Source organism: Oculina patagonica, chromosome 2 (genome assembly GCF_052425735.1).
Source record: "Oculina patagonica isolate OP01 chromosome 2, crgOcupat, whole genome shotgun sequence".
Taxonomy (NCBI): domain Eukaryota; kingdom Metazoa; phylum Cnidaria; class Anthozoa; order Scleractinia; family Oculinidae; genus Oculina; species Oculina patagonica.
The window spans coordinates 41,422,045-41,493,438 of record NC_135759.1 but is presented as its reverse complement, the minus strand read 5'-3'; the positions used below and the strand labels follow the sequence as shown (position 1 = coordinate 41,493,438).

The 71,394-nt window shown below is 38.7% G+C and overlaps 4 protein-coding genes and 2 long non-coding RNA genes across 10 annotated transcripts; all 6 read left to right on the top strand.

Moving 5' to 3' along the window:
* Positions 1-598: 598 nt before the first annotated feature.
* On the top strand, positions 599-11,747 carry LOC144641623 (uncharacterized). Its single transcript, XM_078500670.1, has 2 exons — positions 599-758; positions 10,936-11,747. Exons 1-2 carry the CDS (start codon positions 707-709, stop codon positions 11,295-11,297), a joined length of 414 nt encoding a protein of 137 aa, XP_078356796.1. The 5' UTR covers positions 599-706; the 3' UTR covers positions 11,298-11,747.
* Positions 11,748-15,946: 4,199 nt separating this feature from the next.
* On the top strand, positions 15,947-19,477 carry LOC144641603 (uncharacterized). Its single transcript, XM_078500649.1, has 2 exons — positions 15,947-16,148; positions 18,576-19,477. The coding sequence occupies exons 1-2, from the start codon at positions 15,986-15,988 to the stop codon at positions 18,965-18,967; spliced, it is 555 nt and encodes a 184-aa protein (XP_078356775.1). The 5' UTR covers positions 15,947-15,985; the 3' UTR covers positions 18,968-19,477.
* Positions 19,478-32,585: 13,108 nt separating this feature from the next.
* Positions 32,586-37,606, top strand: LOC144641622 (uncharacterized). Its single transcript, XM_078500669.1, has 2 exons — positions 32,586-32,735; positions 36,193-37,606. The coding sequence occupies exons 1-2, from the start codon at positions 32,687-32,689 to the stop codon at positions 36,561-36,563; spliced, it is 420 nt and encodes a 139-aa protein (XP_078356795.1). The 5' UTR covers positions 32,586-32,686; the 3' UTR covers positions 36,564-37,606.
* A 4,704-nt stretch (positions 37,607-42,310) lies between these two features.
* Positions 42,311-49,213, top strand: LOC144641658 (uncharacterized). 2 transcript variants are annotated; one of them, XR_013568594.1, is made up of 5 exons: positions 42,311-42,463; positions 45,346-45,432; positions 45,511-45,610; positions 47,887-48,013; positions 49,130-49,213. It is a non-coding gene; the product is annotated as an uncharacterized LOC144641658 (long non-coding RNA). The 2 variants fall into 2 exon arrangements; XR_013568595.1 differs by having other exon boundaries at positions 45,346-45,436.
* A 2,599-nt stretch (positions 49,214-51,812) lies between these two features.
* Positions 51,813-53,096, top strand: LOC144641656 (uncharacterized). 2 transcript variants are annotated; one of them, XR_013568592.1, is made up of 3 exons: positions 51,813-51,866; positions 52,329-52,408; positions 53,004-53,096. It is a non-coding gene; the product is annotated as an uncharacterized LOC144641656 (long non-coding RNA). The 2 variants fall into 2 exon arrangements; XR_013568591.1 differs by lacking the exon at positions 51,813-51,866 and having other exon boundaries at positions 52,044-52,408.
* A 2,302-nt stretch (positions 53,097-55,398) lies between these two features.
* Positions 55,399-68,943, top strand: LOC144640907 (uncharacterized). 3 transcript variants are annotated; one of them, XM_078499983.1, is made up of 11 exons: positions 55,399-55,596; positions 56,167-56,260; positions 57,827-58,276; positions 60,148-60,599; positions 61,991-62,498; positions 62,685-62,720; positions 62,940-63,051; positions 63,962-64,211; positions 64,487-65,278; positions 66,094-67,327; positions 68,040-68,943. In XM_078499983.1, exons 1-11 carry the CDS (start codon positions 55,531-55,533, stop codon positions 68,042-68,044), a joined length of 3,999 nt encoding a protein of 1,332 aa, XP_078356109.1. In that variant the 5' UTR covers positions 55,399-55,530; the 3' UTR covers positions 68,045-68,943. The 3 variants fall into 3 exon arrangements, with proteins under 3 accessions (XP_078356109.1, XP_078356102.1, XP_078356094.1); XM_078499976.1 differs by having other exon boundaries at positions 57,932-58,276; positions 61,991-62,720; XM_078499968.1 differs by having other exon boundaries at positions 61,991-62,720.
* Positions 68,944-71,394: the final 2,451 nt, after the last annotated feature.

Below are 71,394 nucleotides of genomic sequence, written 5' to 3'. Positions count from 1 at the left end.
TTTAAGTCGACATCGTGTTCACTTTTTGTCAACGCGCGCTGCTTTCCGTCAGCTAAATGTTCCAGAATACATCAAACAGCCGATTAAAGTTTTGTTTGTTATGTACTTATCTTCTGCGTAAATTTTATTTCCCGATTTTTGTGAAATGTACGCACGCGCGTACGATTCATGAAATTGTCCTTCTCAGTTTAAGACAGACTTAATATAGTAGACACGCGAATTTTCGCGTCGACGTGAAAATAAGTGTTGAAAAGGTAATCATTATTTAGCTTTCGCATAATTTTTCTTTTGTTATTGAAAATTGCTAGGCGTTTTTGAATTGGCAACAGCGGAATACATTGGAAGAACATACACATTTTTAAATGCGTACCGCTGCACCTGCAATATTAAAATTGATTTATAGGATACAAAAGTAAGATTTCGCGACTCATAATTTTAGCAGCTCTTTTGGCTTTTGTTGTTATCAGAAAAAAATTTGAGAATGAAGCAATTAGCTTTTCAAAGCTCTACACCGGTTGTAAATAAACAAAATACTGTCAACGGCAAATAAAACACACGTTTAATTTATTTATACAACAATACTTGGACGCTGTACATAATGAAATTTATGTAGATATTTGGATCACTCTGCTAGCACCTTCAATTTCAGTTGGTGTCGCACGCCCAGTAGACGATCATTGGCAAAAAAGATTCTGAAGCTTATACCATGGGAAAATTTCACTTCGCCTTGTTTGTTTTCTGCGCGACCATTTGTTTAGGTGAGTTTTTTAATTTTTCCTTTTTTAGTTTTATCTTTTAACCTTAATGTTGTTATTCTTTGTTGTCGAACACAAAGGGCGTTCCACAATGACTAAATCTCAAACCTTTCTAATCACACCCATGCATGTGTTACCCGTTGCTTTATATAGAAACATTTTTCTTCGAATAAAAACTGAGTGTGAAATATATATGTTTCCTAAAGGTTATCTTTCTCTTTTCACTTCGCTCCCTGATAATGTAAATATTTGCCTCTCCAGCGAAAAGGGAAGGTTTTGAAAAATGTTCGTTTTGCAATGGAGCGGCATTTAAAAGATCGATTCCTCTTGTCGGTCACACACGGGCATACATATTCTACACACTGCTTATAGTGTTACCCCAGTGCCATCTCTGACTTTCCATTGGAGTCGTTTGCCCAAGCTGTTAATAGTAAACTTCGTTTCCCTGGGCTGTTTCTTGCGTGGAATCGACTTTTCCATGTCCAAAACTTGCATTTTCTCAGTGCATACATGTAGGTCCCAATCTTTTGGACCCAACGGTTGGTCTTTTCTTTCTTTCTGTGGTACCGTCGGCGCTTTTCAATACGGGCGCCTCTACTGTCATTAATATCGCATGTCATCATGGATTCTGATTCACGTCAGCCTGCCGCCATTGAGAAAGGTTGTTGTACATGCAGAGAATATCAGTAAGTGCGGCACAAATCGACTTAGACTTGCCTAGTCAGTCGTGCTCCGGAAACGAGAAGCGAGCGACTTTGAGAAAGTCAAAAATCGGCGCAGAAAGTATGACCCCCTGAATAAAGGTTGTTGTTGTTGTTGTTTAATTACTTGAAAGCAGCGATAAAATTTTACGTTTGTAAGTAAACCCCGAGAGCAACGATTATCTCGAAGGAAACGACCCATCCACGGATAAAAGCGATATCATAAAATGTAACTTTGACGTTTTATATGTTGTTTTGAAAAAAGGCCCCCAGGTGGCTCAAATTACCATCTTCTACGTAATAACCACAATATAGAGTAAGGGTACAAATGGCAAAGAAGCAGTTCCTTTGATTTTTTTTTTTTTTTTTCAAAAAAAAGGAGACCTAGTAATTAAGATAAAATATGATTTTCTTTTCATATTTTCCACCACTTTTTTTAGAAATGGGTTCGGCTCATATACGGTGTACGTTTTAAACTACGCAATGATAGCGATCTACCGAAATTAACTAAGCTGCTAACTTAACTAAGCTGCTGAATCCGATCGTGGGTCGGTCATTTCGAAGCCTTACGGCCGGTTTATGAACAGTGGTCACAAAGCAATTAATTGATCAATAATTTCAGAAGAGCAAATGTTCCAAAATACATTCTCCTGTTACTTCTAAAATCCTTTGCTTGGCTAATGATGATTCTGAATAAATAATGCGACAAGAGGTAGTCTTATTTTCTAGTTTGGTTTCTATTTTAAAAACAAGAAAAATGGCGTCCATGTAAGATAGCCTGATTTAAATATAAGTGGAAGTTTGGGAGAATTTAAAAGATTATGTAAAAGTTTATGTACACCTTATCCACAGGCGAGAGTCTCAAAAATACTGTAGTTACGTGCAAATTCTCCTAAGCAATCTCGAGTGTTTACATCAAGCTGTTTAAACAAGAAGCGGCCGCTTTCTATTTTTTTAAAAAAAATAAAGTCAACAAAATGCAGTGGTGATACACCCTAAATTAAAACGTGTTATGTTTATTCACTTTAATAACTCTACTGCTATGTATTAAAATAACCCAACGGAGTCTGGTTTTTCTTTTATATAACTGAAGAGTCATAGCTCTTTAAGATGTGTTACCATTTTTTTCTTAGAAATGAAGTGTATTGTTCTTCGATTTGCAACCTAGAAAAACGATATACTTTTCTTTCAGTAATTATCTTTTTTTTTGTAAATTATCGGTAAAATAGAAACAGCTGTAAAGACGATTATTAAATTGCAGATTTCTCAGTTTACGATGAAAAGGAGCATTTTGATTGGATCTCGTTGCGATCGACGAATTTTGCAATACTTTTCGCTAATTAAGAGCTATTCTTTGATCGAGTCAAGCAAAGTGGGAAATGAAAATTTTGGACCCCCACTCAAACTTTGCATTCAGTTGGATATTCAGGGGGGATGTACAAAAATGGCCTTCTTCAAGGTTGCAACGTTTTTGTTGTCATGGCAACAGCCATCGTTTGTTGGTGTCTCCAAACCTAATTTTTCACTCAGCACATGCTCTGAAATGTGATAAATGTAAACAGCTGTTTCTCAAGTCCATTAAAAAACTGATACTCAAGACTTGGACCAAATATAAAGTCATCATTCTAGTTTATATTGATGTATAGGACGTTGTTTTACATTAAGTTCACAACGACTAATCAGTCAATTAACTAAGTGCGTTTTCGGCCATTTTGGTTGATGGGTAAAACATACCAGACGTTTCTTTGAATTTCTCCAAAAGTACACCAGTTCCAGACCAGGAACTATTCAGTCGGTTTACACAGATATCCTAGTTGCTAAAACTGTAAAGATCTCTGCGGGGAGGGCTCTTTTATATTTTAGGGAATTTTATGAACGAACCCCAAAAATCAAGTTTTGCATATTTTGGCGAAATGATTATTTTGTCTGCTCACCAACAAAAACACTTGCCACAGTGAAACTGCCTTCAGTCGCAAAGAATCTTATCTGTTGAGTCATTTTCTAATCAAAACAATCATATTAACCCTTTGTTTTGTTAGAAATATCGATCAAAATAGAGCTTATTACACAAGAATTTCTCCACTGAGTTCACCATTGCCATAATGGCGTCGGTTCGTTCATCGAGCATTCATATTCAACACAAATTCAAGTGCCTGTAACTTTTTTCTGAGGATCATGTTGCTGTATATACACCTTCTGGGACTGTTGTCTGGCTAATTTCAGCACATCTGCACAAGTATTTATAGCAAGCTTTGCATCTTCAATTTTAAGGACTTGAGTTAGCAAGCCACGACAAGGGACGTTTAGTTTTCATCTTGGATTAACACAATTTACGTTGTATTACTCCAGACGATAGCACCACTCGCTCTTTAGAAGATAAACTGTCTTGATGTTCTCGTTTAGCGAAGAATCGCAATTTCTCGAGGTATTTTTCCCCATTTTAGTCATTTTGACTTCGATCGTGCAAAACCAGAGAGTATTATTGGTCAGCGGTTTTGCCTAAAATGATGCAATCCTTTATAACGTGCAAATTATTGTGTCCTTAGTCGTTTTCCTTTCCTTGCTTTACTGCCTGTACTGAATTCTTTTGATGTTCTGTATATTTATAGCAAGGTCGGCAACGCAAACTATCTAAGTCTAAGTCTTAGTCTTTTGACTGCGTGCTGCATTTATACAGAGACCCCACATGTGGCGGAGGTGGAGTGAAGCGGGGAGGGGGGGGGGGGGGTGGTTGGCGATTTCACTTTCGTTTCAAGAATGATTCACTTTTATCAACTGAACTAGAAAATAAACCGTATCGCCTTATAAGCTAAGCCCATTTTGTTCAGATCAAAACAGACCAATTAAAACAGGCATTTTCTGGAGGCTGTCTGCAGTAGCCTAACATAACTTGGTTGCAATTCAAAAAAATTTAAGTCAATAATTGTTGTTCGAATCTACTTGTTCTTTATATAGAACGAGTGTTTTGGTAATCCATGTTGCTTAACTACTGTTACTATTATCCTACACAAACTCATTCAAGTACGGCGTCCAAAACGAAATGTTTTCAGTGATTTATCGTTTCTTCCCTGCCTTTCCCTTGTCCGGCAATAGACAATTTCTTTTTTTCTTTCACGTGCAGGACGCGTCGTCAAATCAATTAGGTGATCGTTAGGTTATTTCTGTAAAATAATCAGGTTTCATTTTACTCCTTGCAAATCACAAGGGGAACTTGGCAAGTTCTTTGTCTTCCTGTTCTCTCAACATATCGTTTTGATGCAACCTACAATACCCTTTTTCTTTTAAGTTTCTCCGATGTTTCCCGCGTTGAAACAAAACACTAGAGAGTGAGTGAGTGAGTGCCGTCGGGATTAACTGGAAATGTGCTTGTCAAGTTCCTTCAGCTCCTTGCGAACCATAAAAGCAGCACAAAGAAAAACGATCCATCTGTGTGAAAAAGGCACTCCATCGTTATCAAATAACAAATATCAAACAAATATTTTTTTGTGGGCAGTTAAGATAATAAGGAAGGAAGGAAGGAAGGTATGTAAAAAATGAATTACAGATACAAAACACTCAGAGACTCTGAGTCATTGAGCGCATAGTACAATAAGGGCCTCGTTCCTGAGTTGAGGGGGAGGGGGGTGGGGTTGGTGGGTAGTCCATTTTCTCAATTTCCATTTAAAATTCCCCTTGTTCTCTAACAGTATTTTGTCCATTTGTGTGATCTCTGTTCCCTAAAATATCAGAGCTAAAGATTTTATAACAGAGCTCCTAGCTTTATTTTGATTTTGTTCACTGGTTCCCAATCAGTATGGCTCCCCACGGTCCAATTATCGTTAAACCATTGTTGCAGGGAATGAATAAAAAAAAATGAAACTTTGACGGTCAAAAGTATTTTTAAAAGTTTTGATTTTAACGATCATTTAGTTTGAAATCCAAAGAGTAAAATTACCCAGTAATTATATATTTTACGCTCTGCATGCTGCTCGAGAATTTATTCATTTTTTTTATTGAACATCACCAAATGGATTATGTGATTCGTGCTTTACGTGAAACGATCTTGTCGAATTCAGCAAAAGTTCATGAAAGATTAAGACTACTCTGAGAAAGTTTGTGTCGACAATCTGGCTAGATATAAATTAAAGCTAAATATAATGAAAACAAAATCCAGTACGGCCAGTAGAGCAAGTATTTAAAAGGAAAACGTCTACTGAGGACACAATGTTTTGCAGATTATAAAAGATTGTATCATTTTAGGCAAAACCGCTGACCAATAATACTCTTTGGTTTTGCACGATCGAAGTCAAAATGACTAAACTGGGGAAAAATACTTTGTGAAATTGCGATTCTTCGCTAAACGAGAACATCAAGACAGTTTATCTTCTAAAGAGCGAGTGGTGCTATCGTCTGGAGTAATACAACGTAAATTGTGTTAATCCAAGATGAAAACTAAACGTCCCTTGTCGTGGCTTGCTGACTCAAGTCCTCTGAGTGAATTTGAAGATGCAAAGCTTGCTATAAATACTTGTGCAGATGTGCTGAAATTAGCCAGACAACAGTCCCAGAAGGTGTATATACAGCAACATGATCCTCAGAAAAAAGTTACAGGCACTTGAATTTATGTTGAATACGAATGCTCGATGAACGAACCGACGCCATTATGGCAATGGTCAACTGGAGAAATTCTTGTGTAATAAGCTTTATTTTGATCGATATTTCTAACAAAACAAAAGGTTAATATGATTGTTTTGATTAGAAAATGACTCAACAGATAAGATTCTTTGCGACTGAAGGCAGTTTCACTGTGGCAAGTGTTTTTGTTGGTGAGCAGACAAAATAATAATTTCGCCAAAATATGCAAAACTTGATTTTTGGGGTTCGTTCATTAAATTCCCTAAAATATAAAAGAGCCCTCCCCGCAGAGATCTTTACAGTTTTAGTAACTAGGATATCTGTATAAACCGACTGCATAGTTTCTGGTCTGGAACTGGTGTACGTTTGGAGAAATTCAAAGAAACGTCTGGTATGTTTAACCCATCAACCAAAATGGCCGAAAACGCACTTAGTTAATTGACTGTCGTTGTGAACTTAATGTAAAACAACGTCCTATACAATATAAACTAGAATGATAACTTTATATTTGGTCCAAGTCTTGAGTATCGTTTTTTAATGGACTTGAGAAACAGCTGTTTACATTTATCACATTTCAGAGCATGTGCTGAGTGAAAAATTAGGTTTGGAGACACCAACAAACGATGGCTGTTACCATGACAACAAAAACGTTGCAACCTTGAAGAAGGCCATTTTTGTTCATCCCCCCTGAATATCTAACTGAATGCAAAGTTTGAGTGGGGGTCCAAAATTTTCATTTCCCACTTTGCTTGACTCAATCAAAGAATAGCTCTTAAAAAGGAACACTCACGAACAAGTTTGGGCAAATTGCTTTTACAAAACATTTTACTAAAGAAAAGAAAACATTTTCTCCTTCATGTCTGGTAGTAAAATTTCACGAAAACGACCTTAAAAATACATTCTTAACTTTGGCGCGCGAGCTTTTATCATCATCATCATCATTTATTAAGAATTTTGCAACGGTAAAGAGTTTAGAAAATACATCGATTCTCAAAAAACCGGAAGTTGCATGGAAGCGAGGCTAAGTGGCCCTCGCCAGTTAAAAAATATAAAGTTTACATGAGCGCGTGGGGCATTTCAAATCGGAAAAAGCATTTAATTCCTTCACAAATTCGCCACAAATGTTGATCCTTATAAGTTCAAAAGTAAAAGAGAAGTAATTTATGGTCTAGCAGGTGACAGGTGAAATTTTAACATCTTGGCGGATGGATTTTGCTGCCGACTTCTCAGGGGCGGATCCAGGATTTTTCAAAGGGGGGTGGCTGTTTTACCAATATTTTTGTTTACTATATTTTTCAAGCCCCAGTTGTTTTTATGAGGGGGGAGGGGGGGTTCAGGCTTTAAAGGTAGTTTTTTGAAAGTGGAAGTGCAAATTATTTTGGGTCTGAGGCCCATATTTCATGGAGTCATAGGCTCCATCCCCCTAGGGGGGTCTGGGGGCATGCCCCCTCAGAAAATTTGAAAAGTTGAAGTCTCTTTATAGACGTGATTTCCGCGATTCTGAGCAGCTCAGTTATACAGCTGTCAATTACGTTATAGAAACCACTGTTCTTCCTTGATAATTTGGCTAAATATTCTTTCCCCAACTTACCTTGAGTTATATTTCAGAGAAAAAGTCTAGTTCTCAATTATGAAATGAACAGTGATTGAAATTTAAAGTTGACAGGCCACGATTTTACAGGAAAGAACAGATATACGTTTTTTTTTTGTTCACCCACGTTCGTGGAAATTTTTAACCCTTGGCAAACTGAGTGGCCTGGGGACAACTTTGGCGACATTACTTGCTTGTGAAATCGCTTCGATCCGAAAAAACGGCAGAAAAAACTCACTAAAAAAGATGTAAATGGTGAAGAAGATCATTCCAGCAAGGCTAAAACAACCCTTGAAAGCTAAAAAGAATCTAATTTTTTTCGTTCGTCAAAACAGGCTGTCGAAAATCTCCTCAGTGTATTTTGGAAAATGGCCGTCCTTAACTTTGAACGGCCGCCTGACTATGAAAAGTAGATACGCATTGTCCTTATTTTCTATTTTAACATGTTTAATTTCATTTTTCTGGTGGATCACGGGGGCTGGCTAGCCACCCAATCCACCCCCCCCCCCCCCCCCTGGATCCGCCCCTGCTTCTGAGCGCTAGCTCGAATGAATATTCCACCGCCAACGAAGGATGAATTTCAGCCGCTCGCTTGAGGTGGATAACAGTCAATTTAAGATTTTGTTGATCGATAAAATGACAACCTTATAATTCACAAGAACTTTTAAAAAACAGATTTTGCTCTGGGAGGTCCTTTAGTTCTCGATATGAACAAAAACTTTCCAGTATTGACAGAGAAACTTGTGTAAACATGTCAGTGGCAAACATGTCAAGTTTCCATAATTCTGTGACTGATAAAATACAGCATATATTTTTACGATAGGCATGAACTTTTTCAAGTTAAAATCAAATTTAATTTAACATGAATTTGTGTTGCATAAGAAAATTACTTCGGGTTAATATCGATAAAATAAATACTACTTATTAACCGAGAGTGAGGTCATTACAGGGGAATCTCAGACCGAGGCCTTGATGTATTGACCGAGCGACAGCGAGGTCAATACATCAAGGTCGAGGTCTGAGATTGCCCTGTAATGACCGAACGGACGAGGTTAATAAGTTATTTATTATATGGCCTTTAAGCACTATCCAAAAAAAGAGTATAATCAAGGGAAAAAACACTGGAGGAAAAACTCGCTCTCGCTCTCTGTGGCTCTCTGCGTCGCTCATACTAAAGAAGTATCGGTATGCTTATATTTTTCTTTCAGTTATTGAAAAGATAGTTATATTTTGTCGGAATTTTTTGTTGTTTTCACCCCCTCGCTAGTAGCTTTTACTCACAACTCAAAAAACCGTCGAGCCGAGAAAAAATTTCATAATGCCCGGTCATTATAAGAAAATAATGCCCGCTCAGCAGCCAATCAGAGCGCGCGTACTATTGTAGCCATATAATAAAGCCACCTTCGTATCCAAAAAAATATTTATAAGGAACCGAAGCAGAGTTGTTTTGTTTTATATAGAACTGTTATAGACAGAGAAGCTCGATCGCATTAACATGTCTCACAATCTTACAGTTTCTACATTCTGTTACTGTTAAAATATAATTGGAGGTATCTAGCTGCCGCTCCAATTTGTGTGACCGAAATTCGGTAAGACATTACAATTAATATACGGTAAATGTGTTCATAGTTAGACGCAAATGTTGATTTGTTGCCTGCGCGCCTGCCTTTCATCGCTCCCGCTACTACGCACAGACCATACCTTCGCTTGCTGTTAAAATTCGATCCAGTTCACAAATGAAGCAATTCACGTCTGTGCAAAATGTTATTATTAAAAAAACCGGCTGAATGTTTCGATTGTTGAGGGATTTTCCTGACTGAAACATGTCAACAAACCGCATGACATGCGAGTTTCTCTGTCAAAAACAAACCGCTCTATTTGTAAATATTTCTTTTGATATGAAAGGCAGCTTTATTTAATTGATATTAAACTGACTTTCCTTGCTACTCAAAAACATATACAACTCAATTTACACCTGAAACAGTTCATGTCCATCAGAAATTCTACTAAAAAAGCTGCCGGGCATATTTAAAAGTGACAGAATTAGAATCTTCAAAATATTTGCGAGACATCGCCTACACAAGTGCTAGTTGCTCTTAGATTATATCTGTTTATACCGGAATTTCTGTCGGACTGAAAACCGAAGAGCCTCCCAAAACAAAATCTGTTTTTTAAAGTTCTTGTGAATCACAAGGTGTTTTATTGATCAACAAAATCCAAAATTGAGCAAAGAAGGACTAAAACTGAGGTTTTGAGTATTAAATTATTCGATTACAGAGAAGTCAACAACAACGTCTTTCCGCTAAACTGTATGTAAAAGTAAAATTTCACCTCTCGCCTGTTAGACCTTAACTGAATTTCTTCTTTTATACTTTTGAGCATATAAGGATCAAGATTTGTGGCGAATTTGTGAATGAAATGCTTTTTCCGACTTGAAATGCCCCACGCGCTCATGTAAACTTTATATTTTTTAGCTGGCGAGGGCCACTTAGCCTCGCTTCCATGAAACTTCCGGTTTTTTTCGCGAATCGGTGTATTCAAAATACACGTTAAAAATAGGTGAATGGTAGTGTTGCATGTCCTAACCAGTCAATCAGTACTGTTCTTGTAACAATTTTTTAATTAAATCGCACAAATTCAAACTGCAATTTCCAAACCCACTTGAGCTGTCACAAGCATGAACATTTACGTACCCACAGCAACTGAACACCAACATAGGTTGGTCAAACATTGCCCGTTAGCAGGCGAATTACGGTATACAAGAAGTTCTCTTTCATTCGAGTGACTTGACAGGTGACGTCACTCAATCGCACGCATGGTGCTGTTGTTGTTAATGTCGCTGTTAATGTTTTTATTGATATTTTATTTTAGTGCTATGAAACTAGTCACCCATGGTATTTTTTTTTAATTAGTGACTTTTTTAAATTTGCAAACAAAGGAGAAAGTTACTTGGGATTTACGTAAATTTAAAGATCGTTAAATCTGAATAAAGGTTGGTTGTCCAACTTAACACCATCAATGGCTAAACCGACCTTTACGCTATTGTGTGTAAATGTGATTTTAAGTTGGTGTAAAGGAGTCTCTTTATCTGCCCTAAAATTGAGTGTATTAAAGTTTGCATAAAGTTCAGCTTTAAAAAAAATAAAGGTGGCGTAAAGCTGATTAAATTTCAAATTCACGCTAGCTTTACATGCACTTTTCACCACAATAAAATTACGATTTCATGCTGTGAATGACGTGTTTTTGTTTTGTTTGTTTCTTTTTTTAATCACAGCCTATTCCTTTAAGTGCTATCAGTGTGGTCCAAAGACACCCGGTGGCGAATACAAACCGGATCAGTGCGAAAAAGATCAGAAAGAAGTCGAATGCCCCAGTAATTCCACTTGCGTCAAGATGCACGGCAAAACAGAAGATGACAAAGAGGTTGAGACGAGAGGATGCTACCTGAAGGCCATGTGCGACGAATTGAAGAAAGTGTGTGCAGATGCCGACAAGAGGAAGGCGCAGAAAGTAAAAGAATGCGAGGTGGCTTGCTGCGTCAGTGATGGTGACAAGCCCTGTAACAGCGGCTTCACCGTCTCCACCAACATGATCATGATGATGTTCGCAGTCTTGTGCGGTTTGAAGCTGTTCTAAGCAAACCTTGTTTGCTGGTAGGTTTGCGGTAATGCGGACGAGAAGGCCAATAAAAGAAGCTTTCATTGTTAATTTTTTGTGCAATGTTTAAGTTAGCTGTACCACTTCTCTGCTAGTTTTAATTGTAGTCATCTGATTATGTAACTTGATTGTGATCTTTCTTAAGTTGTGAATCCATTTTAAATCGCTTCAAGTAACTGAGCCGTTATATGTATCACAAAAAAGACTCGGGATCTTCATAAGACTTTTAATTTCAATATGTTAATCTTCGTTGTAGTCCTTCTTTTATAACGATCAGGAAATCAATTCATTGTTTTCATTTACGTTTATCTTGAGGTGTGTCAATTTATTTCTTTACTTTTTTTATAACTTGGGTGGTTGCTTATTATAAAGGGGATCAATATTCTTTGTAAAGCATGACATTTTAGTCTCAAATAAAAGCAAAATAATATGGCAGCTAACAGTGTTTGTCAGCTTTATTTCATTTCTTTAGGAGGCCAGGCTTGATGTAGTTTTTTTAGCCGAAAGGTGGTTGTTTTGAAAATTAAAATTATCTAAGAAGCCAATGTTCGATTTTTGCCAAAATACACCATAATGATCAGATATGACCAAATTTTAATTTTCTACCCGTCACTTTGTCACAAAGGTTACCATAGCAACCACTGACGTTTTCTTTTGTTCTCAAACAAGCTTGATTTTCTCGAAATCTAGATTGACCCTGGTATTCATTTTTTGATATGTTTAAGTATGGTAGATTGACTACCTGTACACAAAATTTTAGGAAAATCTGTAAGAGCGTTTTAGAGAATGAAGTTTTTGGTATTTTCTTATAATTTCCTACAATCGGCAGTCGATATATTTTAACAAATTAAAGCAAAAAGGCTTTCGCTTTTAGTTAATGGTCTTTGAGGGTGTAAGTATTTATATTTCAGTGAGAGTAACTGTGCTCAAATAATACAACAATTTTAAAGCGCCTATTTTATATTAAAACGGCGTTTTTCTGAAAATTTCAATCCTGATTTACTTGAAAACGCTCTTACAGATTTTTCTAAAATTTCGTCAACAGTTAGTCAATCTACTAAACTTTAACATATCAAAAAATGAATACCAAGAGTCAATCTAGATTTCAAGAAAATCAAGCTTGTTTGAGAACAAAACAAAAAGTCAATCGTTGCTATGGTAACCTTTGTGACTAAGTGACGGGTAAAAAATTAAAAATAAATTTGGTCATATTTGATCATTATGGTGTATTTTGGCAAAAATCGAACATTGGCTTCTTAGATAATTTTAATTTTCAAAACAACCAGCCTTCGGCTAAAAAAACTACATCGAGCCTCCTTAACACGTGTGAAACGAAAAGGGGAACATGGAGAGTTGAAAGCATAGAAAGGAAGTTAATGCTGAACTGTAATCATGTATTTCAATACAAAATTCAAACCAAAATGGTTTGATGAGAACGTTAAAAGAGCCTTTGTTGCCGAACACAAATGACCTTCCGCAGGCAACGAAGTGGCAAACGTTCTAGTCACAGAGTTGAAATACACGTTGTTTTATACAACAGAACTGACAGGCTTTTCTTAGATTTCACACCTTTTTTAGGTTATGTTTTAAATTTGGCCACTTGAATTAAAAAAATTCAGGTTGAAAAGGTAATCATCAAATTTTTCTTACTTCGCACGTTTGCCAAGGTAAATTTTTGCTACATTGAAACGGGAAAGCATTCAGAAAATGTTTGTTTTTGTGGTGCCGGAGAAACGTGATTTTTCTAACTTTTCTATACCCTTATTGTAGCTACCTACTTTCATAGAACAGTTCAACTTTAATAGAAAAGGAAAAACAAGGGTATTAGTTACCCGAAATAATAAACCATTAAGTTAAAAATGCCAGGTTGCCAGTTTACAAATTTAGGTTTTGTTTACAGGTTTTGGTCGGACACACACGCACGGAACAAATTCTCGGGGACCCAGGCCATTTATTGTAGCCCGGAGCCCTGGAGCCCCGCCTTTGTGAGGACGGAGCCCTGGAGCTCAAACCCCTTTGAGACCCTAATCGCTTTAATTTCTCTCCACTGTCTCCATGGCTTTCATAGACGTCTCCAGAGCGCTGAAGGGGAAACTATCGAAACACGTTAGCTCTGTGTCTTCGCATGTTTTTTTAAAGAATTGCTGATGTCATAAAGATGTCGGCTGTTAAAGATACAGGTTTTGTACGATTAGTGAAACAAACACTTTCTGTGTGCGTTCACGTATTTTGTTTTTACTGCAGAATACGTCTTCGTGATTGAAACCCTTAAAAAAAACCACGAAAACACGAAACCTAAAAACAATATCTAAAGTAAAAAAAAAAGCGCAAATACCAGAAAAGTGGAAGTAGAATTGCACTTGTAAGAGGGTTTATTATTCTCTGGCGGTTGCGCTCTAGGAAGAACACAATAGCGGTTTGCGGACTCTACGACCCCTTACAATAGACCCTCTTGCGAGGCAACCGCGTAACATAGCAACAAGAAACTGTAATGGGCCCTTAAACTGTAATAAAAAATACCAAACCATTAGTTGTAAAAGTGGTCGCGGTCACCTTAAGTGAGGTGGTCGCTAACGAAAAAGTGATTATTTGACTGAAAATGTTTTTCATATTTTGGAAAATAACATTAAAGGAGGTGATCAGTCAAGGGAGAGGTGGTCGCACAGGGAGGTTCGACTGTTCCGTCGAGATCACTATATTTTCTAGTTTCGAAAACGGCGTTATTACCCCGATCCCGATCTCACGTTATCTAATAAGAAGATCGTCTTGCAAACTAAAGTATTTGGCGATTTGAGTATCAAAACGAGGAAGGATGAAATCATGTAAACAACGAATAAAAGACCCCGTATTGACGCCATGAAGTAGAGAAAGATAGTCAAAGCTAGTACTTGCCTGAAAAACAAAGACGAAAATCGACAGTTCAAGGATTTCAGGGACGGACCATTATTTTTTTCGAGTGGGGGTATGAAAAATATTGAAAAAATGTTTGCAGGGGCTAGAAAGACAAAATAAATTGTTTGCAAACACGATATGTATAACAAAAAATAGTTTGCATGTGGAAAAAATGTTTGCAGAGGTGCATAAACTAAAAAATAGTTTGCAGAGGAAAATTTTTCATACCCCCCTCCAAGCGGAAAATAATGGTCCGTACGTTAGAATACTGGATATAAACTCAGTGATCTGAAAGCGACGGAATGGTAGAAGAGTAGCTTGGGTAATCAACCCTATATACCAGCTAAAGACAGCTAAACGTCGCTTTAACCTTATTGGCTGGGATTACAGTGCCTGATACAACTTACCCAAAACTTATCAAGCGAGCACCATGCCTTGACAAAAATTACATTATCTCTGGCCACAATTTATGTTTTTATTTATTTTAGTTAGCGTGTCTGTTTTATGCGGAATTTAATAATGTTTTTTCGTAGCGTCTTTGTAGCTATAGAAGTAGTACCTGCATAATCTTGCACAGAGTAATGTGTTGAACACGTTGAAAAAGCTTTTTCAAGTACTGTGGTGGTTGTTATTTAGAAATACGAAAAACAATGGAACTCATTAAAAAATCCATATGATACATTTTTAGGCCAGTCATTTCACAGGTACCCCAAGCTCTATGTGAGATGTAGACCGTGTGACCTTTGTTCAGCGTTGTGCATGTGTGAGTGTTGTAATTTGAGCGTCACGGCAGCTGTTGCGTAACAGCGAAATTATAAGGATTTGTATGGGAAATAACGCTTCCCGCTTTAATATAAAAACGCGAACTAGTTTTTAATAATTAAACCTTACCTAAAGTCCTCTGTCTGTTGTTCTTTCTCCTATGTGGTTTTTGGAGCGATTTAGCGCGATTCCAGTGAGTTATAGTTCCATTGCCTTCCCAAGGCAGTGGAACTAAAACTCACTGGAATCGCGCTAAATCGGCTAAAAAGCCTCACAGCACACAAAGGAAACAACAAAGGAGTTAAAGTGAGTGATTTTTAATGTAATTCAACGGATATTTTTCCGTTCTTTTCGGCTATATTTATTTCCCCATACAAATCCTTATAAATATGCAAATTGATCGAACTACGAAACAATGCAAAGGTCATCTTTATTGTACTCATATATCGAGCTTGGGCTACCTGTGGTCATTTTCTAAGAAATGTCTCGAAACGAAGTAATCCAAAATTCCCGGAAAATGTCTGGTATGTCCACAAGTCCCAACTGACAGAACACATTCTTTGCGTTATTTGTTCACTAGCGGCATAAGTATGTATCTATTCTTTAACGTATTCGGCGAGTTTGTTTTTTTTTCCGTGATCATACAGAATGTATGGGATGAGCAGCCATTTTGATTACATCAGTTTTCCAATAGGGCCGCTGGCCGTAATCGACACACACGCTAAAATAATTGAAAACATGTCGGAAAGGTTATCTCGTTCAAAATAAGACAAACCTTGTGAAGGAATAAAAGGAATTTACCCAAGAATGATTTGCTAATTTTCCTTGTATAACTACAAGGTTTCGACCATATTACGAAAGTGGAAATTTTGCGGTAACAGCCACAAAGCGAGAATATTGGAATGTTATATTTACAAGTTGGTCTGTTGTGGCAAATGTTCTTGACGCATCTTTGCCCATTATTAGCCGAAGAAACCAGAAGCGTGCACGCCATCTGATTCTTAACAATTATAATGAAGAGCAATATAAATTTGACACGTGTGTTTGACACATTGACAGAAACTAGTGCGCAGACTCAGTCTTGCGTACCTTCGTTGGCAAGGAAAGGTTTTAAAGTTTTCACCATGCAGAAAATTTACCTCGCCATCATTGTTTTCTGCGCAACAATCTCCGTAGGTAAGAGTTTTTTTAATTTCCTAGATTTTCTCATACTTATACTTTGTTTTGCCAAAGCGCTGAATAGACTGAGGCAACGAACACAACTGAAGGTGCAGCAACGAAGCCTAACTGCCAAATGTAAGAAATGTCTCGAAACGTAATCCAAAATTCCCGGAAAATTGGCCGTGCACAGACATAACTTGTATTGCACGGTTATAATTAATTGATGGTGGTTGTTTAGAAATCCGAAAAAATAGCGGAAATCTTTAGAAATCCGTAAAATACTTTTTAAGCCGGTCATTTTTAAGACTGAATTTCTCGAAACGTCAATCAAAATTCCCGGAAATTAAATTGTATACGGATTCGTGTCAAATGTCAGGTATGTCCACAAGTCCCTACTGGCGGAACACATTCTTCGCGTAAATTGTTCACTAGCGCATAAGTATATATCTATCCTTTAACGTATTCGGTAATTTTTTTTCCGTTAACATAGTTACAAAATGTATGGGATGAGCAGCCATTTTGATTACGTCAGTCTTCCAACAGAGCCGCTGCCGTAATCGACAGACACGCTAAAAGAATAAAACATGTCGGAAAGGTTATCTCGTTCAAAATAAGACAAACCTTGTGAAGGAATAAAAGGAATTTACCCAACAATGATTTACTATTTTTTCTAGTATAACTACAAGGTTCCGACCATATTAGGAAAGTGGAAATTTTGCGGTAACAGGCACAAAACGAGAATACTGGAATGTTATATTTACAAGCTGGTCTATTGTGGCAAATTTTCTTGACGCTTCTGGTTTCTTGCCCTTATTGGATAAGCGCAAGAAACCAGACGCGTGCTCGCCATCTGATTCTTAACAATTATAATGGCGAGCAATATAAATTTGACAGGTGTGATTAACACATTGACAGAAACCAGTGCGCAGACTCAGTCTTGCGTACCTTCGTTGGCAAGGAAAGGTTTTTAAAGTTTTCACCATGCAGAAAATTTACCTCGCCATCATTGTTTTCTGCGCAACCATCTCCGTAGGTAAGACATCTTTTTTTATTTCCTAGACTTTCTCAATACTTATACTTTGTTTTGCCAAAGCGCTGAATAGACTGAGGCAACGAACACAACTAAAGGTGCAGCAACGAAGCCTAAGTGCCAAATGTTTGTAGCCACGTCATCAACGACGTAAAGCGAAATGCTTTGTTGGCAAACGGGCCAAGCCTAAACTGTTATTTCACATCTTGCAAAGATAGCCAAATGGATTAAAACTCAAAACTAAAATATGAATTGTTGCCTTTATTTAAACACGATAATGCCTCCGTGCTCGGAGGGTAATCATATATTTTAACTTTGCTCGCCCGGCCACCGGCCTGCCAAAGTAATTAAACGCCGTCGCTTAAATGAAATTGTGAAGTCTTTGGAGTTTGTTTCTGGAACAGAGGCCCCTAAACAGTCTTTTTCACACCCAGGAGGCACCAATCGATGGCTGCACAATCAAATCGTCAGCGACCGATGAATCGGTGTTTTAGTCTGCTTTATTCCTGATGTTGTTCCTGAGTTGTTTATTGCTGCTGTTTCTTCCTTCCCACTCGACTCCGTGTTCTTAGCACGATCGTCTTCTCTATGCCCATTAGATTGCACGAGGTTAAAGAAATATGTTTCGTCGCTGGTCTTCTCCGCCTGGCTCAAAAAATGTTTTTAGATCTTTCATTTTGGCTCTACAACACCATCAACACTTCTCTTTACAATAAACCCTACAACTGAATTCCTTTCATCGCTCTTCAAATATATAAAATTTCTGCTCTTATTGTTTAGATTCCAAGAAAATTGCTACATAAAACAAACTTATGTGGTGTTATCAATAATCTGAAAAGCGTTACAACAATCAGTGCTACATACTGTACACACATAACATACCCTAATAAGTAAAAGGAACGTATTGACGCGAGGATCGAATCTTTGATGTCAAATTTCAGTTTACAGAATTTCGTCTATAAGGTTTATTTTGATCAGCCGAGCAAATTTCGTAAAACATCGCTATTACTCTGCCGTGGCTATTACTGTTGTACATGCTATTGCTATTTCTATTTATACCATGCCATAGAAATACAGCCAATCAGAATACGGCCGTATACGGTCACCCACCTTCCCATCGCCTGCGGTCTCCGGGCCCTCTTTGGAATATCCCATTGTCACTGTATTTTCTTTGTATACACACTCGCCTAAGGCTCGTGTGTATACTGAGTCAAGTGACTCGTGGGATATTCCATAGTATACCACTCAAAGCGTTGCATAACTAGTATTTCTGTTGCACTGTTGTTGTAGCAGTTGCTGTTCTTGCTTCTGAGTACGATCACCAAAAAGGTTTCTTCAGATAAGAACGATGAAACAATATAAATTTAAAAAAAAAACATTTTGTCTAACAGCAATTTGTTGTGTTTTTACAGCATATACCTTCATGTGTTACCAATGCGTTCGGAAGGAAACTGGTAAAGGTGAATACACTAAGGAACAGTGCGAGAAAGATCAGAAAATTGTCGACTGCACCAATCGCGACCCAAATGCAACCGATCACGACGAGTATACCTGCGTCAGTATGTACAGCGAGAGTGAGGACGGTAAAGAGTATTTAATGAAAGCATGTTATCTAAAAAGCGTTTGTGAAGAGATGAAGAAGAAGTGTGAAGATACTAAAAAGATGAAGGAGTTGAAGTTGAAAGAATGTACTATGACTTGCTGCGTCAGTGATGGCGACAAGCCCTGTAACAGCGGCTACACTGTGTCCACCAACGTGATCATAATGACATTCTCAGTCTTGATCAGTGTGAAGCTGTTCTAACTTCACTTTACACTCAAAAGCAGGCGCCAAACTTAGTTTGTTATTTGATAATTCTAAACTAATTTTTATCTTTTCTCTCCCAATTGATAAAACAGTAGTTTGACGTTGTACTGAGTTATCACACGTTGTGACTGCTGTAAACTGCTTAGATTCTGGCAAATAAACCGTATCAAAAATAAATTGCATTGGGCGCCAGCGGGGTCCAGAGTCTTATATTAGATTAAATTACCTGTATTGGCGACACACAGGGGTCCCCTGTAACAGCGGCTTCACCGTTTCCACTAACATGCTGATGATGATGATCACAGTCCTGAGCAGTTTGAAAATGTTCTAAGCTCACTTTACGCTTAGGAGCAGTGGCCAATATTTTTTGTTTGTGTAATGCTAAATTTAGCTGTATCAACTTCTCGTTATATGTTGAGGATAATAATCATAACTGAGCTATCATACGCTGTGAAATGTAGGTTGCTTCGGGTAAATAATCCAATTAAAAAACATAGAGTTGGCAAAAAGACTTAAAATTTTAGACCATGATAAGAAGATTATAAGTTTTTTACCGTGACTGTAAGAAGGCCCCAAAAGGCCCCTGTTAGAAGGCCCCAATATTTTGCGGTGTATAAATGTTTGTCAACTTGATTACATGTGTTTACGTTATTTGATGACACAAGTGATCGAAGAAAGTATAACTATTTCGCGGAAATTCGAAGGCGATTTCTCGAAAAGTCATGATAACAAACGGATGGGCATAGATCGGATTATTATTATTATTATTATTATTATTATTATTATTATTATTATTATTATTATTATTATTATTATTATTATTATTTTCTTATCAAATTTTTTACTGATCCGCTGATTTTCGACGGGGTATATAAATAGAGATCAAGGAGCACGCATTGGTTGTCAACGCAACGCCAACATTTATAGTTGGTTTTGGTAAGTCTTTAGTTAAATGGGGCCAGACGTAACAGTAGTTAGTGGTTGTTGTCACACCAACTCCATTTTTGCGCGCTTTCTTTTCATTAAGGTGGATTTCCACTGACGCGTAAATATTTACGTACGTAAAACGTGCGTAAAAAAAGATACGTAGGCAAATTTTCAAAGTCGCGTAAAAAGTAATAAAAAGCGTTTCTTTTTTCCGTGCGTTAAAAGTACGTAACTGCCCGCCACCCTGAATTATCAAGTTGGTGAAAAGAGTGTGTTATAACAATAAATTGTTTCTCCTTTGAGGAAAAAATCATTAACATTTTTATGCAAATATCTTGTTGTTTGACTCTTCCAACATGACTGCCATGAAAACACTTTGTACCACCCGCTAGTAAAAGAAAAGCGTGAATATGACCAAGAAGCATTTTTAAATACTTCCGAAAGACATTATCAAGTAAAAAAATAAGATTTGAGGCGACCTTCCCGGATTCCCGGTTCAAAGCCTACGTGACTTGACGCTAGGCGTTTTCTTTCACTACTGCGTTCGTGTAATTTGGTTCTGTAGTCAGTTCCACAGAGTATTGCTGGAAATGTTCGGACTTTCTCGATGAGAAGTGCTTCTACATCAGAATGCTTTCCAATGTAAATCGACGGCGATTTAAAACAAAATGGTTTTCCACATGGTAAGTGGTGTCATGGTGACAAAATCCAAAAGTATGATTGGTTAAATCGCTGGGAAACCGCAGACAGCCGCGAAAAAAGTTGAACTCAGCTCACCTTTGCGTATACGTGCGTGTAACGTACGTAGATACCAAGAAAAAAAACGTGGCATTGGAAATTGGAGAACGTAAATTCCACGCACGTTATCGCGCGCGTAAAATTTCATTTTTACGTACGTTTACAATTTCTACGTACGTTAACGTGCGTCAACAAAAACGCGACAGTGGAAATCCACCTTTAGCCAAGAGCCCGCTACGTGATCTGCAAATGGCTACCAAGAATAAATGCCCCCCCCCCCCCCCCCATGCGCATTAGTGTCTGACATTGATTTCGCTGCAAGTAATATTCTGCTCATGCTTATGCACAGTTGTGTCCACGCAGAGCTTGTTTTCCAGAGTTGACGGATAATGATTTGAGATGTCTACTAGGCCAAACAGGGCCAAAAGCAAGCTGAGCGATATGAATGAATGATAAAACATTATTGTTTCAGCTTCCAAATGAAATGCAGTTTTATACTAGACGAGAAGGTATCGCGTGGCACGCGTCATCTCTAACAAAAAAACTCAAAAACTGCTTAGGACGACAAAAGTTTGAAACTTGGACTCGCACATGATCAGGACGTCAGCTCGAAGCATGTTACGCGAAGCATTTCGAAGTTGTGAACAAAAGTTAAGCTTTGTACGTGCTCGCGATCGGGAGTCAACAGTTGGAAAACGAGAATTATTTGCATTAAAGAAAGATATCTTTGAATACAAATTCGAAAGCTCAAAACATCGTGCAGTGTTAACACTTTAATAAATTTATGTCGTTTACAGCCAATAAAAAATTTTTAGCTGTGAATAAAAATGGTAACAGAGCGTTTGTTATGCGCACCGGCGAATTTATTGCTGGGGGTAACCCTGAAATGGGGTTTACGGGTAATAAGAGTTCGTGTCAATTTTAAGGTCTGTCAACAAATCCCTGCATTTCACCAGCGGAACACGTTCTTCGCCTAATTTGTTCGCTAACATAAGTAAGTATCTATTTTAACATATTTGGCGAACTTTTCTCCGTATTCATGCAAAAACAATTTATGGGATGAACAGCCATCGGTCTACGTAACGTGACCGCCGAAAATACTCTTGTCTATTGGCGTAATAATCCACACACATGCTAGAATTTATGAAAGCATACATGTCAAAAAATACACTGCTAGTATAGGAATGAAATTAATTTGTCTATACTGCGCGCAGTCGGTTTTTGTTCCTGAAATGCTACGCACGACGGGAAGAGTTGAAATTATGCAAATGAGTGGGAAAACGAAGAGGTCAGTGGGGCGAGGCACTTCGCTCTTACTAGCCATTCAATTCACAACATAGAACTCATTCTTCTAGAACTATAATAACCTCGAACAGAGGCGGCATTGGCAAAGCAAGTGAAGCTTTTTAATTTCCAAGGGCAAGATTCTTGAACCCTATATGGAATGAAAAGACGCGACGAAACTTGATCTATTTCGACTTTTATTTTTATTGTAGCCTTTGTACACGTTTCTTAATTCTGTCCTTGTCAACAAAACATATTTCATCTTTTTATAAGCATCATTTCAAATATACGTCTTTTTCCAGTTTTACTTAGCTTTCTGCAGCCCCTGAAGAAGGTTAGCTTTGTCTAACCGAAATATTGGGCGATAAAATTAGCTCTTTTAGCTCTCCAATTAGCCTTGCATTTGATTTTACGTTTTATTCAATATTGCTAATCCTGATCTACGCAAAGATCCGGCTTCACTTCTCTACTGTTTGTTCGAGTGGCCTTGCATTATTCAAGAGGTACCTTGTTCAAAACTTGTTCATTTCAACTACAACCTCCGGCCACGCGCACAGTCGAACCGCGACCAGGAATTCCTGGTTCCGGTTTTTGAATCGCCAGAGCCGTTGAGCGTTGGGTTACCGCTGACCGAAAACGCCCCGGCTCTGAAAATGTGATTGTCCGGTGTGGCGTTAGTGACACCGCGGCAAAACGCACTGCGCATGAGTGGAAAATTAACATCCGGTCAGGTTTGTATTTCCGGTTGACTAGGTAGTCCAGTCGCGTAAATACAAAATTCCTGTCGCGCGAAGTTTAAACACAAAACATAAGAAATAGCAAAGAAACATAAGGAAAAGAATGGTCTCTTTCAAAAGTCTATTTATTTTTGTAGCTTCATACTTTTGCACCGAGGGTTTCCTGCTTGCACCAACATTTCAAAAAATGATGAAAATGATGTTTGAAGTTTGCAGGTCGCTAGCGCTCGACAGTCGACAGCGGCAATTCATTTTGACTGTGTCTATTAGTTTACCCGCTTTAATTGCTCGCAAATTAAGGAGCGACAAATGAGAAAGAAAAACAACATAAAACCAAAATAAAAAAAAGACTGAACTTTCAGGTTTAGGCGAGTTCGATAATTCTTGCCTTCACTGAGAAAAACTGTCACAAAACAAGAAAAGAAAACAACATTTGCACATTGTTTGCTTGGTTCAACATGAATGAATTGAGTCTTCGATACTTCCGTACTACCAGGAGTTTTTGCTGGATTGAAAGCTGTTAGCCGAGGAGCTAAACAAGCTTATATTTTGTTTCAATTCCAAAGAATGGCAAGTTAATTTTCTTGGCCTTCTCACAAGGTCGAATATTCGTCTACTTGGCAGATGTTTTCCAAATTTCCAGTCCGTGTGGCTGCCTCACGCGCGAACATAAACTTGCAGATTCGCACATGGCGTTCAATTAAATTTACCAAACTTTCAAACCATCGTACCGGTTATCTCTTTTTAATCTAAAAGGAAAAACAGAATCAAAGACTTAAAAACTTTCTTAAAACCAAAAACCTAATAACTAAAAATCGGAACTCACTGCCGGGTGTTATTTAAAAAAAAATTTTGAAAGTCTTTAATTTATATCTCTGAACGAAAAACAAACGAAGCGACTGCGTGCTGTCATTTGTTTGGCCCGAAGTTTTAGGTTAAATAAATGTAGAACTGAAAATAATTAAAGCTAAAAAAATACACAAACAAGCAACCAATTACTGGATAGGAGAGTATGAATTTAGTCAAGGTTAATCGACCAGGAGAAACTGGCAAGCAAAACTCCGCCTTCCCGCCTTGTGTGAAAATAACTTAAGCTTATTAAAGCTCATCATTTAAATTTAGTAAATCACACAAGTAATCGAAGAAAGCAAAACTATTTCGTAGAAATCCCAAAGCGATTTCTCGGAAAGTTCTTTTGTTTCTATTATTTTACGTCAGCTGTGTCCGTGGCACGAAGCAGAAGGCTGGTACAATATAATACAATTTTAATGTCCATACGTGGGACGAGGTCTAGTTACTATGCCCTCTGTCACTGTCTCACACTTTATCCTGTGTGTCGTTACTACGAAACGCAAGCACTACGGTTGTTGCGAACAAATTGGGGCTGGGAGAGGATCTGACACAGGAGTTTTTCGAGTTTTTCCGTGACGAGAATCATGAAGCTCGTGTTTTTCTCTGTTGTCATCTGCCTTTATTTCTCTCGGTAAGTCGTAAGTGTTGTTATGTGATTGATTTAGATTCTACTGCTTACAGTTTCAGTTCATATCACGAATTTTGCGTTTGTGTTTTGTCATGAAATTGAATTGGTCATACCGTTTCAACGAAACATCCCAGGTTTGCGTAAACAGGACAGACTTTCTCGTGGTATACTAAGTATGGAATACCCCACGAGTCACTTGTATTTTCTCGGTATACACACGAGCCTTTAACTCGAAAGCGTTGCGTAACTAATATATACGATACTGAACTTTCACTGGTAAAAACGAAAGATGGTAGATATTTTGAAATATAAGAAATTTTATTGACGTACGTCCCATCTTGATTCACCCACTGACCTTACTGTTCCGAAACCAAAACTGTACATGCCGGTTCGAAACAAATGCCGATGTTTGCAAAGATGTGATACAAACTACACAACGTTTTCTAATCTCAGGCTGCTGGATGGATTTTAGCCATATCAACAGCGAATGATACATCAAAGTTGTATTTTGATGTGACCTGTATAGAATAGTAAGTGAACCTTGGTTAAAAGGGAACTGCTTTTAATATTTGCAGGTGAAAGCAAAAAGAGTAACTGTCCTATTACGCTTGCCAATAATTATCAAAGGATGCAAGAAGGAAGTCAGATATGCAGCCTTGTTTGAGCAAATTTATGACTTAAATTTAATCTGAAGTCCACCAACTTTTACATGACTGTTGTACAGTTGCGTTACGAAAGAGATCAATTTATCCAAAAAGACCTCTAGTGAATTTCGGATTTCGCCAATTGAACGTGAAACGATTCTCGCTACACAAAGTTAGTTAGTTAGTTCCTTCTAATGTTTTTCGCACTGTCCTTTTTTTTGAATTTTCGTTGCTGAAGCAAAGTCAGTTTAATACCAAACGGAAAATTTTTGTTCGCGCGTGAAGAATATTTTCAATGGTTGGCGAGTTGACCAGGTCACGTGTAAGGCGTCAACTGAAAGCGAAACATTACCCTGTAATTTGAGGATATGTTTCGAGCTGTACTTTATAAACAGAAACTCGTCACAGATTACGCACCGCATTTTATCAATCAGATCGAAACAGGATTTGAAAAATTTTACGACGATTTCTCCCATCACAACAGTCTGGAACCGGAATTTATTCACATCGGTCAAACACGGAAATATCGATGCTCGCAGAAAATATCGCGCTTTGATATGGTTTCGATAGAAATAGATTTTACAATTACTGTGCGCAAATTTCATCGCTTCTAGATTGATACCTTTACTTATTAAAATGGCAATTGCTATCACAACTCAGCTTAACACTACACTTTGCCACAAAGACACAATTTAAGGGGCTACCGGTCACGGGGATTTCGCAGATTTTTGTTCAAACTGTTCTCTGAAATTAGTTTTAGGAAACTTACCCTTGAAGAACATCATCTTTGAACATCTAAAGGAATATATTACCTTAATTGGCAGAGAGAAATCAAGCCACGGCTATCAAATCGACTTTTTAAAGACGCGCGGAAACAACTTGAAAAGTTAAGCCAAAGACGTTTGCTAACAGTTTCAGTTCTCTAATATAAATAACAATTGTTAATAAACATGGACCATTATTTATAGACCTTATGCAAAAATGGTTGTCATTCGCTTCTGTTGTTTGGTCAAGTTTCTTAAAACGCTGATGGTGACTCTTAAATATATATGAAAATGCTATTCTGAGAAGTTTCAGTGTTTTGGGTTAAATGGTTGCAAAGTTATGACTCATTAAAATTTAGGAGATTTGTATGGAAAAGTCACCCTGGCTTGCCTAGCCTCGTTTTCCTGTTTTTGGCAATATGAATGCCCCTGTAACTTCCCATTAGTATAGCCTTCAAACTTCATACACTGCTTTAGTTTGTCTTTATCTTTAAGTTAAAGTAATTTAATTTTGTTGACAAATGATTTTTTCTGGGAGCCAAAAATAAACAGCCGCCATATTTGCATTAGGTCTATAGGTTTCCTACGGCACAAAAATAAATTTTGGCCGTTCAGAAGTCTGGTAAAATCCGTAACAATGTGTTGTTAATTTTTTACATGCAGCATGTTCGTTGATGTGTTATCAATGCGAACCGAATGGCGATGGGGATTATACAGTGGAACAGTGCGAAAAAGATCAGAAAAAAGTCATCTGCACCGGCGAAGACGACACTTGCATCAAAAGATACCAGACGATGACTGACGGTACAGAGAATGAGGCTAGAGATTGTATAGATAAAACCATTTGCGAACAGATAAAGAAAACGTGTGGAGATGATGAAATGAAGAAGAATCAAAAGCCCTCTGGGCTTAGTGTCTTGTGACTCTTTTCAGAGTTTAATTTATATGAAAATAGACCGCTTTTCACGTCTATTTATTGCTTGTAAAGATATCGAAAATTAAAAAGCGTGCATCTAACATAAAGAAACATTTAGACTCCTCACCCCTAAAATTTAAACTAAAACTAGTGCTACTTTTGTCGCTCGATAAAAGTTGTGACATTCACAACACGATATACGAAACTCTTGATTCACTTGTCAATTCAGAAACCTTTTTCGTGAATGCTTGCGCTGAACTTCACGATTTCACAGTTAAAGATAAAAACAAAGGTTCATTCCAACTACAAAAGGTTCTCACGCGAAAGGCTTAAAATCCAACTAAAAAATATCTATAAGATTTGGGACCTGAAAGACAACAACACCGAATTTTCGATCAAGTGGTCCATTGTCACGAGAGCAAGCGCTTACAGGGGAAACCCGTCACGCTGCAATTTGTGTCTGACGGAGAAGCTCTGCATACTATCAGCTGCATATATGATCAGCTGACAGATCCACCTTCTTGAACAAAAGATCTGAGCTTGTTACCAAGTGCAGGCACGAAAACAAGTACTACACGGCCAATCAGAGACAGGATCGTTCCAACCGTCCTCCATGAACGTAGTTTAAATTGTATTTCACCGCATCTAACGACACAGTCTGATGATCGCTTCGTGCGTGAAACTCTGAGTAACTGTCCATGAAGTTTCTATCTTTAATTATTGTATAAGATTACATGCTTAAAGTTTTGAAATCGATGCCTTAATAGTATCCATTCCGATCACAATCACGGTAATTAAGCGTCCATTTTGATTCATACTATTAATTGATCGTTGCTATTTCTGTCAGGCGGATAATGTTTGTACTTATTATTGTCACGCGACTTGTTTCCGACACCTTATCAAAAGCGATTTTTCCAAGCAGCCGAAAGTAGGCTTGACTTAAATTCAAATTACACTCCAGCATGTAGCCGTTGAACAGTTATAGGACTCCGATAACAGCACAAAAAGAATACAGACACACACAGATTCATAAGCATTTATCTGTCACAGATAATTCTTAAATATCTTAAAAAGGTCAACAAAGTCACAGATTCTCCTTTGTTGTTTTGTGTCTGTGACTGATAAGAACGTTTTCAGCCTCACGTTTCAATAAACTCACGCACACTACCAAGCAAAGTTTCATGGTTGACCTTTCGCGTGTGTCTTCGAGTAATACTCAAATTGAAGACACACAAGGAAAATAATGTCCACGGGATCACTTGTTTTGAACTAGTTTAATCAGCACAAATTCTAACTTGCCTAAGCTAGCTAGTCAACTGAACAGAAGTAAAGGCACACATGTGGTTCGACTACTACGGTCTATTACATCTTTGAAATCAATGCAAACAACTCAGCGAGATGTTTGACCTATCTTCATCCTTTCCTATCAGCTTCGCAACACTTTGCTGCGGCGACTCGATACGCCTCACTGAATTGTACATGAGGCAGACAAGGTCACGCAGTCGTCATGTTCACGACAGTGCATTGACTCATTACTCCTATATACTGCAGATGAAGCGTACGGGCTATCATCCTGCACTACTATGCATCGCCTTCGGAGACAGAGTAGGAACTCTACTGTGCCTGGGGGCGCTTAACGGGGCTGCCCACAGGGATCATCTCTGGGACCACTGCTGTGGAACATATACCAAAATGATCTGTTCTCGCTGGCGTTCTCACTGCTGCTTATGCTGATGCCACAGCTAACCTCACGTGAGCCATGGATGAAGTTGAGAAGATGGGGCAGACATCTGCTGGTCAGTCCTCCTGGGGGCAAACAGCACCGGTTGCGGGATCACACAACGGAGTTAGTATTAACAGTATGATTCACGATGCATGCTGTTGGGCGTGATCTGACGCCTCTTCGGGACATATTCGCAGGTGCTTGGACTGCATTGGCGTCCTACGAGGCTGCCCCCCTCTGCATGAGATCTGCACTGTCCATCCTCTTGCTTGGTGTGGCATTTCTGCCGGCGCGACACCTGGAGGGATCATGGGGACTCGTACAGTTTCTCTCGGTCTCCTCCTATAGTGACCTCCTCGCGCGGGGATGACCAGCTGTATCAGATTGCAAGAGATCGCATTATGTTAGTGACATGATTACTGCCTAGCACGTAGTAGAGCTTTTCCTGATCACCCTCGGCTGCTGACTCAGATTTTACGTACCAAGAGTGAACTGTCGTCGGACATTCCCTCGCCTTGGGCCAGATGTGGTCGAATAGACAATGGGACAAAGACGAACGTCCTTGCAGCGATCAGGCGAACATCAGGGGAAGGGAACTCGGACTGTCGGAGGAGACACATGCAAAGGGTGTCACCTTTGCACTCTGGCGAAACCACCCTATAAGTATTAAATATAGGTTCGATATTCCGTATTTTAAGTAGTATCTTAATTGTAGGAATAGATGTAAATACAAAGAGTGTTGGAAAATGTAGCATAATTTAATGTAAAAGACAGAATTGTTTTTGTACTTATATTATATTTTAGTTTAAACAGTGTCCCCGATTAGTCTATGGCTAGCTAGAAGACTAGACACTAAAAAAGTTCTTATTATTATTATTATTATTATTATTATTATCAAAAATGGACCAAAATGGAAACGGCAAAAAAAGGTTTTCCTGCCATATTGTCGGTCGACATACCTACAGTTCTGTAAGGCGCAATCCTGTTTAAGACATGCTTCTCCCCTATTGCTGTACCAAAATCATAAAACACATGTTCTCACGAAACGGTAGCTATTATCTGATTGACTAATATGACTAGAATGGTGGGAATCTCGTGTGATTGCTTTTATCACTAAGAAAAACAAACAAAAAGCTTAAAAATAAACGCAACTGTCAGTGTAAACAGCATCTGCAGACCTCTCAAGTCTCACGATTTTGTCCTGAGACTCACGGTTTTCACTTCAATCTCACGACGAGAAACAGAAATCTCACGAAAAAACAGAGTAACAAGTCATTTGATTAGCGCCTGGTTTTGGGACTCTTTTTATAGCTATTTTTGTCCGTCAGTTGATCAATCTCCCGGTTTTTACTGAAATCTCCAGATTTTTTTACCTCAATCTCCAGATTTCCAGTGCTTTGAGGATGAGAAGTCTGCATCTATTTTGTTTAAATCTGATGATCGCATTTTTCGGCATTTACTAAAAAAAGAAAATTTTGACATGGCGGGAAAAATATTGACATGGCGGGAAAAATATTGACATGGCGGGAAAATTTCGCGGCCTCAGAAAGCAAATACGCATGGAATGCACCTTGTCCCCTGTAGTATTATCTTGTGTCGTCATGACTACGATATGACGTCACAAGACAAAAAACGAGATAAAAGAATGTGAGGTAGCCTGCTGCGTCAGTGAAGGTGACAAGCCCTGTAACAGCGGCTCTACCGTCTCCACTAACATGATCATGATGATGTTCGCAGTCCTGTGCAGTTTGAAAATGTTCTAAGCTCACTTCACACGAAGAGGCAGTAGACAATAGTTGTTGTTTGTGTTATGCCAAATTTAGCTGTATCGACTTTTCGTTACATGTGGATTGTTCAAGATAATAATCACAACTGACCTATCACACGTTGTAAAATGTAGCGTAAATAATCCGAATACAACATTAAAGATGAATTCCAGTCCGTACTGCGCAATCTCGGCTGCAATGTTTATGTGAGCCCAGTCACGAAGGAATGTTTACAAGCAAAACTAAAAATTCCGCGACAAACTTACCTTTTTCTTCATTATTAACGCCAGATATCCTTGCAGAACAAATAATAACGAGTAGAAGAACCTTGACGCTATTTCAAACCGACGTTTCAGCTCATCGGGAATAGACCATTTTACAGTTGTCTGCTTAGTGACCTGGCCTTTGAATGGAAGTGAGGCTGAAGGTGACCTTGTTTTGATACAGACCTCACTGCTTTTGTTTTGTAAATCATGTTGTTTTGATGCTATTATTTGCATTTACATATAAAGCAGGGAGGTTTGTATCAATGCAGTCACCCTCAGCCTCACTACCATTCAAGGCCAGGTCACTGGCAGGCAACTGTAAAATGGACTTGAACGAAACGAACAGTAATGGCGGACTAAAAAACTTCATGTATGCTGTCACCGAAGTGTAACGTTTCAACGAATTCAAAACAAAAACGAAAACAAACCCCGAGTCTGCGCAGTACGGACTGGAAATCAGCTTTAAACATAGATTTGGACAGTTAAAAAGATTTTGAATTTTAGCCGGACCATGATAGGAAGATTATGGGCCGATTATTTAAACGAAGCCAAAGTTAGACGTGGTCTAAGGCTAAATCGAGGTTTAGACGACGACTCCATAAACCATGGCTAACCAGAGTCTAAATTGCATTATTTGAACGCCGATGAGCCGGAGTTTACGAAGACCACGTTTAGACGTCGTCTTGCAAGTGTAGCTATTGTTTTTACATCATACATGTGTGCTACTCCCACAGGAAAACTATTGTCTTGCTTTTGTTTTCTTTTAATAAAAGAACTGCATACATGTATATGTGTAAACGTTATTTGATGAGCATAACTATTTCGCGGAAATTCGAAGGCGATTTCTCGGAAAGTCGTGATAACAAACGGACGGGCATATATCGGATTATTGATTCAGAGGTGGCGGAGCGCTTTGAAACGTGGGGGGTGGGGGGGGGGCCTAAAATACTCGGCAGGTTTTTATATTTGGTGCAACTTTTTTCGTTCTAGCAACATTTTGTTTTCTGAACAGTTTCTAGACCGAAGATTCTCCGATTGTTGTTCGAAGGCCATACGAACCTTTGCGATCATTTTTCGAACTTTTCCAAAAATAAACGAAGCTTCCCGAAGACTTGTAAGGAAGTCGGAATATCTTGACAAACCAATTTTACGCTGCGCTCGCGATATTTTTTTGGCACCAAAACGTGGTGTCCCCACAAGGATCGTGACAGTTATCTTATTCAATTTTCCATCCGTTGATGTTCGACGGGGCAGCTATTTTAAATATACATCAAAAGAGCACGCATTGAGTGCCAACACAACGCCAACATTTACAGTTGGTTAGCCGTAGACTCTTGAACCCTATATGAAATGAAAGGTCTAAAAGGACGCGACGAAATTTGATCTGTTTCTTTTTAATTTTTATTGTAGCCAACCAATCATATTCCATCTTTTTATCAGCATCATTTCAAATATACGTCTATTTCCATGTTTACTTAGCTTTCTGCAGCCCTGAAGAAGATTAGTTTTGGCACCGAAATATTGGGTAACAAAAATTTGCCTTTATAGCTGTCCGATCAGCCTTGCATTTGGTTTTAAAGTGCCTGTGATAGATTTTTTTTTTATGGTCCCCGAGGGTCAAATACCGCGACAGGAGGGTGATCTGTGGAGAACTGGGTTGCTACCTGTCATCGGGAACACATTTTTCTAAACGACTTTTGATTGTGGGCTACGGAAATTGTGGACTCCCTAAAATATTCAATATTCTTTGTCAAAAGTAGTTTAGAAAAATAAATATGTCATTGTGTTCCCGGTGATACGCAGAAACACAGCTCGCCCCAGTTCCCCTCTTAGCGCGGTATTTGACCCAACCGGAAGTAAAATTTCACGTTTTTAAACGACGAAAACGCGGTAAAGGAAAACCACTACAGAATTTTTTTTCGCTTCTCATATCGGGACCCAATGTAGATTCGAACAAGGAAATAAAAAAATCTGTCATAGGCACTTTAAGTTTTATTCAATATTACTGATCCTATATCCTGATCTTCGCGAAGAATTACCCAAGAGGTACTCAAACTGCGAACTAGGAATTCCTGGTTCCGGTATGTTAATTGCCTAGAGCCGTTGAGCCCGGAACTTCCCGGGAGAAAAGGGGCGGGAAGCGCGATTCTTAAGTCGGTGGGAACCGGGAGAAAACGAGAAAAAGTTCGAAACATTTCGTTATATTTTGTAATAGATAGTTGGACAAAGAGGACAGAACGGCTACGGAAAGGGGCGGGAGGCGGGAGTAAAAAAATTGGGATGTGGGAGACCAACCTGTCGACCTCCAACGTTGGTGTTCGGGAACGTATAACCGCTGACCGAAAACGCCCCGGCTCTGGAGCGTGATTCTCTGGTGTGGCGTTACTACGAAACGGTAAGCACTGCGGTTGTTGCGAACAAACTGGGGCTGGGAACGGAATCGACACAGGGTGTTTTCCGTGACGAGAAGCATGAAGCTTGTGTTTTTCACTGTTATCGCATCTGCCTTTATTTCTCTCGGTAAGTCGTACTTCATAGACGTTCTGTGTTGTAATGTGATGAATTTAGATTCTACTGCTTAAAGTTTCTGTTCTTATTGCGAATTTCGCATGAATTGGTCCTACCCTTACATAAATAGGAGAGAAATCCACACATATACATGGCAGCCTCCATTACACAGCTATCGTAAAAGCGGAAAGATGGTTGATATTTTGAAATGTAGGAAAATATTTACGTACGTCCCACCTTGATTCACCCACTGACCTTTATACTGTACCGGATACTACGACTGTACACTGGACCGGTTCGAAACAAACAGAACAAATGCCGATATTTGGAACGATGTAATACCAACTATACAACGTTTTCTAATCTCAGGCAGCTAGATGGATTTTAACCATATCAACATTGTATGAAATATCAAAGTTGTATCTCTTTCTGAACTGTATAGGAAACTGCGTTATTTGTAGGTGAAAACAAAAAGAATAGCTGTCCTGTTACGCTTACCAGTAATTTTCAAAGGATAAAGAAAGAAGTTAGATATGCACTTTAAGATTTCAGCCTTGCTTGAGCAATGTTATGGCTTAAATTTTATCTGAAGTCAAACAACTTGTACATGTGCATCCAAGTTGCGTTACGAAAGGGATTATAATTTATCGAAATAGCCCATTAGTAAATTGTCAACTTCGTCAGTTGGATATGAAACGATTCTCTCTACAAAAAGCCTTCCTTCTGTTGTTCACAGCTTTTTATGTTCTCCATACTGTGTTTTTTTTTTTTTGTTTTCGTTGCTAAAGCAAAGTAAAAAGTTAATACCAAACGGGAATTTTTGATCACGCGTGGAGAATATTTTCAATAGTTGGCTAGTTGCCCAGGTCATGTGTAAGGCGTCAACTGAAAGCGAAACATTACCCTGTAATTTGAGGATATGTTTCGAGCTGTACTATATAAACAGAAACTCGTCACAGATTACGTACCACATTTTCTTACGCTCAGATCGCATCAGGATTTGAGAAATTTTACGCTGATTTCACCCATCACATCAGTCTGGAACCGGAATTTATTCACAACGGTCAAACATGGACGAATACTTAACCAAAAATATTTTTTGCCAGTCAATTCATCTTTCGAATTCGCAAACGACTCAAAAATGCAAAGCCCATCAACACCAGTCCTCATGCAAATCTTTGTGTCAACTTGACCGCAGGACAAGAAGTTGGAGGGGAGGGTAGATGGCAATACCCCTCAAAACCTTTATAATTATGCCACAGCACAAAATTGAAGCAAGAGGAGTAAATAATTTGACATTGTAGCTTGGCCAGAGACTTTATTAGGGCTCAATGCAATCATAAGGCTACAGTTACCTTAACTAAGGTGATCCAGTGTGGCAGGAGTGCTGGTCACGTGACTAGCCCAGGCCCAAACTGCAACCCTAACCCAAAATCTAACCCTAACCCCAACAACTTAACCCTAACCCTAACCCACAAGCCCTGACCCTGCAACCCTAATCCATACACCATTATAGGCTTGGTTTAACCCTAGCTTTCACTCTGTCATGTTAAAAGTTGTGGTCACGTGACCTCTATTGTTCTCCTTAACCCTTTAACCGGCAGATTTCTGTGACTTTCTTAAGGGGTTTTTTGGGCTTATACATTCTGCAGAACTTCGTGATTGCATATAAGAAGTCCAAGTAAAAATGTGTGCTGTTTCGAAACACCGAGGGCTCAGATTTTTATTGTGACGTCAGTAGTCGGCAGTTGCTTCGTTCGTAGGCGAGCTGTTGGGCTTGTATTTGGCTCGTTTTGTGTTTATGAGTGATTTTTCGAGTCATTTTTCACTGCAGAAGCCCCCAGGCTGGCATCATTAAGCTAGAGTGGTGGGTAGAGGCCAGCATCTGAAAGAAACCAGAGGTGAGAGATGATTTTGTCTTGATTGGAACGCCAGAAATATTCGAATCGAAAGATGGCGGTCCATGGGTAAAGTTGTCTCTCTGGCCGTTCTGTGGGTGGATTCCAAGACCTGCCAAGGCATTTTGGACGAGTTCTGACTTCCAAAGAATGCAATCGGTGCAACATTTTGCCGGCAGGATTGGGTGGCTCGACACTTATAAAAAATATATGGAATGAAGGTAGGAAGCCTTTCATGCCGCCGCCATGACTGTTTTTCCCAAGCATCCCTTTCGGTCAGCAACGAGGAAATTACAGGTTTGCAAGCATAGCTCTAATCGAATAGTAATTGCTGAGTCTTCTGAATGATTGATGGGAAATTTCCTTGGTGAACGGAAGGGAATAGGGTTGAAGTTTGCTGCAAATGTATATTTTTGAAGTCAGAATTATTTTTTTCATTAAAAAAATGGAGGCAAAGATGTGTGTTTTTTGTTGTTGTCCTGTTACGTAGAAAACGGGCATTTTCAAATTTGCTGCTGAACAAACAACCATATGCAACAGAAATTAAGAGTTGTAGTCAGTAAGTTGGCCTTTAAAGCTATGAAAATTATCACTTTGCCATAAAAAGCAGTCATTAATATCATGTGCCCAGATATGTAAAAGCTAGAGTGTTTTCAATCACTGCTGGTGTTTTTCGTACACATATGTACGATTGCCGGTTAAAGGGTTAATATCGATGTTTGCGTAAAATATCGCGTTTTAATACGATTTCGATACTGCCCACGTGACCTGAGTCTGTGGTCTTCTGGTCAGCACCTCATGTTCATTATTTGATTTCATGAAAGGCCTGAATATTTTTTGATCAAATTATGAATTGAAATCTTTGGCTTTTTTGACCTGTTGTCTACATGTTGATGATGCAGCTTAGAATAAAAAAAGACGAACAATTCTCCTTGAAAATGACGTCGCCTGTAACGCAACGTAAGGCAAATTTCGAAAAATAACTCAAAAATTGTCGCTATGTTTCCAAATTCAAAATCCGGCAAATGAAATGTCGACTGGAACATTTGGGGCGCAATTTTCCACACATTCGACGGCTTCAAGCGGAAAAATTGGTATCTTACGAGCTGTCAAATGCATGGCCTGCACTCTTATAGACCACAGAATTGACGTCACAAAATGTTCAAACTCAATTGGAATCACGAGCGGTTTAGCAGGTGATTTCACTGCAACGTTATGATGTCATTTTCTACGGTCTATTAGAGTGCACACCATGGACAAATTTGTTCGATTAGTTTTTTTACTATTACACTGAACATTTACCAGCGAAATAGATGGAAAATCAGTGCAAAGTCGCGCACGCGTGTGACAGCTCGTAACTTGAAAACGACGAATGTGTGAAAATTTCATCCTATAGGTTCTAGCTGCCTTTTTGCAACTCGCTTGATTATGCCTTTTGGAAAAGTCACGTCAATATCAAAATATAAAAGTTTTCCGAAATTTGCCTAGCGTTACAGATTACATCATTTTCATGTCTATACTGTCATCAATCAAAAATTTCGACCAATCAGAAACTGTATTTTTATTTGCAGGTTGTTCCATAGAATGCTACCAATGTATTCCAGGGTTTTTTGACGGAACAGTCAACTGTTCTTCTTATACGGCTGACCAGTGCGATAAGAAGCAAATCAGAGTGTACTGTCCTCAGGGTTTGAATTTGTGCATGCGGTCAAGTCTTCACGGTGCATCAGTGGATATCGAGAAACGATCGTGTGCGAGTGAAAGGACCTGTGGCAGCGCGAAGGTTTATTGCGAGCATCACAGAAAAACGGCTGGCGTGACATGCGACTGGTCGTGTTGTGACAAAGACCTGTGTAACGCAAGCGTTCATCTTACCGCTCAATGTCTCATGCTCGTGGTGATTGCTTGTCTGCTTTCGTTTTTTAACGTGTATAACCTGTAATGAACTCCGTTACTGAGTAAGAAGGCTTGGCCGTGGTCTTTCACGTTCAAGGAGGATACTCTATGACGCTATACATGAAGAGCTGACGAAGTTTGATATGAAAAAAAAACTTGTATTCTGAAGTATGCAGAGGCTTGCAGCTGAAAACGTAAACATTGTATGAGTGGATTATAATGCACATGTTAACCTAAATATATACTACTGTTACTAAACATTATGGAGCGATAAATCCAGTTCCCCGACCCCTCTCCTAGCTTGTTTGCTTCCTTCTTTGGCGAGAAGACTCTCTCCCGAGCTACAAGAAGTGAACAAACGTGCAAAAGGATTCAGGGGCTGGCAAAAGGTAAAAGTAGACATCTCTTGCCCCATTATTACTCTTTCAGACGTCTGTTTCGCTGGATTCAAGTAGAACATGAGAGACTCGCTGTTACTTTCTCTGAGATGTTTCCTTCGCCGCAAGTAGTGTGCGACATTAAACGTCTATTTTGTGGCTTGTCGGCAGAAGTTCAAACAATTATTAGAAGGATGTGTACTGTCATGAATTGTAATAAACGTCGTAAATTGTAAAAACAGTGGTCGTAAATTGTAATAGCTGTCGTAAATTGTAACAACAATTGACGTGATTTGTAATAACGCACCTATCCCAAATTGTAATAACACATTGCCGTATTTTGCAATACTCCGAGCTGTCGTAAATTGTTATAGCACGTTGCCGTGTTTTGTAACAACCAGTATAATCATATTCTATTTTGTCATTTACTCTCTTAACATTTTAGCCTCAAAAAGTCAAATATAAGGTATTTGACCACTATTGGAGTTGCTATGGCAACGATTTTTGATGTCACGATAACTTAAATTTGTTCATCGGTAAAACCTTTACAAAGTTGTACTAAAAGTTTAACCCAAACATTATTAGTGTAGCTGTAATAGATTGCCAAAGATGGGAATATATAAACCATTACGAGCCACCTTAATTATTCGCCGTGGAGGTTTATTATAGGGCTGAGCTAATGACCGGTTTTGGGCGTTAGCCATTCATCAAACTTCAACCTAAAATGACGAATTCATTTTGCTCAAAATTTGAAGTAAGTTAGCACAAACAAAACGGATTTTAGTCCATTTGAAACAGTTGCCCAAAGGCGATATAAAAAAAACAAGTTGTTTATAAATGCATTTGACCAAAATGATGAAATGAATGTGCACAGAACCAAATGTGACATGTTTATAGGATTTGAAGAGCCAGACAATGTCATCTATGGACCCATCTGGAATTACAAGGGGCACATTTTTTTCCTAGGGGGTAGGGGTGGGTATTCAACATTCCTCCATATGAATTGTTAAAACTCTTTGAAACGAAACGTCTGAGTCTTAAATGTCTTCCCTGGATATACCAGTCGTGTCCAAACCTCGGCAGTTAGTGGTAGCGGCAAAGGCACTTCCTCAGCAGCATGGATGGGATGTAAGGAAGTGACTGTTGCTTTTGCGTCATTGAGAAAAAAGCTCCATAGCACGGGAAGTCAAAGGTGCTATGTCGATGCTAGAGCTAGACTATCTAATATTTTTTTTTTTTTTTTTTTTTTTTTAATAATTTTTATTTGCATAACACATAGTTACATACACTATTTACAATACAAGCTACTACTTATACCACTAACAATACTTAACAACATTACGAGTTTTTACATTAAACCTTAAACCTACTTACCCACTCGCTCGCTCACTCATCACACAATCACACAATTACATACAAGAATTACATAGCAAAGTTACACCTGTTTGAGCCTTATACAATGTATATCTAAGTTAACAACTTAGCATTTACATTTCCCATTTCTTCTTTAATATATCTAATGTATTATTTTTAGTACAAATGTATTTCTCTGTTTCATACTTTAATGCTACTTTTAATTTATAACCTCTTATATTCGGAAGTTCATTGTTTCTTCTGCAACCCCATAAGTAAATTTTTCCTACAAGTAATAGATAATTTAGTAAGGGACGTTCCGGAGTTAGAACACCGACTACAACATCTTTCAAATTGAGATGTATTTGTTGCTTTGTCAAAGTTAAGTAATATGATTCAAAATCCTTCCAAAAGGAAATTGAGTAGGAACAGTCAAAAAAGAAATGTTGTATTGTCTCTGATTCCCGTTTGCAGAAAGAACACAGATCATCTTCAATGTAACCGATTTTATGTAATTTTGAATTTGTATAAAGTATCGAGTTCAATACCTTAAACTGAAAGGCCTTGACATATGGCTCAAATGCAACTGAATGAGGAAGAAAAAATGCTTTTTTCAATGCTTCATCGGATAAATTAAATTTACACTTAAGTTTTTGTGCAATATTAGGAAAGCGTGCCTTTTTACGGACAAAAAGAGAGTAGTAATCCTTTGATTTCTTTTTAGTAACATCGAAAAGGCAGCCGTCAATCTTAAAAGATGGATTCAGTTCTGCGTAATCTGGAACAAAATTGGTATTTCTTAAATTGGGCGGTACAGAATGGCGTAGACCAGTCCATTCCAGAAAGTTCGTCTTCTCTATATGTTTCGCAAGTAATTCATAGGAATCAATATTGTCAAGATCAAAGCGCAGATCTTCCACGGTCCGAATTCCATAATTAAAGTACCTTTTATAGAAAACTGGTTTGTTGTTTATTCTTATTTCGTGGTTATTCCAAATTAAGTTTTTCCAATTGGTGTCAGCTGCATTTTCTGTGCGAAATTCAGACCACCACTTCAATAGTTCTCTATAGAATTGAGAATTTATAGTTAAATCTTTAATGTTATAGTTGCAATTGAAAAGATAGAAGCCACCTTCCTTCGTTAGAAGATATTCTAAATATTTCTTCCATGTGCCGGAATTATCACTAAAGATTCTTTTCATCCAGGAGAGGCGGAGAGATTTGATCGTGCTTTCAATATCAACCATTTTGATTCCTCCTTCCTCATAGTTATTTATCGCAGATACCCTGGTTACTTTGTCTTTACCTTTCCATAAAAATTTGTATATCAATTGGTTAGACTATCTATCTAATAGTCGTTCGCTTTTTGTTCCCGGTTTGGTGGTAGTAGACCTCGCGCTCTATGAGCTCAACTTGTAAGCAAGTCTGTGCTAGAGCAAGATAGAGCAAGTACATGTACTTACTAAGAGTGTAAAAGAAGCTAGAAAGATTAGAAGGTATCCCCAACTAACGATACAATATTGTAACTAGCAGAGTTGCGTCAGTACTAGGCATAAAACGGTTGCGGTTACAGTGTTTAGCCTCTTTACCATAACTTCCAACACTCGCGGGAATGGGAATACTAGAGGCCTCAAAAGGGATGCCAGGAACTTCTGGGATGCGGATGAAAAGTGTAGAAATGTGATCAAGTAAAACTTCCATCCATGGAACTTTGGAAACGTGGCGTAGAGTTTTTGGAGGCTTTTATGTCCCATTTTTATGTCCATGATGAAATGCTGTCTAGCCACTCCTCTTTCTAAGTAAAACGTTGCCCCTTTTAATTTTCTGACTGGTCCATAACTGAAATTGTTGATCGCCTTCAACCTTAGGTGCACATCTATTTCAGCATTTTGCTGAAAAATGGAAGAATACCTGAACAATCAAGCTCATCGGCTTACCTGCTCAGGCAAGGTAATGGACTAAAATAAATATGCCCACCACTTGAGGCACGGCAAAAAGTCCAACATCGCCACAAATCCCCACCCATGCCAAATCTCTTACTGGGATTTGGGGGTGGGGGGGGGGGGGTGTCAAGTGACAAGTGCGTAATGTTGCGAAGAAAACGTGCTGCAACTGAGGGGATTAACTCAGTCAGTCTTCAACCTCTTGGATCAGAAGTCTTCTTTATTCGTCAACTCTTATTCAGCCTTTGCCGGCAGTAACTCTTAAACTTACATCAAAAACTGACAATTAAGTACGCTCGCATTGCGTTCATACTTCGCTGTGATTAGCAAAAAGCTACATTCTTTAGAAGTTCGCGAAAACTATAGAAATTGCGGGGTCTTTGATAGTTAAAAACGTGCTTTGAGTTAAACTGAAGGTTTAACTTTCGCTCAAATAAAACTGTATCTTTTCAAAGCTATTACGAAATCGGATTGTTTGGTACCAATCAGTGTAGTTGCTGGACAGAATGCTTCGAAACCAAAACGAACATGATCCATTATGAGACTTGAGCTGCGTTCACATTTAACCCGAAACATGTTTAGAATAAACACATGTTTCACCTAAACATGCTTGTTTTTGCATTGTTCACATTAGGTGTCAGCTTCAAACACGTTGCATGCCTGATGTGTAATTTATGCGGTTTCACGGTTTTTGCATAAATCTTGTACACTTAATTTAACCGTAAAAATATAGCTCGAAATTACAATAAAGTTTCCATTACATCTCTGTCTTTCTGTCTATTTTCAAGCCCTTCGATGAAGCAGGGCTTTCAAGCGTTTAGTAAGAAGACAGTATTGTCAGAATTTGCCCTATCAGTCGGTAACAGAAGATTTTTATTTTGTGAAGTTTGTTTTTGTATTGCAATGCTGCAATGCTGCGCGCTTGCTGCCGCCGTCGTAAACTTTCGTGGCGATATTCTGCCAAATATTCGGCTTTCTATCCATCACCGATATTTCATACTGTATCGCTTTATTAGCCCATATTTTAAATAAACATTTGGTTGCATAGAAAGCCCAAATATGAAGCTTTTGGGCACTCGCCTCCTCATCGCATGTCCACCATTTTTAACTTGTTTAGTCTGATCATGATTGAAACTACCTCGTAAGGTAGTTTCAATCATGATCAGACTAATCATGTTTCAACCATGATTCGCGCAATGCACTGCCTGATGTGAACACTTTTCACAACGAAACATGTTTCATTCGTGATGAGACCAATCATGTTTCGGCCTAATGTGAACGCAGCTTTGGTTAGCGGAAGTGATTGTATTCCTGACCAACGCATGGTATCAAATATTTCCTGATACTACTAAAAGAAAGCAAACGTGGCCGGGAACGTTCGGTAAAAGTTAATTGACCGAGTTAAAGGATTAGAGTGGCAAGTTGTCTTTGTTCGGAACACTTTCTGTGCCGAGGAAGGTTTGCCTACGTGATAGTTTTGTTTTCAGCAAGTATTTTAAATAGGCGTTGCCAAAACCCGGGGGGTACTCCCTATAATGGCCTATACGGGGAGGCTCCGCCCGAAAGGGGTACCTTTTTCAGGCTTCAGGTAGGGATTTCACAAGTTTAGGTATACGAAAGGGAATGGGACCTGTCATTTAGGTTTTTGAAAGGTCCGTTAATTAAAATATTTCGAACAGATGCAATTTATGGCTGTAATATTTCAATTTATTAAGCGCTACTTGAAAATGACAAGAAAACGTCATGTTTTAAGTCTATACCATAACTTTCAGGTATGTGAAAGGGGTACCTTTTTTCATTAAAAGGTATACGAAAGAGGTCCAATTTCTGGAAAAATGGTATATAAAAGGGTAAGGGGTAAGAGCTCGGGGCGGGTACCCCCCCCCCCCCCCCGGGGGTGCCAAAAGCGAGGCCCAATTTAACGTCACAGTTAAGTTAAAAATATATTTCAACATCAATAAAAAATAGACTTCAAATATAACACCATTCCTTACGGAGCGATCGAGCGATTGAATTTTTTGTGCGGGAAGTCTGAAATCAGATTGTTCATGTTACACAAGAAATCTTGATTCACAGTTACTTTTCGTGGTGCTTACATGAAAATACATGCAGCTCCACCCAGCGTTGTATCGCGTTCACCGATCCTTGGCGCCCGATCATAGTCTCCTTTTTTCGAATTTCAAGAAAGATATTTCAGTTAGGAACTTGCCACGATTATACAAACATGAAAGCTATGTCCAGGGAAAATTTCAGCCAATCAACTTTTGATTCAGGTAAGATATTGAAGATTATACTTGTTACTCACGCACCAAGGACAAAATAGGAGTGAAAGATTTCCGCACAGGCCCATACATGTATGCGACTATTTCATACACAAATACAGGGATCCAGAGTTTCAGAATGCGGTCCAAATTCAAAAGAAAAGTGAGCACTCATTAAGTCAGGCTATTATGTTTTGCGATGTTTAACAATGGTCTGACTTTGTGACTTAATGAGTCACTAATGAGTGCTCACTTTTCCTTCGAATGTGGACCGGAAGTGTGAAACTCTGGATCCATGTATAGAAATCATGAATAGAACTAGTCAGTCAGTCAGAAAATTGTATGCATAATGGAGCTGTGCGGAAATCTTGCCCAAGAACGTTATTCATGGTTGAAATATAAGCAATATTTTCATTACCAAAGATAGGATAGTGTATCAGTCAAATCGAAGGTTCAACATCCGGGCAACCCCCTGGGCATTTGAATTTTTGGAAAATTCACGTTCAAATTTTCACCTCCCTGGGCCAAAAAAGCCATTCAAATGCCCCACTACAAGTCTGTTTTCAGTGACCAAATGTCCCCACCCCCGGAAAAAATTAATAGTTAAACAGAAAACTGTTTCAACTGTGTAGCTTCTTATGCTCATAAAATCCTGTCTGCATACCCGCTTTATAAATAGACGACTCATTTTTTATCTCTATTCTATAATTAATACATAAAAGATAACCAACACAGAGAAGATAATCGGTCTCTGCCATGATAATAAACCCACGAGTGTTTACTGGGACTCGCACAACCAGAAATCAAGTCTGGGTTCAAATTCCCCACCCGCTATGGGGTCGCATCAAATTCCCCACCCCCGGGAAGACTTCGATTATCAAATTGTCTTCCCCCACCCGCGAAGGCAAAGGCGTCAAATGCCCGGGGTATGCCCGGGTGGGTGGGGGGGGGGATGTTGAACCTTCGAGTTGACTGATACATAAGTACTGTATAATATCCAGGGAGTAATAAATGGAAGGATTCCTGCACTCACCCTGTTCTTCACAGTCATTCCATTTCTAAGAATTGAAATCTATTGTCTTGAAAACCGCATCACCTGCCAGGTTTGTTGTTATGTAATGCAACGAAAAGTCCATTTCTACTTCCCGACCCTACCTTGCCCAGATGTAAGCTTATACAGTATGCCCATGTACATGTAATAAAGTTAACACAACAGGGGACCAAGAAACCTTTGGGGATTAGGAAAGTGACACTCTCTCAGTCTTCAGTTCCCAAAGGGCCAGTTACATCACCTTCCCCCACAATGAACTTTCTATTCTTCCTTATGTTTACTTTTTTCGCGGGGAGAGGAAAGAGAAAAAATAAGGAAGGCCTATTACATTAAATTTTATTTTATGAGCCATCTCCTGCCCCCTAATTAAAGCATCTGTCAACAGGCTAGGAATGTCAGCGAATAATGGGGATGCTACCAGATAAGGCATGTTCTTTGACTTTGCCGGCGGAAATTTGATTGTCTGTGGTTTCATGCACATGTGAAACATGAATTATAAGTATAACTTAAATAAATACTACCGGTAAGTCTGCTTCTATTCGATCAATTTAGACGCTTAATGTCCATTTGGAAAGGTCTCGAGATGTAGAAGGTATTTCTATTGTTTGAACTGAGGAAATTAGAAAAGTTCTTTGACTTTCTGAAGTTCCATCACGTCTGTTTTCAATCGGGTGTAATGCTTTATTCCTTATAATTTGGGCAGCTCGGAAAAAAAAGATTTGAATTTGCTTTGTACTTTTACAGTGCGACACGCCTTACCGTGGCCACCCAACAAACTTTTTTACAGGTGTCATCTTGCAACATTTTACGTTTTCACTGTGTTTTGTTGATAAATACGATGTAACAAGTATCCATTTGATCGTATTCAACTTTGCAAGGCGGCGTGTTCGTCAAACATATAGTGATATTACGATAAAACACTTGTAAAAAAGTTTGTTGGGTGGCCACGGTATGGCGCGTCGCGCTGTAACAAACTATGCTTTTGGTGACTAATTCTTTGTTCATCCAGGGCTCGAGACTAACGGTAGCCAACTAGCCAAAGACTACTAAAATTTAGGTTTTGGCTACCAGGTTAAGCATTCTTACTAGCCATATGGCTAGTGAAAAACTCGTAAAAGCCAACATTTCTTGATAGAAATTAATATGTCTGACTAGTGAAAAATTACTTCTGGCTAGTACAATCTGACATGTCACTAGCCAATAAACCACTGAGTTAAAAAGTTATAGTCTCGAGCCCTGTTCATCTTTGACTGTTTCAAAAACTCAATTTCCAAATCCGGCTCAATGGACACAATTAAGAAATGTGCCAGTATACAGAATACTGGTCTGCGTGAGATATTTTTAGAACAGAAGTCACGCTTACATGTAAATTCCTGCAGGCTCCCAATCAGGATATAGTTTTTAATGTTGCCTTTTGTTTCCTAACCAATCAAAAAAATTCCAGATTTTGGACTTTTTACAGAGGACTCCACAAGCATCAGGCATTCCTTTTATCTCCCAGTGCTATGAAAAAAGGAATGCCTAATTATCTTACAGACTTTCATTAAAAACTAAAACAACAGGCTCTACTACACCTCCCATACACTTCCCTGTTCGTACCACTAACAGAGAGGTAGTTTTGAGTTTGTATTCATGGATTTAGATAGTATTTATTCCTAACACTGTAAGTCTCCATCCTTGTGAAAAAAAAAACAGACAATCTATTAAATTTTTGTTGTATTTTGAATGGCTTACTCACTGAACACCCAAGGCTCACATTCATCAATGAAGATATTGTGATAGATTAGAAAAAAACATCAGGATCAAAATTCTATGATTTAATTCTGGGTGTTTAATTTTGCAGGGTGTTCATGATCCACAAGATCACAATGAACTTTGGACTATTATTAAGCTGGAGAAATTTACCTTGATGGATGATTTCTTTCAACAAGTAAGTGTATCAGCATTAAGCTGTAAATTAATTGGTATTGCCTAATTAGCTTGTTCTAAAACAATATTTTTGTCTAAGGTCAGAACAACAACAGCGGACATTGATAAAATAGCTGAAGATGTTGAGCAAGTCAAGATAATGCAAAGTGCAATGCTTTCCACTGCAGTCCAACAGCAAGGTACCGTACCATAAGGCTCAATTGCTTGATATTTACTGGTCAGTAAGCTGTATCTTTTATAATGCCAATTAAGTTCGGGTCAAAACCGGCCATCATGAACATTGTCCCTTGTTTATTATCTTTGACCAAAATAAGGCATCATTTATACTCAATCTCTGCAGTAGCAAAAGATATTTCCAGTGATACCCAGACTATAGTGATTAGGTCAATTTAGCTTGAAACACGCACAAAAATTTGCCTCAACCACCCTTGGCTCCTCAATGGCAAGAATTTCCTGTTTGGATGATGCTTTCTCGGGATTTCTTGAACTGCAAGCAAGTCCAGGCCAGTGGAAGGCTAACATACCGTAAAAACCCGCTCCGCCCTTTTTCCATTCGCTCGGCGGGGTGCGGCTTCCGCCCTTTCGTCTTGCTTTGGAAGTACACCGGTCCGGTCATTGCTTGCGTGCAGCTCCTTCTGTTTGCGTGTCGACATGCCTTCTTCAGTTTGTCTTCGGCGGTCGGCGGTGGCCATTCTCTCTGCACTGTGGTGTCCTATCCTCTCCCACTCGTCTCCCATCTCTGTCTCCACCCCGATCCTCCATCGCCATCTTGTTCCTTCGTTCTCCCCTGTCCCATTTTTCGTCCGTCTCCTGTTCTCCGCGTTCTGCCGCGTGTTCTGTGTGGCCTCTTGCTCTTGATGGTCCTGTCCATCCACTCACCCATTTGGTGGTCGGCGTGGGTAGACTGAGTTCGTCGTCGTCGTTCGGGGCTCGACTCACTGATTGCTGACTGGTCTGTCTTCCACATTTGAGTGTCTCGGGGTGCGGCTCTGCGGGTGCGGCTTTACGCGGGTGTTTACGGTATGCAGCAAAAAGGGAAGAAAAGAAGAAGAAGGAAAAGCGAAAAACAATTTAAAAACGAAAAGCCTGAACTTTGACTTTTGCGCATGCCCAATGATGCAAGTGGAAGGAAAGGCATGCCTTCTTGCTCCAATTGCTGTTGCGAGTAGTTTGGAGCAGATTTGGCTAATATCTGACCAGAAAATGTATAAACTGTCCAAAAAATGTTTTTTTTTTTTTCAAAGAAAATCCCAGTAAAAAATGAGTTGCCTCTTTTTTTAAAAGGCTTTTTAAAGTAAAGAACAATGGCGTTTTCCTTTTTGAAATATCTTCTTTCTTTTCTAGAGATATTAACGTTTTTGTATTATGCAAATGAGGAAAGTGATGACATTCACAAATCCTTCCACAAAGATATAAAGTACTAAATCTAGAAATATAAAAGCAGTGTTCTTCAAACTTGGCAGGAGAAATGTACATCACAAACGACACAAAATGACACCCAATGTGCCATTGCCATGGTAACAGTTTTGCTAGGGAAGACCTATTTTAATCAATACGGACAGTCCCAGTTTTTTCTTAACCAAGGTCATTACCGATGCCAAGTTAAAAAAAACTCCGACTAAGCCTTTTATTTTCAGAGATATTCTTGGTTTTCTGATCTGTCATTTTTTGGAACGATGTATGATGTCATCACTTTCCTCACTTGCATAAGAAACTTGAATATCTCTTAAACTAAAGAAGATTTTAAAAACTAAAAACCCCATTCTACTTTATTTGTTTATTTCTAAAAGCATCTCAAATGAGCAGAAGTTTATTTTTTACTTCTGTAATCATAGGCACTTTTAATCAAGGCGATGGTAAATGTGAATTTGAGTGCAATTTTAGGAAAAGAGAGAAAGAAAATTGTTTTTGAAACACCACCAGGCAGTTGACCCCCACCCAAGAGCATTCCAGGTTTTCAGGGGGACTGACTGGTATCCGTATACCAATTTTAAACTTCAAATTCTAATTTTTAAATCATGTTAAATCTCCAATATTTCTTATTTCTCTAAATTTTACTTATCCTTTGAGAAAAACTATCTCATACCAAAAAATGACAAAAATCACCCAAAATTCGCAAAACACCGCAAAACATAGAATTGTGAAATGAGCAGAGAGTTTTTGGATTGCTTGAAACGCCTGCGAGATATTCGCATTAAAAGATGGAAAGGGGGCTTTCAAATATTGAACCCCGCCATAAGGGTAATACTGTGAATAGGAAGATCAACTCTGTGTAACAATAACAAGCTCTAGTACTTCAAATACTACATTTACTGTTTAGTAGCACAATATCTGAAATTTTAGGTGAGAAAGATGGCCTTGAAACACTGATGTCTGATGAAGTGTTATGGTACAGTGATGTTATTGATATGTTTCTCTGTGTGATGTTCTTAAATGATATAGCATTTCATCTCAGGACTCATCTGAACTTGCATCCTCATCAATGGAGCTTGATTCATCCGCATCAAATGTTCAGGGAGCGGCACAACCCTCCAAAGCAGTGCAAGCTAGAAATCTTGCCTCAATTAAACTGGTGCTCTTAGGTGCGAGTTACATGTGCATGCTAATATTTGTATCTTACATGTAAGTTGTTTAGATACTTTAAATTAGTGAGCCGAATGCAAGTTTTAAGTTCTACCAAACGATGAGCTTCTTATTAAATACAAAACCATAAATATGTGATAGGCACAAACATGGTTAAACTAAAAATGATGTCCCTAAAAAAGAACAGTTGGAACTAGGCTTTGGTAGATTGTGCTAGCATAATTTTAAGCATAATTTAGCAAAACGAGCATTATTTTAAGCTTTTATTTCAGTTTAGCACTGCTAACATAATCCAAGTTTGCGTTGAAAACCAAAACAAAAACATCATAAATCTAGAATAATACAGTTAGTATTTTATTCTGTATTGTTTTTGGAAAATAATGAGGTCTGTGCTAAAGCCCATGGTTAAATTTGGTCCGGCAGACTCCAGATCACCCTGTGCATATCTGAGAGTTTTTTTTTTAAAAAAGAAATTTAATTTTTAATTTAATTTAATTTTTTAAATTTTTTATTTCTTTTTTTAATTTTTTAATATTTTATTTAGTTTTCTTAAAAAATTTTAATGCTTAGTTGTCTTTATACTGAACTGAGGGCTTTGTCTGGATGGCGTCTACAACAAGTATACACAAGTAACTTTCTGACCCAGATTCAGAACCCAGAAACGGTTGATTTGGATATCATTTGTTAATAATTTGGCATTTCGAGGTGCGCACATGCGTATTCTTTTTTGATGCGTATTTGCGATGCTTAAAACTGTAAGACTGGAAGGTGGACTATATGAATGTTCATTAAGTTAAAATTGATAGAGCTTAGCTACTGGTGATCTTTATTTTCCTTGAAATTTAAGTTGCATAATTTCGGTAACAAAGAGCATAATTTTCAGAAAGAAGCACAATTTTGGCATAATTTCTAAAAAATATGAGCACTGCTAAAAGCATAATATGCTTTTTTTTCGGGTTAAATCTACCAAATCCTAGTTGGCACTCTATATGGTACACAATTTGCAGTTGTAGATTTTCTTTCTCTTTGCGGTCGCATCTTCTGTAAGTGGACACCTTTGGTCCACGTTTTTGTATGCGGTCTGGCTTATTTTCTTGCACTTATTTCGTTAACAGGTGACTCAAATGCAGGGAAGTCAGCATTAGTTATAAGATTAGTGAGGGGCCATAAAGAATCAACGTCTGCCCCAACAATTGGAGGTGAGAAGTTTCTTTCAGTGGGTCGTTCTGAAAAATTAAGTTCACATACCGCTGACCGATGGCAAGGTTCCCCCCCCCCCTTCCTTCTCCATGCTGCTATTTGTTTTCTCGACCAAAATCGACCATTTGCATTATGACGTAAATGCGCAAAGGCTTCTGGTAGTTAGCGGGAAATTTTGAATCGTCATCAAGCCCGCTTGCCCAAGAAAATCGTGATGGGGATGAAGAAAATAACCCTCACCGAAAAAGTCGTCCCATTGGCTTCATTTAAAGGGAAAAAAGCAAGCTCTCAGTATAAAACCAAGTCCGTTTAAATGAAAAAAGTTATGCAAGATATCGTTTATTTGCTTGGTTGCGTTTTTTAGTGAAGTTTCAACGAGTGTTTCAAATTCCCGAGGAGTCCTTTCAAGCAATCTGTTTCCAGTGTGTGATTTTTTGAAGCTGTGATTTTAGGCTAAAATTATTTACGAAGAGAAGTTGTCGGCCGCGATGAATGAAATTCTACCAAGTCAACTCCGCCACACAACGTACATGTTAAACTTACTTGAACACGAACAACGTTTGTCAGTCAATTTTCATTCCAAAGCTATCATCCTGTTTTCTATATTTTTGACAGGTAACTGAAATGTGAATATAAGCAAATTTCGAAACGACAAGAGCGTAAACTTTAGGCGCTCAGCTTTAAATGTCATAGATGTCCACCTTCCCGCTTGGCTGCCCTTAGCCAATCACAAGCCAGAAATGGTGTTTTCCCGCGAACTTAACTACAACTACCAGAAGTCTTTGCGCTTTTACGTCATAATGCAAATGGTCTATTGGAAACCGTTTGGGTTCTGGTGCCTAGTTTGGTTGGGTCGTTCTTCTCTAGATGCTGATTGGTTATATTTTCACATGCTAAGAAAGCTATACGCGAAGCTGATAAGAATAAGATAGCTGGCTACTTCAAATCTGCTTCCAAGTATTAACTGCTTTCTATGCTGGATGTTAAAAATAACTTTTTAAAGAAGGGTAAAAGATAACCTTACCAATTACCACAGACGAATAAATTTGCGAAAAAAATTACCGATAAGCCCCAATTGCTCGAAGGCATCGAGGCATCTGAGATTTCTACACATCCAAAGGTGACATTATAGACAATCTGTTTGAAAATTTCGTTTAAAATTTGGACTTACCTGTTAAGCTACAAGACTTAGGGAAAGAGGAGCTAGAAGGTGAAATTACTCTGGAAGAATTTAAATGAGTTTTGAAGACCTTTTCTACTAGAAAATCGCCTGGCGAGGACAATTTTACCTAGGAGTTGTATAATTGTTTTTTTTTTTTTTAAACTTAGTGGGCGAGGATTTAATCAATTGGTACATAACTTTACGGTCACTTCGTTCCACATTAGGATGTTTCAAAGAATAGTCAGACCATTTTACTTTTAAAATGACAAAAATGTTCAGAAAATATTTTTGCCTGTAAAAATGTAAAGAAGAACTCCCTGCACGATGTTTTTTTTAATGTGTATAAGCTTGAAACCTGGGGACTGAAATAATAATAATAAAATAATAATTATAAAAACAATATATAATTATAATAAAAACCTTCCCAAAATCCTTTGCAACTGAAAAATCGTTAATGCCAAATAACTTGGTCAGTTTGAAGTCAGCAGGAGTAGTACGTCGTATAGAAATAACTCTTACCATAAACTATTTCTTGTATAAGTCGTAGGTAGATGACGTCATTAGTCACGTGACTTTGCTCAGAAGTTCGTTTTTGCTTACTGTGACGAAAATAGTTTATTACTAAAAAAGCAGTCATTGCAGTTTGAAGCACATTGGTGTGAGGCATTTCGGACTGCCCAGGTACCGAACAAAATATCAAAATTAAGGTGGCTATGCACAATTTTCAAAAAATGGGAGTCTGAGTACAAGTGCGTATCTGGCGTTGCATTAAATGCGAGGTAACAAGAAAATACATGTTGGTAGATACTTATATGTGAAGTAATTTTTAACTAATTCCATTGTTATGACGTCATCGTCCACGTGACCAGATCGGATCACATTTTTAAATTCGCTTGAAAACTTTACTAGAACCTTTCTCTTAGGATCTTTTTGAGCAAAGTTGTAGTTTTTTTAATTGTGTTTTTAAAAATGGCCATTATTACTTTTTCGTGAAAAAGTACGGCAGTAAAAAATACAATTGAAAAGTTTGTTGGCTTCCTACTCAACGACCATTTGCATTTGAAATAAAAGAAAATTTTGCCAAAGGCTTGAGTGTATGCTCTTTATTATAGCGTTATCAGTTTCTTTTTATTGTAATTGCTTTGGGCGAGGTTGAACGTAATTTCTTTCAGACAAAGGAGTGGCGCTTGGGGAGAGTTTCAGCTGTGCCCCCCCCTGCTTGCGGATTCCCCGCGGTCCGTATTGCGGGCGCATTTTCAAAATGGCGTCGATCGTCCGTCGATCGATCTAGTGGAAAGATTTTGCAATTATAGTTCTATAGGATAGTTTTGTCAATGTTCTTTCTTCTTGACGCGATCACGAGTCCCGAAACAAAGGGTATTCGATATCCTTTATTTGTATTCCCGATACTGGAGAAGAATATGGAATGAGGAGAAACGGTGGAAGCTTTTCGCACAAACATTTCTAAGTACAGAGACTGGTCACTTGAGGTAAGCGTTTCTCATTGTACTATAATTTCATTTTGAAGACTGGCTTAAGCTTATGTCTTCGGAGTTTATGTGAAGATTTATAAAAGTGCTAAAGGTGGAATCGTACTAAAACTTAGCTGGTCTCAGCTCACTGGAATTAAAACCGTGCTCGGCGATAAAAAAAAAATAGATCTTGTAGATTTTGAGGCGATGTGTCATAGTAATGTCACTCAGTTCGTCGAGGCATGTAATTGTTATCTATATTTGTCATCTGAATGTTAAGCTACTTTAATTTAATATGAATCGCATCCTTTTATTATTTATACGTGAGGAAATGTTTGTCAAAATATTGACCCTGTGGTCATTTTCGGCCGCAAAGAAATAAATGAGACCATTTCTGAAGTTTAAATTTCTATCTTTTTATGATGTGTATTGTATTGCCAGACATAGATTGACGTTTCTTTTGCATTTTGTTGTATACAGGTAATTTGTGGGATTATTAGAATGTCTAATTTGTAAACAGGATTTACAGAATTCAGAACTGAGGACTTTCTGAATTACTGGTGAGTTAAACTATGGATTATAACAAGTTCAGGCAGTTATTGATCTCTTCAGCCAATCTCCGCAATTCCCATCCTCCTCTCTACACACATTCACTACCTGAAACATTTTTAAAAGATCTATTTTTTGACCAGACATTTGCCTACGTTATAAAAAAGCTGTTTGACATTTTTTTAAGGCATGTATTTTCAGTTGTTGGATGGCCTTCAGTAGCATTTTAAACTACAGCTAGCAATGTAAAAAATTCAAATGAAGACTGACATTTTTTTCTGCAAAATTATGATTAATGAAAGGAAGGGTGCAAAGAAAATTGATTTCTTCCTGGCCTGACCCAGGTAGACTGTGCAAGGTGAAACCATTATATGCTTACCCAAAGTCCCATGTTTCTCTGGAAAGATCAACAACAACAAATAAAAATCCATAAATGTCATTTGGCTATCTTGCAAGAAGAAAAAAGTATTGAATCCACTAGCCGAACATGAAAGCAGTCAGGTTTTTTTTCACACACTGAAAAAGGCCATTTACTGTAATATAAAGTCTGCATGCTGGAAAAATAGCAATTTCATCAAAATAAACAGTTTTTGTTTATATTTACAGGTGACTTGAAGAGTGCAATGACATTCCTCTTAGTCAAAATGAACTCAAAAATACACATTGTGTTAATGTAATAAAATTGTCACATGATTGATATTTCCCACATGTTGCCAGTTTAAACCTGAATATACTTTAGTGACATTTATAGCTATTCATGTAATATGAACATCCCAGAACCCAATAAGGCTACATGTGAATACTGACACTTTATTACATCTAAGTTTTGAAACCATTCTTGGTTCATGACAAAACTATTTTGTTTTGGCATGATTGTAGAATACCCCGGCACTTTTTTGCATAACTGAAATGACTGCCACCGCAGTCCGCAGTAACCATACAAATATTAAAATTTCATGCGGAACTGATTTTAATATCACCGCAGTCCACGGTCCACGGTCCGACACAAAAAGTTTGGTGTTTACAATGTAGATTGCCTGCCACCGCTGTCCGTAGTCACGCATGACATGCCACCGTGGTCTGCAGTCCCATAGTGAACACATGGGACAGAATGTTTTGTGTTTAGAGAGGCCTACTTATTTATTTCGGTTAGCCTAATATGCACTTTGGTTAGCCTGTTCATGGTTAGCTATCTATATTTGTAAGGGCAGCACTATATATTGTTAACATGTAGAATTCTGGGTACACTATGGACTGTGATTAGGTTGCTTGCGGTTAGCCTTTATATTGTGTTCAGAATATCTACTGTTCTTAAATCCACTACGGGACTGCGGACCGCGGTGGCAGGCGATTATAACATTTACTAGCATTTCTTTGAATCGACTACGGGACTACGGGCCCCGGTGGCAGGCGATTAGCAGACTTTGTATTATTTCAAATAAAACACTACGGGACTGTGGACCACGGTGGCAGGCGATTATAACAATTAAATCCAATTTTGATCAATGGACTGCACGACTGCGGACTGCGTTATGAGTGAAATATAACTTACCGGTAACAACAAAATTTCACTGCAGACTGTGGACCACGGGAGCAGACGAATAATGGCGGGGTATGGGGTATTATACAATTGCTCCTTTCAATAAAAATAATGAAATTACAGAGAATTTACGAAATTATTATCGCAGACCATAAATTTACTCTTACTAGCACAGGCTAAAGTGTCTTCAATAGTGTAAACGTCGGGACAAACTATGCGACAAGTCGCAGTGACAGGTCGCGGCGACAAGTCGCTCCCTGTGTACTGCTTACAACTAAGTCGCTGCAACAAGGTGTCTGTTTGGTGCAGAAACAGCGAATTTGGAAGAGTGGGAATGCAAACTAGTTTCCCATATTCAATATGGCGAAAATACATGACGCGCTCTCATTGGTTAATTCATATTTTGTCGCAGCGATTTGTCGCAGACGTGTACACACGCTGCAACAAAGCTGCTATCGCTCATTTTGTCGCTGTGACGTGTCGCACAAATTCAATTCATGCGACACGTCGCAGCGACAAAATTCTGTTGCAGCGACATAATTTGTCGCATGTCACACGAGGTGACTGTTGCCGCGACGTGTTGCAGCGACGTGTCGCCTAGTGTATCCTGACCTTAATGGCAGTTTAATTATAATGTGTGGTTCCAAAAATATCCATACCTACCCCAAGGATGGACCCTTCCGACCCCCTCAAACTTTCAGTTTAGCTTCATACTTTCTTTTAAAAATTTGGGCTATTGCACCCTCCTTCCCCTTCGGAATTTCCATTGACCATCCTTGGGATGAGTATGTAATTTTCTGGAACCGCACAATGTACCGGTAGGCAATTACTTATAAAAGTAAGCTGCAGATTGATACACACTAATCTATTTTTTTCACCTTTTCACATTTTCCTTTTTTCTATGGAATATATAATTATATATTGTTTTTACCGGTTTCACTTGTAATAATAATAATAATAATAATAATAATAATAATAATAATAATAATAATAAAAAGAGACGACCTAACGCATTTCTAATACAGTGAAGTATCAAGTAACGAGCTGAGCGAAAAAAAATTGATGCAGTGGCCATTAAATTTGTTGCCAAAAGAGGCAGGAAATAGCCGAAAAGAATTTAGTAGATGATTGAGACCTCATGTTTTCTTTAGCTACGTATAAGACACGCAAAATGAAATTATGGTTGAAACTGACCTGGATTTCCAGAGCCGTTTTGTTAAACACCCTCCTGCCCTATTCCCCACTGGGAAAGGAGGAAATACGTCGAGTAAGTTAACACCCTTCCAGAGTAAACCAATCAGATCCCTGCATATTTTCTTTCAAACACAGTCACAATTTGAATAAATTCTGATCTACCTTTTTATATTGCTTTTGTCTTTAGCTAGCTTTTTTAGACAAACAAAACATCTGGGTGATACAGCATTGATATTTGAGCTATGGGACACTGCGGGACAGGAGAGATATCACTCATTAGCTCCACTGTACTACCGTGGAGCACAAGCTGCTATTGTTTTGTACAGCATAACCGATCCAACTTCATTTGACAGAGCAAAAAATTGGGTTAAAGAACTTCGACGACAGGTCAGTCCGCATATGGTCATAGCTCTTGCTGGAAATGTAGATGCAGATCCTCCAGGCCAAAGAATGGTGAATTATGAGGTAAAATAAAAAATCATTCCTTCTCAAAATCAAGATCATTCCTTGTTTCTGCAGAAGTGAAAATGCTTGGGATATGATTGTAGACTTAACAATGGGGCTAAAAAGCTTGAGTGTTCTACATGTGAATAGCCAGCAAGACATCGCATAGGAAACAAGATTGATAATTGAATAATTGACTTTTTTTTCTATCTCTCACACGAGGTGTCTTTTTATTTTTATTTTGATATGTGAGTCTTTCAATTATAAACGAAATAGAAAATGATGCCACTACTTTGATAGTAGTACAACAGACTCACAACAATTGACCATCGCAGCAGTTCTAAGTTAATTCTCGTCCTCGGTTATTGCATTTATAGCCTCTGATTAGCTTTCAAACTCCGGTTAACAGCGAGTCTTAAACGAAATGAAATTTGCGACAAGTTCCGAATACCGACACCGAAGTTCGTTAGAAAGTGAGAGCATATTTTCACAATAAATGACTGTTAATTAACAGTAAGCTAAATATTAGTTCCAGTTGATAATTGAAAAAAATCGCATTTAATAGTTCTCTTTAATGATAAATCCATTTAGGATGCCGAATCTTATGCAAAGGATAATGGTCTCTTTTTTATGGAAGTGTCACCTAACACTGCTATGAATGTGGATGAACTATTTCTATCAATAGGTGAGTTCGGCATTGCAACTTGCTCACGTTAGACTCGTATACATTGTGCATTGTACTTTAGTATCACCATTTTGCGATATTAACACTAGCAGAGGCAAGGTGCCGCAAAATTTAATACCCTCGGTGTTTCGCATGATGAACTCGTCAAGTGAGCCCTTTCTACTTTGTTTTCGTCTGGGTATGTTTGATTGTTTTAAGACAACTCTATGAAGGCAGTTTAACCTACCCTGCTTTACATCCGCCAGCGTGAGTATGAAAGTCATACGCCTGTTATTATAAATTATGCTATTAATTAAGACACAGATAGTTCAAGTTAGTAGTTTACTTTTACAGAACTTCCGCGTGCACAGCAGTGCTTGTGCTTTTTATAGCTGATCAAGGCATAATGCATTGTTATGAATTGCAAGAATTATCTGTATTTTATGCTTAAAAGTTTAGTATCCTTTTAACACAGAAAAGAAAGTTGCACATAGCAAGCTGTAAAACACAGTCAATGGAGTGTGACGCATTGAGAGTTCGTGACCTTTCACGGTTATACGTGAGCAACCATGTTTACATTCAGACTTATTTTACCATGTTGCAATAGTGTCAAGTTACATTTTCGTTCGCCCCCCCCCCCCTCCCCCTCAATGGTTAAAATGGTGAAAACTACATTCATGTCTCCCCGTTTATTACGTATGTTGCAGCAATAAAGTAAGCCACGTGTTATAAACTGCTCTACAATCCGAGGGTAAATAAAGTGTTACCTTACTTCGCTTCACATTGTGTCGAGCCATGCTTTGGTATAGCATTTTCCATTTGTCTAGGCCCAGGGGTTGTTTAGCTTCGATTTAAGCTTTTGTAATCACGTTTTCTAGTTGTCTCAGCTACGGTTGAGTATTCGTCGTAAATTGTTGTTTTAATGCCGTCCTTTTACAATTAAGTCTAGGATACTTGTGTCATGTTTAATAAAGGGATTAACTATTCGGCACTCAGTTGATGTAGTGAGACAGTAACGAGACACTTCATGTTATATTAATACCACGTAACACTCAGTTCATGTAGTATACTACTGACTAAACAGCACTGCAGTTAGCCTAACTAGCACTCCGGTTAGCCTAAATAGCACTCTGGTTAGCCCACTTTAGCTTGGGTTGCTTGCGGTTAGCTTTTACAATAGGGTTAGAATTTCTATCAAAAAAATTCCGGATTCTGGTAGCTGCTCGTCGGTGCCTTAGTGGGTATCATTCCTGTTCGGCATGCCTGCGACCCAGGTTCGAAACCTCTTGGTCTAAACTTTTTTTAACTTTAAAAAAATAAGTTCATTGTGATTTATACCTCGTGTATGAAAATATAAGTCTCACAACATGAACTGTGTGCCGAATAGTCACTCCCGTTCAATCCTGGACATAAGTGTAAACTGGGGCCAAATTCCCCAAGCTTTGGTTTTACTTAGTTTACTTTGTTTTCGACCTGCCGATAATTTTGTCCGATCCAGCACTGCTGGTGAGATAAGCATTAACGTTTCAGAAGTTGTTATTTTTTATATCTTTCTATTGTTTTTTTTATTATTATTATTTTATAAAGGAAACAGAGTTTTAGATGTAGCAAGAAGCGGATTGTTAAGACTTCATGATCCCACAGAAAAGGATGATGCGAAGGTACTTAACCTCACATACTGTGGTCTTACAGAATTGCCAACACGTATTGAGAGGTTGACAAATCTCACAAAGCTAAATGTAAGCTACAACAAGTTGATGAAACTGCCTGAAAGCATTGGTGTACTCGTCAACTTGTTGCACTTGTTTGCGAATAACAACCAACTCTCCCTGCTTCCTGCAAGTATGAAACGCCTGGCAAAGCTCCAAGAGCTGGACTTGAGGAATAACAAACTGAAAGGACCTTTTCAAGATGTTGGTGACCTAGAGTATCTTCAAAAGCTGTACCTGGAAGGAAACCCACTAACGTTACAAGTAATCAAAAGTCTCTTGGCGTTAATGGATAGGAAACTAGGAACACTTTCCATAGATATTGCAGGTGAGCATAGTTGTAGACCTATACTGTAACCTCAATACAACAAAACAATAAGTGGCCAAGTTTGTGGGATTTACCGATCGCGAAGGCATCTACAACCAAACGTAATGACCCTTGTTAACAAAATTGTATAGTTCCACTTTGTGTCCCTCTTTTTTTTGTTTTATATAGCTTTGTTCTGAAAATCTTTCTGCCTTAAATACCTTTGCACAAGATTGTATTTTTCCCGTATCAATGCCCAGATTACGGCACACTTTCCTTATCACGTGCCATTTTGGTGTTAATATAAGCATTTATTAATTGACTAGCTCCGTGAGCGGTCAAGATGAAACGAATCCCGTGCTCTGATTGGCTACCCGAGCGGTCAAGATGGAGCCATCTTGACCGCTCGGGATCGCCCGCTGTGTTCCCGCGAGCGAAAAAACTTTTCAGTTCCGTCGTCGCTACTTCAAAAAGCTTTTCAGTCGTAAATTTGAGCTATGAAAGTATTTTCCGAAACAACACAAGTATTTTCTGTCTGTTTCTAGCGAAATGGAGTCCGATAACAAAGAAATAGGTATTGAAGTGAAATAACGAGAACAAACAAATTAATCAACAAATGCTAACGAGTTTCGTGAATTTTATTTGCCACAACAACCACCTAATACAAAAATTAAAACGCAAAGCGACTTGAAGACATGTTATCGTTTTTTTCGGCGGAAAAGGGAGAGAAGTCAGTGACATACCTGAAGAATAAAGACTTCGGCAAACTAGTCGTTTGTGTAAAATCTTCAGAATGGAAGAAAGCGGACGGCACGGCGAACCAGGCACTGAAAGCTTTTAAAGCATCTTTTCACCGAAGCCTCTAACGCTCACGTCGAATAAGGTCGGGTCGAACATTTATATCAACGATGTAGGAAAGTTCAAGCTTTTCCCGTGAAGTGGTAAGTCCCAAACGCTTTCAACAATCACAATTTCAATATTCAGCTCGTGTCAGGGCAGGTTTGCACCACAAAAGCGCCAGAAGCGAGCAAATACTCTGCAAAACGTCCAATAATCAAAAGCTGGCGGAAACATGGAATGAACAGTCTTGTTTTAAGGCTTCAAACTCAACGTTGATTCGCAATTTAAGCCATTTAAATATCCTTTAGAGGGTTAAAAAGAGTTGAATTTCGCTGTTGTCGCGTCGTTTTACTTCGTCTCGATTCATTCAAGAATTTGACAGTCACTCGTTAAACATTTAAACCAATGAAATGATTTTAGCGTGCGCCATTGATTGTGCATGCAACTGGCTTCCTTTTCAGTACTCGAAAAAAGTCAAATAATAAATCCTTTATTGACCAAGCTTGTTCGGTCAAGATGGCAGGATATTGGCTTCGTTCTTTTTTTGCGTGTTTATGGACCTCGACTTCGTCTCGGTCCATAAACGCGCAAAAAAGAACTTGGCCAATACCCTGCCATCTTGACCTCACGCTTGGTCAATAACCCATATGTATGCGAGGATTTCTGTAACTTACATGTCGTACATTGTATATCTCTGGAAAGTTTGCAAAGTTTCCAATTGTCTATGTTTAACCCACTTACTTTGCATGTCCTACATGCACATACAGGGACCACTGATTATGGTTAGGTTAAACACTGCATGTAATACACAAATTATGGCTAGGTTTAATGCGACTAAAATGGCAATTGTGATCGTACCTGTTCAAACTCATCATCATGCACTGAAACTGTAATCAATGGCAACAGACACTAAGTGAATTGACTGGACCCTGATCAGATTGTAGGATACGAACCTGGGACAACTGGAATGCATTAATTATAAGTCCTATTTCAAGAAATGATGTCTAAAGGGTCTTATATCCATCTCATATGTTGTTTTTTTTTTGTAACAGCTGTAACTCCTGCAGAAATACTAGCACAAGGTGATGGTGCAAGGCTGCTCTATGAAAAGGCTCTAAGGGAAGGATCTGTGAATGTTTACCGTGGTCGAGTATTATTCATTGGTCAGGATAGTGCTGGTAAAACAAGTTTGAAGAAGTCTCTCTTGGGTCTGCCATTTGATCCTAAAGAAAAGAGCACTGAAGGAATTGAAGTTGATCCTTCTAAGTGTGAAATTGAAATTGATCGAATTAAAAACTGGCGCTCCACAGGCGAGAGCAAGCCAAGTTTGTCTGAGTTTGTATCAATTGCAAGGGTGTTAGCTGAAAATCGGTATCAGGCTATCCTTGGTGAAGAAAAGGATGACTCAAGAACGAAATCAGAAAAAGAAAGGCCTAGAGAATCCAAGATAAAATCAATGGCGGACTTGGAAGCTAAAAGTGGAAATAGCTCGCTCACGAATCAGGTTGGTACCTTTTGTAGCCATATCATGTGTATTTTCATTTTTTGGAAGGCCAGAAGACATTACCTATAAAACAGAACAAATAAAATTATTTGCTTGGTGAGGAGAAACGAGCAATGACACGATCTTCACCGTGAGCCCGCCAACCTAAGCAGTTAGGAAAAGAAGCCTGAAATAAAAAACAGTTCTTTAACGGAATTTGAACCTGTGACCGCGATACCGGTGCAATGCTTTACCAACTGAGCTATGAAGCCACACGTTGGGTCCCAGTTCATTTTGTGGTTTCTAACCTTCCCCTGAAGGAAAAGATAACAGAATTAATAAAATGTTTTGCACGGCTAAGAGAAACAAGCTTTTGCACGATCCTCACCGTGAGCCGCCAATATAAGGAACTGCATGGGAATAGAAGCCTCCCACATTGGTGGCCAGGTCATTTTTGTGGGTTCAAGAGAGGATCCTCACTTGGTGGGATCAAACTTTCCCATGAAGGAATAGATGACAGAATTAATGAACTTATAAGAAATTAATTAAATTATTAGTTTTCTTTCCGAAGCCTTTCGCTGACGATCGAATGCCAAAACCTTTGCCTCAGTAGACCTTTCTCGCATTCCAGCAAACAATGGCGCCAAGTCGAGGTTGGGGTGGGCAAAAATACAAGAAATGTATGAAAATGTCCACCCTAACTTCGTTCTGGTACTATTGTTCGTACGCACTAAAGTGGAATGCAGGAAGGGTCTATTAGTCACAATAGACCTGCTGTATTACAACAACACCTTTATTGCCAACAGAAAAAAAGACAAGATTTCCTTTGGTTGCATGACAAAATGCTTAAAGAGACTATGTCACGGCTAAGATAATTTTATGTCATTAAATTTTGCCAAATATTCGCTATGAAACAAAATGTTTGCAAGGAAATTAATTCTTTTATACTAAATGACAAAACCATAGCTTCCTTGCAGCTAAATGTGTCTCCTGGGCGTCATAAATTAAAGTTACAAGCAGACAAGATTAACTTTGAAAACTGTTCCGCCGGACCATATTTCAAAAGCCCACATCGCAATCCGTTTCAATCTTTGACACTTTTGGCCATCCGTACCTTCTTTTGCATTTGGTGTGTTATTTAAATATTCCTTCACTGTTTTAAGAGGTTATTTTATACATTTAAACAAATTTGATGGTCATTTCCTATGCCTAAGTTTGGCTAAAATCCGTGACACGGTCCCTTTAAAACCATCATTGTTCCAAGTATCTAGGAATTACTCGTAGCCTAATCCATAGTTGTTTAATATAGGTGCATAAGTGGCAACGTCGTGAGAGAGCCTTGTTAGTTAGCAACCGTAATTTACATATCTTAATGAGACAAACATTTTCCTTCTTTAAAAACTCCATTTTAGATTGCGGAGAATGGAAATAAACTCAAGAAGGCAGACATTTCCTCACCAGCAAGGAAAATGCAAGTACAAAATGGTGGTAGTAGTGCAAATGCAAGGAAGAAGTCTCACCTAATGATTGATGCGACCAAACCTCCAGAAGATGTCACAAAACAAGCTGATCAGTGGTTGAAGTACATGTTCCTTGAGGGTCCGGATGCTGACAATGCTACTAACAAGAGTGAATCTCTTGTAACTTTGGATTTGTGGGATTTTGCCGGACAGCACCTATACTATGCATCTCACCCGGTGTTTTTGTCGTCGCGTGCAATCTACATTCTGGTGCACAACCTGAGCAAGCCTTTAAATTCCCCAGCTCAGCCCTGTGTTAGGCAAGGAATTCATGATGTTCTTTTGGAAAACCCAAACGGTGAAACCAATCTGGAGAATTTGCTTTCATGGCTTGTCACAGTTCACAGTCTCATACCAACGGAGGAAGGAATGGTCAGCAATTCAGAAAGAATGCTACCCTATCTCCGTCCTCCAGTATTCATTGTGGGTACACATGCTGACAAACCCTTCGAGGACATCAAGACTATGACATCAAAGATAAAGCAGGGAATTTCTGGTAAGGAATACGAGAAACACGTTATCAGGCCATTCTTCAGCATCGATAACACACAGAGCAGCCTTTCACTGTTGGGCAAGATTAAGAACTTTTTAAGCAGGCAACCGCAGAGAAGACACCAAGAAGGTAAAGCTCTATAAACAAATAAGGTGTAAGAGCTAGTCTAAGTTATTTGTTAGGGAGGCCCATGGATGTAAAATAAGGTTGTCAACCAGTAATTATTTCGCCATTCTGCCATATACTGTAGTTTTAAACCACCAGTGAACCTGTGCAGGAATACCCTGTGGAAAACATGCTGTATTACAACTACAGGTCAAATGCCATACTATGATTTATAATTTGAAGGTCAAAGAGGCGACACTGGTATCGCTGGTGATGATGAAATTGACGCGCTGCAGACTAGAATCATGGAAGTGTTGAGACAGGAACCCTACATGGGGGAGAGGATACCGCTCAGGTACAGGGATATTATTGTTAAAATCATTTTAATATTATTATTATTTTGTCCATGACATGAGCATTTGTAAGGTTAAACTTAACAAGAGCGCAAATTGACGAGAGTTCAAAACCGCAAACTATTTTGCATTCTCATCATCTCTTGCGGACCGTCATCGAAGGTGAAATTTGAGGGAAGTCATTGTGTAAAATGATTAAGGGAATTTCCTTTCCTTATAAGTTTTTTAAGTTGAATACCATGGCCTATAAATGCAATATACATCAAACTGAAGAAACGTTGACCCTGATTCTGTGCCTAATAAAGTATCTTTCTATCTAAGTTTGTAAAATTCATTAATTATTCAGGAGGGTGCAAACCAATCTTAGCACAGTATTCATATCACATGTACATAACTGTAAACCCCAATACAAATCAGACAGTAGAATTAACTTTTGATACAAACTCCTGCTCAGCTAATTAGTATTCATTAACTTTTGATACAGATCTCTACTGATTCGCATAACAATACTTTGCTTTCAATTTATTGTTTTCATTTCACAAGTAGAATAAAATATTCGCGTCCGATCTGTATGGGCGTTTACAACGGCTCGCCTATCGGCTCGCCTATCGTAAACGCCCATACAGATCTCCCGCTCATATTTTATCTACTACATATCTATCTGCGTGAAAAGCATAAACCATTGAACGATAAGACCGAATGGGATTCTGGGTAGACAACATTGTTAAGCTTCCATTTATTTCTGTACAGACTTTGCTGTAATCGATCCGTAATATTAAGACCAGGGGCCGATGTTCTTCCTGTACCGCTCTCGCCCTTGGGTGATAAGATACATTTATATTTAAATAGCTTGTTCGTGCAATACGTATCAAGGATTAACTTGACCTGATGTCTCCTTTGACTCCTTTCTAGGTGGTTCAACTTCGAAAAGGTCATTGAAGCTTTGGTAGCTGAGAATATTTATCACATGAATCTGAAACAACTTCAAACGTACGCCAAGAAAGTGTGTTTTATCGATGATGTGGAGCAGTTTCACACCATGCTGAATTTCTATCACAATCTTGGAATGATCGTTAAGTACCGCAGCACAGTCGTTTTAAAGGCTCAGTGGCTAATTGACCTGTTCAAGCAACTTATAACGATCCCACCTTTCGATAAAGTGGTAAGAAAACGCGATGTTTTGCATAGGCCTGTTTTGAATATTAGCCTTTTGTCAATGTGGCAAGTATGTTTTTGAAGTGACGAAACCTTAAATTTTGAGAGTCCCGCCTTGAGGTCTTTCACCATTTAAAAGGTAATTTAAAGTATGTAATGAATAGTGCCTTTTTTTTTTCTTTCGACATAATTTGTTAAAATCGCTTTTCTTTCGCCATCCTGTGTTTTTTAAATGCATTTGCACCGAACTAGGCCCGTGTGTATTGTTATGTTTCTTGTTAGGATCCTGTGCATTCCAAGTACTGGCAAGAAGTCGAAGAAAGTGGTGTCCTCAGAATGGAACTTGTAGATCATGTTTTCTCCAGATTTATTCAGCAAGGCATTATCAAAGAAGATATCTTAGACATGATGGAGCGGTTTGGTTTGATCGCAAAGTTCTCACTCTCTCCAACTAACGTAAAGTACTTTGTACCAGCTCAACTCAAGTCGTCACCTAAAGGTCTCTGTGAAATTGAACCATCGCCTTCTGATCCTTGCCCGTTGTACCTGCACTTTGTAGATGGTTTTGTTCCTCATGGGCTCTTCTCGCAACTTGTCTCAAAAGCGACGTCTTGGTGTTCTGAGAGTGGCTACACACGACCCCCAAACCTGTACCTAAATGGAGCACGGTTTGTAATTGGAACGCAAATTATCCACAATTTGATTCTAATTTGCACAAAGAGGTTTGTCAAGATTGTCCTCAAGTATAGAATACAAGATGATGAAGATTCGATGTTGCATTCGACAGAAGTTGCAACAAGTGTGCGACAGTTCGTGGAAGGCACTTTACAAAATTTGTCACAGGAGCTACCATGCCTGAGTGGACTGCGGTATAAGTTCTGTGTTGCATGCCCCTACTGTCTGCAGGGAGATCATGAATGTGAAAACCACAGCCAACCCTCATGTGCGCACGAAGACTGCTTGCACCTCCTTGAAGTAAAACAAGGTCAACGATTGATTTGCATGAAGAGCTTTGGAGATAAAGTACTCACTGTTCGTGGAGTAGAGAAATGGTTCTCAGAAAGGACAAGCCAGGTATAACTTTTAATGTATGACAGTCAAATCTTATACTCGTTTCTCTAAGGGGTGGTCTAAAAATTAAAAAAAAAACTTTATAAGAGGTCATTTAGTGTGATAAAATAGATCAGATAATGGCCAGTTTGATCATCAGGTGTCGAACCTTTACATAACGTACGGCTATAGAATGACAGAAAGAAATTGTCGAAATTTAGTGTAAAAATACAAATGCCATCTCAGGTTAGTTTACTGTGACGTTTTCTTTTTTTTCGCTTGGTCCCGCCTGGTTAGTTTCCAAAAAACAAACGTTAACTATGGGTAGATGTCATGGTAATAGATTACTGTGGTGATACCTGCAAAGAGTCTATTTAACGTATGTCGCGTAAGGTTGTGTCCCACTCGGTAACGTGTGGTTTCAAATTATTTCAAAACGTTCTTAAAAGATAGCACTTTTTACGAGGGATTTAAGGTTGTTTATTGTAGTACACCAGGTTAAACTAGACAACTGCAATTGGCATTTGAGTCAATTGGCAGATGGTTGTTTCAGGTGTTTTAGTTAACACTGGTGTGTTAATGTTAATTATGTAAGCTCCCTAATGTTCTCTTTTATTTATGACAATCTTGAAAAATAAACCTTCCAACAAGTTTGCACAGTTCAATTTTCTTTCTTGCTTTCGATTTGCGTGAAATGCAAGCCAAAAAGAGCAGTACAGCAACATTGCGAACGGCATGTTTCAAATAATGTTGTTGGCGGGGTTTCTTTATCCCACAATGAACCAAGAGCAATTTGCCCAACATGTTTCAGCTATAAAGAAATTGTGATTCTTTTGCAGGTGTTGTCTCCTTCCACGATAACTAACACATCACAAGGCGCGACAATGCAAGATTGTCCAGAGGATTGTCGCAAAACCCTGAGAGTAGCGCTCTTGGCTAGTGAGTGGAGTTCGTCTATGGGTGGTCTGTCAACCATAAACAGACAGCTTGCCACACTATTGGCCAAACAAGTGAAAGTAGAAGTCACTCTCTTGGTGCCACAATTTGCCTGTTCCGAAGGAGAAAAGAGAGCGGCTAGAAGTCACAATGTTGTTATTAGAGAAGCAGAAAGACGTCCAGGCTACAACGACCCCCTTGACTGGCTGAGCTTTCCACCAAGAGACCTTGCCATTGACGTCGTACTAGGTCATGGAGGGAAGCTTGGAAAACAAGCCCAAGTCATCAGAGAGTCCCACAGCTGTAAGTGGATTCAAGTAGTGCATACTGCGCCTGAGGAACTCGGAATGTACAAAAACTATCCCAAGGCCATTTTCAAAGGCGAAGAGAAGAATAGAACTGAAGTAGACTTGTGTAAATTGGCAAATCTTGTTGTGGCAGTTGGACCCAAGTTGACAAAGGCCTACTCGTCTTACCTGCGATCGTGTGAGAAGCACCAAGATATTTTCCAGCTGACTCCAGGCACGTTCAGTGAATTTTTCGACGTACAACAAGCAACAAACGAGAGTGAAGAGTTCAAGGTGTTGACCTTTGGCCGCGGTGATCCTGAAGACTTCAGTCTCAAAGGATATGACATTGCTGCGAAGGCAATAGTTGAATTGGAGGACAGATCTTTTCGTCTGATCTTTGTGGGCGCACCTGATGGGAAACAAGACGACGTTGCAGAGAACTTGCTGCAGAGTGGAATCTCTAAAGACCAGTTGATTGTCAGGAAGTTTGTCCAAAGCAAGGAAAGATTGAAAGAGCTATTTTGCGAGGTTGACCTTGCCATCATGCCGTCAAGGACGGAAGGTTTCGGATTAACTGCCCTTGAAGCCTTGTCTGCTGGCCTTCCCATTCTTGTGAGTGGTAACTCAGGTTTTGGAGATGCACTTCGAGCGCTTCCATCAGGCAAGTCATTTGTGGTGGAATCTAACGACCCTAAAGAATGGGCCAAGGCAATCACAGCTGTCCGTCTGAAAGAGAGAGCACAACGACTTCAAGAAATTCAAGCGCTGATGACATGTTATGAAGAGAACTACAGCTGGGAGAAACAGTGTGATGCTCTTGTCCAAAAAATGTGGAGCATAGTTCATGGTAACTTTAGACTTTCATTGTATTCATCAGATTTTTATTTCAAATATAACTCAATACTAACAATTCCCTTTCTTGAATCAGTCTTGAGCTTTTTTTTTGTGTTTATTGTCAGGAGGTAGGGGTGGACTTTTGAGTAGATAGATCGTATGAGTCGTTTTCAAGCTGCAATAAATAGTTTGGGGTTGGTCGTCAAATGGAGTCAAAAGTCTCTAAACCGAACGATCAGATGGTTGTTTTAGGTGGCTTGGTTAACACTGTTGTGTTAATGTGAATGATAGAACGATCCTAACAAGGCACTGCTACTGTTTGTTACGTGAACCTTTAAACAGACTGAAAATACCATTATCGCATGGGAGGTTTTACTATCAGCGACGAGGATTGCTTTTCAGGGGACGGGGGGGGGCTACACCTTTTGTGGTAGAGCGTATTCACGGTGTTCAGATATAGTATTTTTGGGATAAGGACCAGTTAAATGCTTTAACCAAGTGACGTGTAATACCAACTGAGATGGAAAACCTTTACAGTTTGAAATTTCTTATATTGGTATGTAAAAGTGTTATTTGATATGACGCCAAGAAAACAATGTACTTATCAAACAATAATAGAATAGAACAAGACTAAAACCACTGTGTTCATATTCAGCCATACTTAGCTCCCGTAACTGTTATTTACTACTGTTGCTTACTTGTTGCGGCCGCTCTTGTTTTTACAGGTTAAATAAGTGTGCTCCACGCGAGTCAATACAGCCAAGAAACCTCTCGCATTCCATCATCGGAACTCACATTAATGTGATCAGGAACTATTTAGTGGAGACTGCGTAGCGGTGAAATTTGAGGCGCTGGTCGTCTTGTAATCCATAGATCCTGTGTTCTTCAAATCCTTCCCTCTGCCACTAACTGGATTTGTTCTTGATAGTCCCGAGTTCATCTCCTCGGCCACGTTTTGTAAATAGCCAACATTTTAAGTTTATCTGGAATAGGCATCTTGGAATAATTGGTCACTTGATCTACTTTTCGTAAATATAAAAGCAACCCATTTTACAGCAATAATTTTTATCGGAAACAATAAAAGCGTAGCTAGCCTGTAAATTTTCAGGCTTATAGCTAAAAAGGGGGTAATTTATGGCCATTTAAAGCTTAAAGCTGACATTAAAAGGGTATTTTATGGCCATTTGAAATTTAAAAGCCTCGTATGGAAAGAACAAGCATTGACATCAGTCACGCTCTCTAGCTCAGCACGGCTAGAGTTACCAACTTTTGTAAACTATCATTTACATACAATGATTTTTTTTTTAACGTGCTGCAAGCAAATAGTTATGGACATAGGTTTAAGAAATTAGTATTTTTAAAATCCTACGAGAGTTTCCAACGTGCCAAAGAGATTACGAATACAGTGTTCTAATACATCAGTGTACAGTTGTACTGCCCCATAACTTTATCATGCTATTTTTAATGGGTGGGATAAATTTTTTATACTTTTATAATAGCATATACTTTAGTGTATTTTAATTTTAAGTCCTACGTTTTATACATAAGCCTCTGGCTCGGACATTGAGGGAGACCTCGTCCGACGTATGGACATTGAAATTGTTTTGAATTGAATTGAATCGAAGAGGATGGTAATGGTGTTGTAATCCGACTTAATTGTACTCCACTCAGTCCAGTTACAGTTACAAATAGGAACAGCTGATATCCAATCGGGTCTGAATATTTTGTTACAATTGTGATTATTAGAAAACTGAGTTATTACTGAGTATTGGCACAACAAAGGCTCAGGATCGTACTATTTACATGTAGTTTTGTACGACATTTTTTGGTCAAGGACATACATATACTCTATATACTACTTTCCGATTATCCGACAACTGTTGGAGATAGGTAGTAAGAGAAACCCGCTTCTGATGGCAGGTTTTTGAATGTATAATTAAATCAAAAAATTAGTTGCCCTCGTTTTCTTTGAGCGAATAGTTAACTCAGCTGCGCTCAACTTGACTCGGAAAACTCGCTCTTGTAGTTTAATTGTTTTAGTAGATACTGTAAGAATAGCAGTCGAATGCCTAAAATTTGAGGAATTTTTTTAGCCACAAATAAAACAATAATTTTTCCCTTTCAAGGATAACGCTCGCGTGATTGCATAACTGTAGTATATCGGGGATTATTATTCAACAAATGCGCGCGCTGCCCATATATGGTCAAAATGTTAACGATATCTGCCATCCGTACATAACAGATATCCTGCGATATACGTAGGTTGCGAAGATTCGTCCAAAAACTTGTAAAGCGCTGCATAATTAAAGCTTTTCTATCTGCAAAAATGTGTTTCATTGACAATTTGTTGAATAATAAAACAATTATCCTGCTTAATCTTGCGGAATATCGTCTGATTTTAGCGAACTCGGCCTACGGCCTCGTCGGCTAAGTATCAGGCGATATTCCGCGCGATTTCGCAGGATAATTAATCGGGCGTGGCCGATTTATAGTTTACCCTTTGGTCGTCCTAGAGCGTAGTCTCCTGTCGGCCAAAAAGACGGGGATAGCTAGGGGTTGCTACAAAACCGCTACGGGTGACGCATACCGCAATGGTTTTCATTTTAGTTTTGACAGGAAATCGTTGCAGGCACACTTGGTCGACTTTTGGGTTAATGTGTAATCAGGTTGTGTTTTTTTGCTTCGGCGGAAGGACAGAGAAAAAAGCTTACGGGGCAAAGTACAGTATGGGGCCCAGTTCTCGGCCACTTTTGACGTAAACTTGTATTTCTTACCTCAGAAGAACCGCAGGAACTTGAAATTTCTCCCAGAGCTAGCTACATTATTCAGCTTTTTGGTGTAAAGCTATCGACCGGTCAAAAATTAATTTGCCCGAGCAATATATAATAAAAATAAAAGCTCCATTTGTGGGCCCAGTTCTCGGCCACCTTGGCCCAGTTCTCGGCCACTAAAAAGCTTGTGCGTAATTATCTGGTTTTCATTGTAGTTTTGACAGGAAATCGTTGCAGGCACACTTGGTCGACTTTTGGGTTAATGTGTAATCAGGTTGTGTTTTTTTGCTTCGGCGGAAGGACAGAGAAAAAAGCTTACGGGGCAAAGTACAGTATGGGGCCCAGTTCTCGGCCACTTTTGACGTAAACTTGTATATCTTACCTCAGAAGAACCGCAGGAACTTGAAATTTCTCCCAGAGCTAGCTACATTATTCAGCTTTTTGGTGTAAAGCTATCGACCGGTCAAAAATTAATTTGCCCGAGCAATAATAAAATAAAAGCTCCATTTGTGGGCCCAGTTCTCGGCCACTAAAAAGCTTGTGCGTAATTATCTGTAAAAAAAATGCTCAATTAATTTTCAGTCATAAAATCACTCTGTAAACCTATTTATGTTATATCGATCCCAAATTATTTTTATGAGGCTTTGTTTTACTTTAGAAAAGAAGGATTTTAACGCGCCTAGTTGCCTATGTGCAGGTTCTGGCAAAACCGCATTGTGTGACCCGTGCATTTAGATGGTTTATTTTGCAGTGAAAAGGTCTTGAAAGATTTAGGTGTTGTAGAAATAATAGACAAGACAAGAGTCAGCTCAAAACTTAGAGATAAGATTGAACTTTATTTTTAAAACATTTATTTCTTTCATTCTGGCAGCAGCAGATGAAATTATATTAAAAACCAAGCGCTAAGCTGTGATAGCGAGCAGGGTGGCCGAGAACTGGCAAATACGCAAACGTCGCAAGAAAAAATTTCGAAGTAAATTAAGACCAAAAAATACAACGGTTCAACGAAAAGTTAACTAAAGCAGAAAGCTGAATTATTCTACGTTTCACATGCCAAAAATTAGCCCGTATGGTGGGGGCTTTTGGATAAAATACGAATTTAACTACATCCATGAATTTTAAGGAGCCGTAAACAAACAAATTTTTCGGGAATGCAAATTCACCTACCTCCGCGTAAACTCGACGTGTGAGCTTTCTATATCGAATTGAACGATCAAACTCAAGATACTTAAAGCACATGAATCAGTCTATCGTTTGAAGGAAATACCTTTTTCTTTTAATTCAACTGGAGTGTGAAAAAACGCGTTAA

What these genes read in the sequence shown, in the direction of transcription:
- LOC144641623 (XM_078500670.1), top strand. Translation starts at nt 707, where the DNA reads ATGGGAAAATTTCACTTCGCCTTGTTTGTTTTCTGCGCGACCATTTGT. An exon ending in CTGCGCGACCATTTGTTTAG is followed by an intron (nt 759 to 10,935) that starts GTGAGTTTTTTA and finishes TTTTAATCACAG; the next exon opens with CCTATTCCTTTAAGTGCTAT.
- LOC144641603 (XM_078500649.1), top strand. Translation starts at nt 15,986, where the DNA reads ATGAAGAGCAATATAAATTTGACACGTGTGTTTGACACATTGACAGAA. An exon ending in CTGCGCAACAATCTCCGTAG is followed by an intron (nt 16,149 to 18,575) that starts GTAAGAGTTTTT and finishes GTGTTTTTACAG; the next exon opens with CATATACCTTCATGTGTTAC.
- LOC144641622 (XM_078500669.1), top strand. Translation starts at nt 32,687, where the DNA reads ATGAAGCTTGTGTTTTTCACTGTTATCGCATCTGCCTTTATTTCTCTC. An exon ending in ATCTGCCTTTATTTCTCTCG is followed by an intron (nt 32,736 to 36,192) that starts GTAAGTCGTACT and finishes TTTTATTTGCAG; the next exon opens with GTTGTTCCATAGAATGCTAC.
- LOC144640907 (XM_078499968.1), top strand. Translation starts at nt 55,531, where the DNA reads ATGGTCATAGCTCTTGCTGGAAATGTAGATGCAGATCCTCCAGGCCAA. An exon ending in ACTTTCCATAGATATTGCAG is followed by an intron (nt 58,277 to 60,147) that starts GTGAGCATAGTT and finishes TTTTTGTAACAG; the next exon opens with CTGTAACTCCTGCAGAAATA. An exon ending in GCAGAGAAGACACCAAGAAG is followed by an intron (nt 62,721 to 62,939) that starts GTAAAGCTCTAT and finishes TATAATTTGAAG; the next exon opens with GTCAAAGAGGCGACACTGGT.